This window comes from Dipodomys spectabilis, unplaced genomic scaffold (assembly GCF_019054845.1).
Source record: "Dipodomys spectabilis isolate Male_0828 unplaced genomic scaffold, ASM1905484v1 ptg000107l, whole genome shotgun sequence".
NCBI lineage: Eukaryota > Metazoa > Chordata > Mammalia > Rodentia > Heteromyidae > Dipodomys > Dipodomys spectabilis.
This window is the reverse complement of record NW_024870784.1, coordinates 4,905,211-4,966,158: the sequence shown is the minus strand read 5'-3', so window position 1 is coordinate 4,966,158 and position 60,948 is coordinate 4,905,211. Positions and strand designations below refer to the sequence as shown.

The window sequence follows — 60,948 nt, the reverse complement described above, 5'->3', positions numbered from 1 at the left end:
TCATGTGTGGCTCTAAGTACACATTTTATTTCAAATATTTATTTTCTTAGTTCTAAAATTTCAATTTGATTCTCTTATAGATGTTGTCTTGCTGGTGAAATTTCTTCATTACATTTTTATTCTGTCACTGTACTTTTATATATCATAGCTTTCCTTATTTTCTTCCTTGTTTCCTCTCTTGTCTGTTTGTCTGTCTCTGTCTGTCTGTCTGTCTTCTCCTTTCCTTTCCTTTGGGGGATTAACCCAGAGCCTCACATGTATCAGGCAAACCATCACTGAGTTGTCTTCCCATGCCATCAGTCAGAGCTTGAATAGCTGTTTTGACATCTTTGTGTAATAATTTCAGCATCCAGACCAGTCCCACTGTGGCCTCTGTTAATTTACTTTTCTCTTAAGGGCAGCTTACTGTAGCTCTTTGTCTCATTTAATTTTGGATTATATCTCAAACCTTGTCAAAGACCTATTGTACAAATTCTCAGTTCTGTTCTCTCGTTGTACTGCGCACACGTGAATATCCCCAGCTTTGTATGGATTTAGCTGTAGTAGCCTGAGAATGGCTACTCTGGGAGGGGTATGGAGAATGATTGAAAGGGGGGGAAGACTAGAAGGCAGAGTAGAGAGTGTAAAGGACCCTGGCTCATCTTTAACAAATCAGAACAGCACAGAAGGATGAGAGTGACCTGAACTATGGGAGCTTGGACTAAAATGGAGGAGAAGACCCTGGCTTGACAGGAAGTCCGTGGGGACGGTGGACAGAGTTTACACGGCGTTGGAACCTGTGGCCGGGGAGCAGGAGGAAACGAGGTGGAGACTGTCAGGTTTCAAGCACTGGAGGAGAGATTTAGGAGGGAGCACACTATTGTCCAGCATTGTCCTCCGAGCGGTGAGATGCCACGTGAGGCAGCATAAAGCAAACACGAGGACCCAGCGGTCACACTGTAGCGTGTAATGCCCGCAGCGCTGCATGGGGGCGATGGCACGGAAGCTCACCAGTGGCAGACTGCACCATTAGGAAATGCATCAGGAGATCAAATGTTTCCAAGGCTCTCAGGCTGTTGGGAAACCGTCAGGAACTTTGAGACAGCAGTTGGGAGGGGAAGCCCAGTGTATGATTAACTCAGAAGGGGTACAACTAGCCTCTCACTATTTGAGAACAGGATTTGAAAAGCCTTGCTGAGCACATCATGGTGGGGAACAAGCAAGGGGTAGAAGAAGCTTCTCACTGCTCAGCAGGAAGCAAGAAAAGAAAGGGAAGGAAAACGAGGAAAGGGCTCAGTCCCACTATTTTCAGTGTCCTCTTTCCAGAGAGCCTCCTGAAGGTCCCACCCTGGGCCAATCAAACCATGGTGCAATGCCTGCTGCGGTTAGCTTGTTCTGTCTGTCCTGCAGGACTTGACAGCACAGCGCTGGTACAGTAACAGAGGTGAGGCGTTCCAATCCTCCAGGGAGGACCCTCTCCTGGGACAGTGCCCTTGCTCTGTGGAGCAGGAGGCTGAGTGGAGACAGATGGATGACCTTGGGAGAGAGAAGCAGGTCATAGGTTGAATCCAGATTTGTTGGAGTCCTAACCCTTGGACCCCACAAAGTGACCTCATTGGAAAATACAATGTTTACAAAGGTGAGCAAGTTGAAATCCGAGCCATCAGGTCGGGTCACAACAAAACACAACTGCCATCTTTACAAAGGGAGACAGGCACCAGTGGTTCACACCTGTAATCCTAGCTACTCAGGAGCCTGAGATCTGAGGATTGAGGTTCAAAGCTCACCTGGGCAGAAAAGTCTGTGAGACTCTATCTCCACTTAACCATAAAAAGCTAGAAGAAGAGCTGTGGCTCAAGTGGTAGAGTGCTAACCATGAGTGCAAAAGCTCAGGGACAGTGCCCAGGCCTAGAGTTCAAGCCCTAGGACGGGAAGAAAATAACAAGGAGGACAGACACATACAGAGAGAGGAGAGATGATAGGAAAGCACACAAGAAAATTACCACCACGTTATGAAGCTCCCACAGCCTAAGGGACTTGTAGGGCTGTGAGAAGCTAGGGAACCCAGAGGATCCCTCTCCGGCATAATTCTGATGATGCCTTGTTGTAACTGCTCACCTCTAGAAATGTATAATAAATAAATGCACAACACATTTCCGTGGTTCTGAACTACCAAGCTTGTGGTAAGTTTGTTATGAAAACCAACTGGGGAAAAATATGTATGATATGGCTGTTTCAAGAATTTGCTTTTAGGGGCTTGGAATGTGGCCTAGTGGTGGAGCGCTTGCCTAGCATGCATGAAGCCCTGGGTTTGATGCCTCAGTACCACATACACAGAAAAGGCCAGAAGTGGTACTGTGGTTCAAGTGGTTAGAGCACTAGTCTTGAGCAAAAGAAGCTCAGGGGCAGTGCCCAGCCCTGAGTTCAAGCCGCAAGACAGGCAAAAAAAAAAAAAAAGGAATCTGTTTTTAATCTTCTTAGAACAATGTCTGCCTCCTAATCAATATTTACATATTCTAAGGAAAGGACCTATTTTGGAAATCAAGTAATTGATAAAATGCCCCGTTTCCCTGGGTAAACATTAAGTGGAATCAGGAATAACTTAGCCTGAACTACTCTCTGGTGAAACACACCCTGAGCCCAGGGTGCTATCCTTGCCCGGCCTCTAAACTTCAACCTGGGATGCTCCAACCGCAGCTCCGCTCTCCATCTCTGATGCTGTGCTTCAGCTATTGGCTCCTCACCAAATCTATACGTTTCTAGGTCCAACTCCCTACAAACCCTTCTTTCCAAAAAGCAAGCAAAACCCCACCACCAGAAACAACAACAACAACAAACCACTTAAGACGTGGTTTTAATAATTATTGTGGTTACTGTGACTGGAAACAATTAGTTCAAAGGCGCGTGTAGTTAAACTTCCTGACCCAGAGTCCTGCCCCCCAGCCCTCCCCAGCTCTATCATTCCAGTGGATGAAGAGAAATTCAGGGACCATAAAATCAGCTTTATTGCATTAGCTCTTGTTTCACAGGTTATAGTGATTCTATAGATGGAGAAAGAGAAAGGAAATAGGGATACATACGAAAATACAAAGGGGTTTGATGAATAGAGGTAATCTTGCCTAGGAAGTTAAGTACGTATTAAAACCCACAGCCATGGTATTTCCCATCTCAGTGGTGACAGAGACAGAGCCATGTAAGGTCAGTCAGTGTAAGGCTTCCAACACACACCAGCCTTCAGAAACACTAGGCACAATTCTGCCAAATCAAAACCAATGCTAGTTAAAAACAAAAACAAAAAAACCCCAAAAACCCAAGGCCAATAGGGCTGCTCATTGGAGAGATCAGGCAAGTAGCAAGAGAGGAAAAAAGGTATGATTGGGATTTGGGTAGCCATATCCTCAGGGATTCCGAGAACTAAGCTTATAAAATCTGAATCTGTTTGGGATTTCCATCCTTGTGATGAAGTGGGATCTTGGAGTGGATCCTTCTGGATTGGAGAGTCTGTTCATCAAAGAACTCTTTTTTATCTGAACAATTCCATGACACCCTACAGAAATAACTCCTCAAAAAATAGATGCCTCTTGGCTGTCATCCCGCCTCCCTCCACTGCTTAATCCTGTGTCAGCTGACAGACTCAGCTTCCTTTTGTGAGCTGGAGTTTGTTTTTGTAGAAAAGCCCCCGACACAGTCATGCTTCCTGTAATGATGTGGTTTAAGGCAACATCCCTGTTCCTCCCGCAGGCCCTCGGATGGGAGACAATCCTTCCTTCAATCTGCACGCCACTCACCTCTTTGGGAACTCTTCACTTTTCCATAACATTTTTATATTGGTTATAACAGTACTAGAAATAATAAGCCAAGAGGTCAAATAATTATTTGGGCTTCTAATATTTTTAAGAGAATAGGTCGATATAACCTATTGTAGTCATTCTCTTGGGGTTTAATTTTGAGTGTGTTCAACCATATATATATATGTATATGTATATATATTCATTTATTTAACTTGAATGTTTTTGAGGAGTAAAATGAGCTATCCCAAGGGGTGGGGAAGTGTGGATTCTAGATACTAGATTTGAATCAAGATAAAGTTACAGTGAAGCACTATATCATTTTGTGTGCTGCTAAACAATGGAAACTTGGGAGATGAAGTTAGACATCTCGGGTACCCAATTATTTTGATTCTGTTTCTCCAGTGCTAGAGAGGAATCCGAAGCCAAATTCTACCATGAAGAGTGGCCTCTAGGCTTTTGCCTATCCCAGTGGATGGTGACGTTAGGTCCATGGTCAGGCAGGTCTTCCCCCTCTAGTCTAATCTACTCTGAGAGTACATAGCTCTATGCTGAGCAAGAGAGGCACAGGTGGGACCCAGCGCTCTGTTGGACATTACTTTTGCTGGCTATGCAAATACGTTTTTGGATTACCCCCTATATTTTCTGCTACTAGTTGTATGAACACTGTCACCTCAAAGTACATGTTCATGCTCCTTTAGAACGAGCATCGCTTGAGAGTAGATGAATCCTTCCCAGAGGTCTTTCAGATTGGACAAGTAACTACACAGGCTCGTGGCTCCACCTGAAGACCCTTTGAATTGCCCAGCAGTTGCGTGGTGTATTGCAGACAGTGGACAGCAGGGCACAGACGGTATCCTAACAACGTCCACACGGGGCACAGGATAAAAGCAGCACACACACAACCTGCCCCGTAGCTATGGTATTGCTGGAGTTCCTCAGGCTGCAGTTTCACTGTCTGGAAGGCTAGATCCTTTGTTGATATATGTGAAATCGCTGGGTGTTGTTCTGCGGTGCTGGGAATGCAACCCAAGGCTTCAGGCAAGAGCAACGAGAACTCTACCACAAGCTGCATCCCCAGCTCCAGGGCTGACCTTCAAGCCTGTATCAGGTATGCCCTCTGACTTTTGAAATCGGTTGTTGTATTAGGAATGAACAATTAACTCCAGTTAGCCACCTTTTCTTGGTCTTCTGCTTTTACACAACCCCTATATAGTAACTAAAAGAGAGTCAATCATCAATGCTTGACTGTCGCGACCACCTCGACCAGCAAGGAAGACGCGACCCGGGAGTCTTCTCAATGCGGTTTATTCAGGAACCTTATCTACAAGCTTCCCTCCCGCTGGCTTCTTCCCGCTTCTCCTCCCCCCCCCCCCCCCCCCCCCCCGCCCCCGCACTCCAGTTATAAGCCTCCTGGATGGCCAATCCTGAAGCGCTACGTGGCATATACCGATAGGGCTGCAAACACGGAAGCAAACTAGGAGCCAAGTCATAGCCATATAAGGAGTTGTTTTTCTTACAGAGAGCACTCGTCACCGGGAAGACGGAAGGCGGGAGCCAGCCCATCTTTGGTCGCAGCCATGCGGCCGCGCCATTTTTGCGGCCGTGCCGTCTTTGGTCGCGGCTCCCGCAGCTCTCCACACTTGACTATCTAAATGTCTGCGATTTTTAATCGGGATTGATTCTTTTGTTGTTGTTGTTCATGAAATATCTGACTGGGTAGAAGGATGAGCTGGTATGGACAGAGGGTCAAGTAGGTAGGGTGATGAAGGACTCAGAGGATGAAGTAAAGTAACTGAAACTTCATTTTGCCTCACTGGGTTTTGCTGTTGTTGATGTTTTGTTTTGTTTTTGTTTTGCTGGTCCTGGAGCTCGATTCCGGGTCTGGGCGCTGGCCCTGAGCCTCTCTGTGCTCCAGGCTAACACTCCTCTACCACTCGAGCCACAGTCCTTCCAGCTTTTTCTGAGTAGTTTCTTAGAGATAAGAGTCTCACAGACTTTCCTGCCTGGGCTGGCTTCGAACTGTGATCCTCAGATCTCAGCCTCCTAAGTAGCTAGGATACCAGGCATGAGCCACTGGTTCCTGGTTTGTTTTTTTTTTTTAATTATCTAGCGGAAAACCTTTAGAAAAATGTTAGACTTAATCCATGAATGTTTCTTAAAAAGCTAGGAAAAATTTTCTCCCAGGAAGCCAGAGGAATAAAGTAGTAGCTTGTAATGAAGAGTGATTGATAATCCCTACAAAATTCCACTAAAAATCTAGCTAATTTCCACTAAAAATTCAACTTATAGGCTATTTATATTTCTTATATTTTCCCCCTGCCTTTCTTATTGTGAAGACAGGACTGTGTCAAGATTTCCTTAGAAAGTAAATAAACAAAACAACAATAAAAGCAGAGTTATTGTCAAACACCAGTGCCTCAGGAAATTAAACTCCTTTGGTCTTTTAACTTCTGATAAAGTTTTCATCATATCATCTCGCTTGAGTTTTAAGTCTGGGGACTTTGGTATCTCTCATCAGTCACATTTATTCTGAGAACAGAAAACCACTCACTGCTGCCCACTGGCCTGAAGATATCTAGCAAGATACTCTGATTAAAGATGAACTCAAGTTCACAGAAGGCAAAGCTCACGTAGCTGATCCTCAGCAGTGAAATGTTACGCTGCAGAATTTCAAGTGTAAATCTTCCCAGGGGAAGAAAATGAAGTGCATCTTAGATAGATTCAGAACCAAATAATCGGATGCTGGATTGAAAGTGCACACTACAGAATACAGAAACCCAGACTTGAAATGCTGGCATCTTTAATAAAGCTATGATAAAAATAACTCCCACTTCAAACTAGTTATTTTAAGTTTTGCACAGGCAAAGAAAAGTCTAGCAAGAATGATGATCATGAGTGACCGTGTCCTTGTTGTACCTTGTGGTCAAATGTCTGGACCTTGGATTGCAGTGAGGGCAGACAGAATCCAGACCTAAGGCAACCTTTTAGTCTCCTCTCCTCTCTTTTTCTTTTCTCATCTTCTTCTCTTCTCCTCCCTGTCCCTCTCTCCCCCTGCTACTGTTTCCATAATGGAGTAGAACTGCCACTCTAAAGATACATCTTAATTTATATTTCAGCAATATTAAAATATTAAAATCACAATCAAGACTAACAATTTAATTCAAAGAAAGAAATGAAACAAAGTACTTAAATATTTGATCCACGATCCAATAATATTTTTCACCATTATTCGGTTACTTTAGATTTCTAGAAGCTCTCTGTTACAATTTACCCACGAGCAAAAGGGATTGACCATGCACCGCTCCCCTCCACCCTGACCCCATAATAACTGCTCACTGTGAAGTTAAGCTAGCGCATCTCTGCTGGGCCATCTGGGGCCTTGGCTGCGGCGCCATGTTGGTGTTGCCATTTTATTATTCATCTGCTATACTTGACTCTGTGGTTTTCCATATCCAGCCCAGTATTTTCTCACACTCTCACAGAGAAGGCCTAAGGCCCTAGAAATGTTTCCAAATGCAGATGCTCAACTGGGCATGGTAGTAGGCACAGTAGAACTTTCCTCTCAGCACTCAGGAGGCTAAGGAAGGAAGATCTTAGTTGGAGGCCAGCCTGAGCTAACTAGATAGACCTTATCTCAAACAAACAAACAAACAAAAACCCAGACAAACAAACAAAAAGCAATGCTTTTTGGACAAAATAGATACTTCATTAGTTCGTTTACTTCTTAGTTGGATATTTAGCGTAAGTCTGTTTCAATCATGAGACTGTTAGACATAATCATGTTAACATAATCATGAGATGATGTTTTGTACACGGTATTAATAGTTAAGTGGGTCTGGAACAAACCAGCCACAACTTTAGAAGTACTTGTTGACTATTACATTGTAATAGCTTGTGTGGACTTCCACCTGTGTTGGCTTTTAAGACACTGCATATTTTGTCATGTGTGGCAGATTAAACAAGTCAAGCCCTTCAGATCTGTCTGCAAATGCATCCTGTGTGCAAATGAAAGCAAATGCATAAAGTTCTCTAAATGTTACTTTCATATCCAATATTCATGAGCAAGATTCCTAACTTGATCACATTTAAATCAACATTGATCTAAATACTGCATAATGAATAATGCAACAGAGAGAATGTAAACATGTCCCTGACATTAGTTTTTGGTCACTGATGCCACAGCATACCACAGCATACAATGGACTCAACAATCAACAAGTACAGTGACAAAAGGGCTAATGTCTGACCACACTAATGCAGATACCTACTTACATTTGAACTTAGGCAATATTTTTTAAAAGAAGAATGATAAAGTAAAACTGCCACAAAATTATCAACAGAAAAATAAAAAACAAAAACAAAGAAAACGTTCATATTTGGGTTGAGATTTTCCTTTAAGCCTTTACAAACTTTATTTCCATTATATTTACACTAGCATTAGATTAGTTGAGTTCTAAGCCAGAACTCTATTTCCCTGCTTTGTGATCAATGAAGGGACATTGGTGAATGTGGTAAATCATCGAGATATGGCTACGTGTGCTATAAGGCAGATCATCATTGTGAACACAGTTGATTTTCCCTTGCTTTTTCAAGTCTCAGTGCTCAGGGTCTTACAGAGCGGAATGATGTGTCTAATTGTGGAGGGAGCCTTGGACATTGGATTCCCAATGTCTTTCATGGATATTTCCCATAATTGTGTGTAGAGACTGGAGCACTCAATGCATGTGTCTGAGTGTCTAGGGGGCCACTCACAAGTGTAATGTGTGTGTGTGTGTGTGTCTGTGTGTGTGTGTGTGTGCACTGCCTATGTGCATGCATGGTCACCTTCTACTTGAGCGAGGGCAGAATCTGGATTTGAATAAAACGAGTATTACAACACCTTTGACACACTTAGCTAACTCAAGCTCACTTAGTCTCTTCCCCCAAAGAAGTTTGGGGCTCTAGACTCCTAGATTTTGCCAGAGGCCAAACTCCACCTCCATAACACTGAGTTGTATGAGATGTATTTAAATACTGAAGACGTTCTTTACATGTTATGAAATGATTGACTTTGGTCCAAGATCAAGGATCACCTTGCAGAGTTCCTTACCCTTGGCTTCTCTTCTTCCTCCTGCCCTGCCCAGCCTCACACTGCAGCATTCAAGCAGATTTCCACACATCCCTTAAACCTTTGTTTAATCATCAAGCCAGGTAGGTGCAGGTGTGGCATGACAGAGCTCTATTTGTGCTTGGAATTCTATGCAGTTCCTTCCTGGGAAAAGGCAGACATCTTTGTGAACAGGGAAGAATTAAAAGAGCTGGAAGAAATATTGGCCAGGCAACCAAGAAGGGAAAGTCATGGGCAGTGAGCATGGGACCCTGAAGACACTTCAGCTGTCTACACATCGCCATGATCTTCCAAGGTGCAGATGTTGGGTCTGTGAGGTGGGATGAGACCTGCTGAACAATGTCCCCAGCCAGCTCCCGGAAAGGCCCTCACTCCCGCATCCCACAGCCAGTGGAAGCCGCTAGAACGCTGGAGTAGTGCCAGGATTTGGAGCCATCACCCTGCCGCTCCCAGGTCCATGTTTCACGCCATACGATTTGTCTATGGAAGAAAGGCGATGGGAATGACCATAGGTTGTCAAGGCTCAGTGCCCCTGCCCGGCTCTTCTCGGGAATGACTAGCTACAATGATAAGTGTCGTTACGTGTAACATCTTCTCTGCCTGAATCACAAGAATATGTCTGAAAGCCTTGCTCCAAATGAAAACCGAGACACACGGCCATCATCAGACATGAACACCTTTGATACCTGGGTCAAATAAATACTTTCTTGTAGAAAATACTTCCTTGCATAGAAATGCATTTCTTCTCGATTTCAGCACAGCTCCGTATCTGTCTACCCAGCAGGACATCATTTTCCTCATCCTACAACCGCTGCCTTGACTTGCAGCTCCACTTTCAAAAATGGGGAATTTTAAGAGTTCTTTGAAGGAAGCCCCTCAAATACGCAAAAGCCAAGTCAGCCCCCGGATCGCTGTGTCCAGGCTTCAGTTTTATACGCATGCAGCCACGTGTTTTTCATGCTCACCACAGCCATGGTGTTGGATGGTAACCTGACGTGGCCCAGCCGTACAGCAAGCCGAGGTGCACCCCACACCCCCGAAGTCACACATTGCTTTGCTGCAACAAAAGCGTTCGCAGTTCGCGGTCCCGCTGGTCCTCCTGCCTGTATTTCTCTTCGAGTTTCTGCTTCTCCGCATCTGCACAGTAAAAGGTGCAATCTGGGCTCTTCCGGATCTGCTCGAACTGACTGAAGTCGGCCACGTACTTGCCATTTTTGGAGAGAGAAACCACGGGTACGAATTCGAAGCCCCAGTAGATTTCTTCCGGGATGTACGACGTGCGGCTCTGGCAGACGGCGCTGGTGGACTCGACGGTGGCATTGAGGAGGACCACCAGCTCGAATTCCTTCTCCTTTAGGTTTTGGGGTGTCAGGTCCCTCAGGGGGCTGCTCTCATCCAGCACGTGGTAGAAGGTCATGGGCAGGATGAGGAACGGGCTCTCGGAAGAGGAGTCCACGTGGAACTTGACGGAGGCTTGGTTGAGGAGAATGCGCTCGCCCTCCTTGGTGACGTGGGTCTGGAGGAGCTTGCCTGACAGCTGGCACTGGATCAGAAGGCTCTTCCTCATGTTGGCCACCTGGATCACCAAGCACAGCTTGCCGTTCTGCTTGGTGATGACCGCACAGTGGCTGAACTTGATGGTCTCCGCCCGCTTCTTGGGTCTGGCGATTTTGGCCAGGAAGGTGCCGGTGATGAAGATTTCAATCAGGGTGGTGATGACCAGCTGGGCCACCAACAGGAAGATGGCGTGGGGGCACTCCTCGGTGATGGAGCGGACCCCATAGCCGATGGTTGTCTGGGATTCCAGGGAGAAGAGGAAGGCCCCCGTGAGTGAGTCTACCTTCATGATGCAGGGGGTGTGGTTAGAAACGGGCTCGCTGGGCTCCAGATCCCCGTGGATGAACGCAATGGCGTAGTAGATCACCCCGAAGAGGAACCAGGTCATCACGAACGTGGCGGCGAACAGAGTGAGCTTGTACCTCCACTTCATGTCGATCACTGTGGTCCACAGGTCCTGCAGGTACAGCAAGTAGATGCCGTCCACCTTGTCGATTCTCACGTTGCTATGCCCACTCTTGGACATCACTCGGGGTCTCTGGGCCTTGAGCCCAGGGCCAGCCGGGTGCTTCATGAGAGGGGTGCTGGACATGCTCATGTGAATGGCGTCCATTGTCATGTTCTTGAGACCACCTAAGGAGAGAGCCAGGAAGGACGCGGCGTTAGTGTCATGTGTGGACAGCCAGCAGGAAAACAAGAGAGGGACGGTCCTGTGAAGCAAATCTGAATGGATAGTGGTCCCTGGGGATCTGACAGGGACTGGCCAGTTCCAGGGCCTTCTGTGGACACAAAACTGTGCAATGCACTAAGATCTTCTATACAGTGGTGCAGCATTTGCACATGAGCTAAATACATCCCTCCCTGTACCTTAGACCATCTCTCGCTGGCTTCTGTCACTTAGGACAGAGTGAACCGTTGATTGTACTATTTGGTGTAGGGACCAAAGATAAGGAAAACATCTTCATGTGTTCAGTGCAGGTGCAAGTTCTCCCCTCATGCTTTGAATCCATCACTGTTTGAATACAAAGATAGTTGGCCTGAAAATACAGAGGCCAACTACACATGGCCAGAAAGCAGAACTGTGAAGGTAGGTCTTGCTGATGTGTACCTGCAGAAGTCAGAGGGGAGAAATAAGGAGCATGGGCTGGGAAAAAACCAAACCAAACCAAAACAGTCTCTGTGATCACTGAGCTGTGTGATCTACCACAGGCTACTTAACCTCTCTGGATCTTAGCTCCTCAGTCTTTAAATTGAGAATGTCTCACTTCTCAGAGTTTCCTTGATGGCTAAGAGTTAAAATGCCTCTGCAGAGCCTTTTACACACACACACACACACACACACACACACACACACACACACACACACCTAACCATGTATACCGTTATGCAAATATCTCACAAATGCTATTCATATTTTATTTATATTCAGCTATTATAATTTCCCACTACAGAAACTTTTAAAAAATATATCTGCGACCAAGCAGCTCAGGTCCAAAGCTGACATAATTAAGACCTACCATCCACAAGACAGTTCTTAGATAGCAATGGAGGATGTTAGTATAAATCTTCGAAGTTCAATAGAATGAGTAAAGTTTTAGGACTGCCATTTGCATCATATTCTCTCTAACCATTTACTTTTTGCTCCAATCGAATGCATAATTTAGTGTCTATGACCTCTCTTCATTCCTGAGGACAGCGGGGAAAAATTCAATTATCAAACCACCCAAACCACACTGAGAGCATGGAATTAAGCTTCCTTAATGGCTTGACTGCCCCACTGGTTATTCCTAGGAAATTGCTACCAATGCCACTTCAGGTGTGACATTTAGCGCTTCCACAAACATCCTCTGTAGATGAGGGGAGAAGTCATACAAGGGAGGTTTATCTGAGAGAGCAAATGGAAAGGCCAGCAAGGAAGGACAGGCATCTAACACTGAGCAATGAAAACTTACCAAGCAATCGCACTGGGTTCTTGCTCAGCCCAGGAGGCCACAGCCAGAACAAGCTGCCTGGGACCCCCGACCCCCCACACCCAGCCTGACCCAGCGCCCGCCTGGTGATGGAGGCGGATGCCCTGCATTCCTCGCAAGAGGTGTTGGGGGTGATGATGGAGGATGCTCGCCTGGCCGGCATGGTTTTTATTTTCTCAGCTCACTGGTATTGGAAGACTTTTAAAAAAGTGAATACACAGTGATTTATGATTCACATAATCATCTTTTCTGTTTCAGGGGCATTATGTCAATAAAGCTTTGGAGCAAATCCTCTAGCCAGCTCCCTTCAAGGGAGCGACACTGAGAACCCGTTCGAGGCGTTGGGCGCGCGGGCGCGGCCACGTCACCAAGGAACTGCTCCCTGCAAGGGACTCTTCTCTTTTTTCTTGGAAAGACTTTTTTTTTTTTTAAATTTTCATCCTAAGGAAGGGTTGTGTGTTTCTCAGAAGTTCTTGGACTTCTAGAAGTTCGTCCCTGGAGGAGACGGCGGGGTGGAGCAGGGGGCAGCACTCGGCCGTGCTGCGGGGGCTGCTTCTCGGCATGGGGAGGCGGAGGGCAGCCGTAGCGAAGGGAAGACCATGCCAGGCTGGCTCCCCCAGCGCCCAGACAGGCTGTCAACGCGAGCTCCGCCAAAGACACATGGAGCTACAGTACAAGTCACCATCTGTACGTTATTTATTTTTCTAAAAAAAAAAAAAAACCAACATGCCAGGGGAAGTAGATGTGATAAACCACTGCGGTACAAACAAACCGCAGGGTTCAGGCGTGATGATACTCAAACGCCTCCCCCACCCCTCACCGTCCCCAGGTCCGTCCTCTGCAGAGTCTGGAAACCTGGGCCTCTGTTCTAAGAAGTCACCCTCTCCTTCCAGTCAGGCGTGGGACAAGCTGCCTGCTCAACTCTCTGCTGACTTCTGACTGGCCGCAGACCCCAGCTCGGGGCGAGGGTGTGGGGCCACACCAGGGTTGGGTGACACAAGTCACCCAATGACATCGACAGCTCTGCATGAGACAGCAGGTGTCCGCCAGCCCCTCCGGCCTCCTCTTCCCCGTGGCCTCAGAACCCTTTACTACCTGGTCACTCACCCGAGGGCAGGGACAGGAGTCTTCCTCAGTGCAGGGGGGGGGGGGATCACGTCCTGGCTCTGCTTCACCCACCTGGCTACCCCAGGACTCTGCTCCTGCCTGGAGGAGCGCGACGCGTGCTGCTCACAGGTGGCGTGAGCACCCTCGGCACCGGCCCCTGGCGGTTCCCTAAGGGCTAAGGCGGTGGCATTTACCTTTGGCCTGGCCATCTGGCACGGTGCCCAGAGCAGGAGAACGGCTCAGTGTGTCCAAGAATGAAACCGAAGCCACCAGCATGGCCCTCACCAAGAATCCAGCCCCTGGAGGGAGCTCACTGGCAAAAGCCTGGCGGGGGGTGGGGGGAGGGAAGGTGAACACGTCCCACAGAGGCCAGGCGGTTTCAATGAACTGAGCTGCACAGGAGGCCGGAAGGGGAAGCGCAGAGGACGTAAACAGTGAGCATCGGAAGCGAAGGGTCCAGAATAGTTCTACCGCCTGTGGAAATGCTTGGCTCCTGTTGAGTCATCGCACGGCGTGGAGAAGGCTGTGGGACCCGGCCCCTGACAGACACACGCCTGCTGCACAGGGCACACACCGAGTCCTCGCAGCCGGGCAGGGACCCCACTGGCTCCCTCCACCTGAAGAGGCTGTGGGTGCTAGATACTGGCTCATGTCAACACCCACAAAACCTCCAAGTGTCAGGTCGCCTGGTCTAAATGCAAGAGGCGCTTTGGCATGACATTCTTCTAAGATACTTCTCTGTGTGTGTAATTTATCAATTTTCTGTTACTTATCGATCTATTATCTATCCACCTCTATCATCTATAAACTTGCCTTTTTATCTATGATAAATCAAATATCTATCACCTATCTATCTATCTATCTATCTATCTATCTATCTATCTATCTATCTATCTATCTATCTATCTTCTAGCTATGTATCTATCATCTATCTATCTATGTGTTTGGAAGAATCTATCATCTATCCAGCTATTTATCTATCATCTTTCTCTATCATATATCACTTATCAGTGATTTATTGCCACACTGTCTCGATTCAAGTCCAAATATACTCCATATCTTGGGGCTCTATCATATTTTCAGGGTAATCGCTACTGCAGAGTTAACATATTCCTAGTGATAAAGGGGGAGCCGCCCCGACTCTCTGGCCGTCAGCCCAGTCCCCACTGCTATATCAAAGCCAGGAACCTGCCTGCCATCCCTCGCTTTATTCGTCTGTTTCACTGGTTTTTACATCCATTCTGTGAATTCACAGTGATCTTAGTGCACCATACTGTATTCTTCAGCAGTCTTTTTTGAAGAAGGCTTGGTTTTTGTTGATCAACACTCCAATTTTATATATCATCATGTTACTGCTTTCGATTTTTTTTTCCCCAACGAACCTACAGTCCTGATGGCTTACTGTCTAAAAGTTAAAGACGGGAAAGTTAACCTCTTCTCATTTTGTCTCTTCTAAATTCTCCAGATAAGCAGTATTCCATAGGATCCACACGCAGTTTTCTTTAGTTGCTGGAATGAATATTCAGTTCTCCAGTTTGGGTAATGTTGTTTTCCATTCTGGGTTGCGATTGTAATTCTCAGAATGGCAATATCTTCACCAAAGCTTTGAACCGGCTAAGGCAAGGTCAGTAGGACCCTGGCCTACTTTCAAGCCAGTAAATGATGCATGTGTGGAGTGGCTTAGCACCTATGCATTGGTTTTCTGGAGATAATGGAAAGAAAACACACATCTTTTAACTGGGACTAAGACTATGCACATTGCATAGGGCTCTAGTCTACTTGGAGGTTGGTGGAAGAGCTGCATGAAAGGTGTTGGAGAGGAAACAATGAGAATGGGGAAATGGAAAAGGCATTCCCTTCGTCCCCATCATATTCTGTCAAGGAGAGAGGCTGTCCTAAGAGTTGAATTGAGGATCAAGCAAACCAAACACAGCATGACGGCTGGACAGAGGAGCTCAGGATCTGCCGGGCAGGACACTGGCAAGGTCTGGGGCTTCTCATTCATCCTGTTGTCCCAGGTGGAGTGGGAGGCATTTCCAGTTGACACTGTTACGTCTACGCTGAGTCCATGGCATCGATGCTGATCTGTGGTCCCGTTCCCTCTCTTCCCCTCCAAATCCTGAAGTCAGGCTATTGCTCAGGCCTCATGACACCTGCCACCACCTGCAGGAATATGAGCTGCATGCCTGGATGTCTCCTACTGATATCCAAGGCCAGTCATAGTGCCTGAACTCAAGGCCTGGGCGCTGTCCCTGAGCTCTTTTGCTCAAGGCTAGCACTCTACCACTTTGAGCCAGAGCACCACTTCAGGTTTATGAGTGGTTAACTGGAGCTAAGAGTCTCACAGTGACTTTTCTTCCCCAGCTAGCTTTGAACTGAGATCATCAGATCTCAGCCTCCTGAGTAACTAGGATTACAGGCATGAGTCATAGTGCCCAGTGGATTATTTTTAAAAGCAGGGTTAAAATCTGATGATAACTATAATATCTATTATTTAAATTTCATATAAAGAGGTTATGGAATGTATAAATACCAGGGCTTGTCAAATGTACACTAACTAAAGGAAGATATAAGTATATTTGATGTCAAATATATATAATAAATACATATTATATATCATATTATCTATAATAATATATAATAAATAATTCTAGCTAAATTTAAGCACAGAGAAATCTGAAATTGCCACAATAATGGCTGATTTCTTTTGGGAGGGGTAGTTCTGGATTTTGAACCGAGGGCCACATTTATGCTTGCTAGGTAAGTGGCCAGTGATCTACCACTTGAACTATATCCTCTAGGATTGTCCTGTTTTCTGTTTTTTCCAGATAGGGTCTCGTCCTGTTTGCACGAACCAGCTTTGGGGTGTGATCTTCCTACCTACAGCTGGTAATGGGAGTGTGTGCCTTCAGGTCTGGCTTGTTCTTTGACATAGAATCTTGCTGACATTTTGCCTGGGGCCGACCATAAATCATGAGCCTCCAACTTCTGCCTCCCAAGTGGTTGGTTCGGATGGTGGGCATAAATCATACCATAGCAGGTTTTCAATTGCTTTTTTGCTAATTAATACCTGTTTATATCTCCCCTCCCCCAGACACACTAAATCTCAAAAATAGGGTGTTAAAGGAATGCTTTTTTTTTTAAAGGAGGAAAAATCAGTTTAAGAATGAGTATTTTCCTTCTGGTTAGCACAACCTAGAGACCTTAGAACTCTGTTGGAAGTTTCCAATTTGTCCTTCCCAGGAGCATTTCCTTCTGTGCTCTGTGGTGACATTTTCATTTACAGAAACTGATCAGGGTGGGGACGGGGAGGCCGTAGCTGCCCAGAGTGGAGTTTTTCAACCAGGTCTCAAATGACCTCATTCCTTGCGTTCTCAAAGGGGGCAGCCAGGCATGAAGGAAGGAGACGTGAATCAAACAGTAACCTGGCTGCACCAGACTAAAATGAGGATGTGCAGGATCTGACTTCCAAGCGCTGAGAAAACAGAACTTCCTGTTTGTAAGAAAAGTTCCTTTAAAAGCTTCTCATACACCGAATGGCTCTGACACATGGCTTTTCTGATGATCTCTTTTTGTCTCTAAACCTGATGTTACCAGGGTGGGATTTCACTTTAAGTAGACACAGGCTTAAATATTAAATCGATGAAAATGCTTGACAAGGATTCGTTTGGGGTTCACTGAGCTCAGAAGATTTACAAGTAATTGGAAATGAAACCAGTGGGGCTTAGCTCTCCTTCTTTGGACCCTGTGACTCTTGTCATACAAACACAGGCACCAGGACCTTTGCTTTCGGCCATGTGACAGATTTCTCCCCTGCTCTTAATCTCAGTCCATAATCTGCTTTAAAGGCTTGTCTGGCAGTTCCAACGCCTTTGCTTGACTTCACCAGTGCCAACTGGAAACACAAATGGCTTTGTCCAGCTAGACTCAGATGTGGACAGTTCCCTCAGGAGGGACTGAGGTGGCCCTAACTCTGAGAACATTGCAAGGGTAGTTCTTCGGTTATTATCTCTTGGGGGAAATTGCACTTACCTTCTGCCTACTCACTTTACCCCTCAGGCTCTGAGGACTGAGGAGGGCTAGAAGAAGGGCAGCCCTCTGGGAGCTGTGGAAATGCCCGTGGTCATCCATGAGAATCATATGAAAGATATGCAAGTCAAGATGGTATCAAGAAGTAATTTGCAAAATCACTTCCTGTCTCCCAATGCCCTGTGTCTGGAAGATCTGAGCCTGGAACCTTGTAGGTGGAACCGTGGCAGACTTTGGTTGCTGGAGTTCACTTTGTGTGGTTCCTGGTGATTCTCTGCAGCTCTGTGCTGGGTCCCGGTGTAAAAGATCCTTCCCTGTGCGTGTCCCTGGGTGGGAGTGTTTGTACTTCCTGTGTGGAGGTGACCACGTGACTTTCTCTGCCCAATCCAGGGTGACCAGCAGTGGCACACTGTACCTAAGCTGAAGCTCAGGATTCATCCTTAGGGCTGCCGAGTGCTTCCAATTCAAGAGAGTAAGAGGCAGAGATTCCTGGCACTAGGCTGCAACAGAGCCACAGCTGAGAAAGGATCCTTGTTGCCGTGAGTCACAGAGTTCTGGGGTTGTAACTGAGGCAAAACCGAGCAGAAGATTCTGGCCACCAGCAGGTCTCCTCACCTCACCCCATCTTGGATTATACATGCTTGTATCTGTATTGTACTGCATGCATTTAAAGATATTGAGACGCGTGCCTGAAGCGTACATCAAGTCCTCTAGTCTGCCTACGTAAACTCTACGTGTCAGTCAGGCTATGATCAGACACCGACCGGAGTAAGACTCCAACAGGAGGAGAGATCTGCCGGTCCCCAGCGACAACATACAAAAGTGACTGATTCTTCTCATCTTGTGACCTCCTTCCAAGTCAGTACTCAGATGCAGCAATACACGATGCCTAATTCAAGAACATTCAAGAAGTGTTCTGTCATTCTAATCTTCTTTGGGCAAGAAGGCCCGGCTTTTAGACCTATGGACTCCAAGATCATCACCATCGTAGTCACACAGGCTATCCTGGGACTCCTGCCTCCACTTCATCCATCGCTTTCCTCCCTGAGGAGACAGCTTCAAGGGATCATGCACTCTCCAAAACAATGACACATTGGGTTTTTGTTTTTTTTTTTAAATCGAATCCTTCCCTTACTGTCTGAAAAAGACCTTTTTCTAGTTTATAAACAAGGAGCGCTCATAAAGGCAATGAATAAATGAGCAAGCCAGCTCTGTCTGCCTCTCCCTGCACTCTTGTCGGCACCACATCACAACTCGCTCGGTGCATTCTCGCCTTTCTCGGTGCCCTGAGCTGAGGCGTGGCACACTGCCCACAATAACCAGCTGTGACTGCTTAATTGCCTACGGGATGGCAGGCCTTTTATAGAGCATTCTATATTAATTTAATCATCGCTTCAATTCTGAGACAGGAACAACTGCCATTCCCATATTCCAGATAAGAATCCTGTGATCTGGACAGGTGTGTCTGACGGGGTGGTCCTGCCTGTGACCTCTAACCCCCCTTCTCTTACTTCAGCCGGGTGGTGTGTGTGTGTGTGTGTGTGTGTGTGTGTGTGTGTGTGTGTGTGTGTGTGTGTGTGTGCGCGCGCAGAATCATGTAGAGGGCTGGATAAGAAGGAAAATCACCCACTATCATCCAGTGTCCAGTTCAGCAGCATCGAGGAGAACCAGGGGGCCACAGATTTAAATTCCCAGGTGGTGCTCCTGTGTGAGTCCTGAGAACACACCCTCTCTGTGACCCTCTCACTAAATGAGGCACAGAGAAGATGGAGAAAATGGACAAGGACCTGACACAGGCCGGGGTTAAAGGCACCCCTGTGGTAGCTGCCGCATGGGACTGGCAGTTTTCTCAGCAACATTCCTCAAGAAGAGAAGCTCACATATATTGTTTTGGGGCTCAAAGCAAAACCGGAAGCTGTGTCCCTGTTCCTTGGATGATGGGTCTAATCTAGAGTTGTGTCTTCCAGGTGCCGGTTGGGCCTGGAGAGCACTGCCTGGGGTGGGGGTGGGGGGGTGGAGTGGGAGTAGGGGGGGCGGGGCTTGGGTCCCAGGGCTGGGGCCTCAGGGTGCATGCTCACAAGCAGGATAGGACAAGCACAATCAAGAGATTTGTTTTTCATCCACTAGTTCTAGAAAGTTTTGCCTACTAATCCTCTGAGGGCCACGCTGACTCCCCTCACCCATTGGAGGTTCCCATTACACACCTGCACAGCACAGAGATCACCACAAGTCCGACACACCTATGTGATATATATAGCGACACTTGGCCTTAATGCAACATTCTGAATTTTTTTCTTTTTTTGGTCAGTTGTGGGTCTTGAACTCTGGGCCTGGGCGCTTTCCTTCAGCTCTTCAGCTCGAGGCTAGTGCTCTACCACTTGAGCCACAGTGCCATTTCCACAGGAAATTGTTTAAATGTTGCTTCTAGGGCTTAAACTCCCTGAGTGCTGTCTCTGAGCTTCTTTGGCTCAAGGCTGGCACTCTGCCACTGGATCCACAGCTCTACTTCCAGCTTTTTTAATTGTTTATTGTAGATAAGAGTCTCATGGACTTTCCTGTCTAGGCTGGCTGCAATACTTAGCTCTCGGCATCCTGTGTGGCTAGGATTACAGGTGTGAGCCACCAGCCTCTGGCAGCATCTGGAAGTGTTTTAAGAAGTGCTGATCTGGTCTAAAATCTACACTTCCCACCATAGGAGGAAGAGGACCTCAAAGGATGAGGTTTACTGAGCCAGTAACAGGTTTATAGCTGGAAACGGCTTCTGTGATTCTGAATCTTCTTAGTGGACACACGTTGCTTCTTTTGTTGTTGTGAGATCTTGATGCCAGAGGTCCACCTCAGTGGCTCCTAAAGACAGATTTGAGGAGTGGCCCCTCTTCTATAGCACCAGCCTGGCTTAGGAAAGCTCCTTAGAAATGCAGATTCTCAGGCCCACACATGAGGGCCTGAGACAGAATGTGTCTCCGAGAACTTGTGTGTTGAGGAGAATTTAATATCCCACAGGATTATGTGGCCGGAGTTTGCCATGGGCTCAGTGAACTAGAGGTCTTTTACCCTATCCAGCATTAGAAGAGCAATGAGGATTGCTTTAGAGATGAATCCCACATTTTACATTACATGTGAGCATCTAATGATCCAATTTACTTCTGCAATCAACCAGTTAGCCTTTTCCCTATGTTTCCATTCCATTATTATTGTTTCAAATTCCATAAGTACTGAGAAAATAGCTCTTTCCATCCCTCAATGTGGTTTGCATAGCTACACCCTTACTCCTCGATTCAGATTGGTTTTTTTTTTCATTCCATACAGCATCGACCTTTCTCAGCAAAGACAAATTTAAACACATATGAAGTTCAACAGGAGACTGATTTTTCCATTTTCCATGGCAAAAAAAAATCTGAGCACTGGAATAAGTAAGAGGTATCATTTGCTGAGCATTTTTGTAAAGACAGTTTAATTTCAGGTCCTTTATTTGGGACAGGACTGCCTAAACCAAATAAAACATTATACATCTGTCTGTTGTTACGAGTGACCAACTTCAGCTGAACATTATTACTTAATAACAGCTAACTTTCCTATAGTGTAAGAATACACAGCAGCTAAGGGAAGATGGAAATTTCCTTTGGTTTACCACCCTTAGTCTCTCCTGCTCCAACATGCGAGGAACTTGGGTAATAAGCATTTTCTCCCCTTTAATCACAGCATGGCTTGGACGTGCATTGTTATGAGATGATTGGTAAAACAGGAAAATTTATGTCTGGAGGGAAAAAAAAAACACACAGAAAACAAGACGGCTAGTGTTGTGTTAGCTCCCTCCAAAACATACTGGCCTAACCGTTCCCTTCAGGGAATACATTTCCACAACTCAGCCGGAGTCTCGCTTTCTATTCTTGTCTGGATAATTCATACCCACAGAAAAAGGTGGCTCAGCCCAGTGCCATTTGGTAAAGCAAGAGGGAATGAATGTAGAGCATTTGACTTTGTGTGGCTGTAACGTGCTGGAGCAAGTCAGAGAGAAGAGAAGGAGATGGTGTTTGCAGACAGTCCTTGCAGGGAAAATAGGTGTATTTTCTTTAGTGTATTTTCTTTCCTAAAACTTCAGAACGAGCGTAGTCAGAGCATGACAAGAAGAGAGAGAGGCAAGCAAGCAAGAATGACTGTTTTCACTAAGGAAAGATGGGCATTTTCGCCGATGCCGGTCTTCTTGGGGCTAGGGAAGTTGTGTGATAGATTTTTTCCCCTACATAAATCTCTCTCACATTGAAGCCAGCACCTTTCCTCACTCACATGAGCCTTCCCTAAGTTTACATCCCCTCTTCTCCCCGTCTCCCTCAGTGAGATGCGGGTGTGCAATCACAGGAAGCACATCAAATCCATAGGTACCAATTTCTAGCCAGCTTGATTTCCCAGTTTCATGGTATTTCTACTTTTGCTTAAAAATGGATTTAGTACTCCTACTCCACAGCACCGAGCTGGTGACTAACATACTTTCCTGGGATACATACACCTGTGGCCAGGAGTGGAATTCTCCTTGTTGATTTCCATGGTCACTTTTATCCTCATAGGAAGCTTATTCCAGGCAAAGGAAATTAGGGCTGTGGCCTGATTTGGAATCAAGCTCCTTCACAACAGGACCAGTGTCCAAAAGTTTCCCAGCCTCGTCTCACTGTCAGCCTCAATTCTGCCTACACGCCTCTGATAGAGAAACTGGATCCGGCGGCCTCCCAGGAGAGCACGGGCCACTAGAATGCTTGCACCGCGGTCAATTGGCTTTAAGGACTGGTAACATTTCTGAGCTGTTTGCTTGTCCTAACATTGAAAACATATACGCTTGTGATCACTGAGTGATAATAAGACATTTTCAGATTTCAAAATACCTTCACATTCAATCAAAATCTTAGAGCTCTGGCAGCTAGCTGATCTCCATCAGTAAACAGTACAAGCAAACATGGCAGAGGCATCTGGGCTTCATTAGCTGACGGACTTATTGGCCCAATTTGGGTGCCATTAGACCTGCCAGGTGGGATTCAGAATGTCTAGTGTCCCATTCAGTAATGCTAGATACCTAAGCTGAAAATCATTTGCCATTTCCCTGGGTGCAGAGATATATGTGTACCTCCTCTGTCTTTCTCAATGCACCACATGGAGAGTTTTAGAAAGAGAGACAGAGCAGTGCTATGTTTTTATTTGCTCAATCTGTTCCAGAATAGTTCAAAGGCCATACACACGAGGCTTTAACCCAGAGAGAGTATTTTAGGAGACCTCCTAAGAGGAGGAACACCCCGAACAAATCCAGCCACTGTGGGATGGGGAGCAACTTTTTCCTGTATGGTTCTGGGCATGTGCGTGCGGGTTGGGAAAGCTAATAAGCTACTTTCCTTTGTCTTCTTCCTCTTTCTTTTTAAGATTTTGGTTCAGGGCTTCTCATCCATTATTTTTTTTTTTACATTATCCCTTTAAAATGGACTAGTGGGATACATGGCCGACATCTTAGAATGAAGTGTTGAGATTTATTTTTTAACGTCCAGATTCCTGCAGCACCAGTTAATAATCATTGTTGCCATATCGAAAAAGCAGTGCTGGTATTTCTAGTGGTTAAATCAAACCTCTCTTGTGTAGTGGGGCGAGTGAGTAGAGATGTCCTCTGGAGAGCTCTGAGAACCAGTGTAGGGCTGGTGCTCCTGCGGGGCCACGATGTCAAACCCAGAGCCGGGCTGGTGCGGCCAGGGCTCCCCCACACGGGAAGGGAGGAGAAGGCTGAAGCTTTAGTTAAAGGTAATCAAGAAGCAACGATTCCCTTTTCACCCCATGCAATGCCAGGGCTCCTTTTACCTCCCCCAGGCTCCTTGCATATGGATCTAAACTCAGTCGTGGACTCTAACTGCAATGATTCTGAGAAGGTCACAGAAAGCAGGCTGCCCTTCCCAATCCTTCCCGTCTGACTTTCCCCAGTGACACAGCTAGGCCTCACCATACTGTCGCTTGTACAGAAATAACACGGACCATTAACCATTAGACCGCCATTAACCCCCTCTGATGAGTTCACTGCGCATTCAGTTCTACTGATCACTTTCTAAAGCATGCTTGCATGCAGCCTTGGCATTTCAGCACTGTACAATAATGTGAACAGGGACTGCAGGGCTGCTGAGCAGCCCTCTGGGGACCCATGCAACACTCTCTACGTTGAGTGGTGCTGGGACCCTCTTACCACACATGGAGAGCAAGGAGGGAATAACAGAACACAGCCGAGGTACGTTGGGAGTCCTCGGTCTGCATGGCCTCATGGAGCTGGCCTTCCTCAGAGTTGTGGAGCTGGGTTTTTATAAAACAACATGAATATACTGCTCGGTCACAGGTAACGAGATCACCACAATTGCATTGCAGCTCCTACCTGGGAAAAGAGTGCTCATCTACATCATCTACAGCTCCTCGTCTAGATAGCATGGACTCACAGCGTCCTCTCCTCCAGAAATGCACTGAGGGCTCCTGCTGCTGACAAGACAGGCCTGAATACATCCAGAGAGAAACCGGCTACCTGTGAGCCGTGTCCAGCCTGGCTGGCACTTGCTTCTGCCTGAGCAGCCAGTGCCCTTGGAATTCTGTATCTGGAAGCTCACAATTCCTTCCAGAAGCTTCTTGGTTCAGTCCCATCTTTCCTCCTCTGTACTTCAAACAAACAAAACCAGGAGATAAAATACTAATGCCACTTCAGGGGCAGTGCAGTAAGAAGATGGACACAGAACCCTGAGCTAACTGTGTGACCTTGGACAACTTTCTTGACTTTTCTGAAACTTGGTGTCTCATCTGCAGAGAAGGGATGGCAGCCTCGTTGTTATACCATGGGGGGTTGTGAGAAGCTGGAATAAAAACCAGCATGGGTACTAGGCACCAGGAGCTCATATCCCTAATCCTAGCTACTGAGGAGGCTGAGATCTGAGGATTGTTGTTTGAAGCCAGTACAGGCAGGAGAGTTTGTGAGAACCTTATCTCCATTTAATCTCCAAAAGCCAGAAATGAAGCTGTGGCTCAAGTAGTAGAGTGCTACCCCTGAGCAAAAAATAGTCTCAGGGACAGGTGCCAGGTTCAAGTATCAGGGTCAGCACAAACCAAAACAGACAGCATGGGAACTCTGCTCATACCACTTATTTTACAATAGTCACCTAGTATCATCACAGGCTTACCGTAAACAAAACCCAGAACTCACCTGATCAAGAAGAAAAGTCACTGACCACAGAGGAGGAACGGAGAGTTCCATTCTGACCCCACCACATTCTCATAAAGCCATAAAACCCTCATCTCTAGTGTTTATAAACACACCATTCAGAGCATATTGAAAGGCTGAAAAGATCTTCCCACATTTACTCCTCTGTGCCACGAATTTATTGTGCCCCTACTATGTGCTAAGTGCTATGTGGGGCGCTTGAGTCAGGCCATGGGTGGGGTCCTGCCTCTCACATGGTGTGGACGTTGGCGAGGAAGAGAGGCCTAGCAGAAACCCTCAGGCAACTGACGGAAAGATACCTGTGGGCAGAACTAGGGAGAAAGCCAAGGCCAAGGGCAGCACAGCTCCTGGGCGTGGGGCGTGTCCCGGTGTGCAGCTCTGGAAGGCTTTGCTGAGGCGTGGCCTTGAGCTGGAGAGGCAGGTGAGTGTCAGGGAGGGGTAGAGGACACCGGGCATTTTCAAAGGCTGGGGGTGGGCATGGAGCGTGGCCCCTTCCAGGAAGTGAGGAAGGCGCCTGGAGGGGGTGTGGAGGTGGGGAGGGGAGGCGCAGGGAGGAGGAGAGGACTGAGCCTCGCCTGGCCAACTGCTCTGGGCTGCTGGGGGCCCCTGGACATGAGCACTGGGCCCCAAGGAGCACAGCTGGAAGGAAGCATACCAGATGCCGAGGGTCTGTGTAGTGGGCACTGTCAGGGAGGGAGGCTGGGATTCCTGAGGTCAGTGCCTGGATGAGGAGGGGGCCAGCAGCCCCAGGGAAGTGGGGAGCTGACCCCCGGCCTACAGGCTGAGCAGGCCCCTCTGACAGGCCAGGTGGGGTGGAGGGGATGGAGTAGGGTCTCAAAGATGACGCCAGAAAATGAGGTGATCTTTTACCTTGTGGCCCTGTGGTTGGCCGGGCAGGTGGACTGAATGTCTGGATATGGTATCACAACAGAGCTCTGTCGGGGGTTTAGGCCGGGCAGTGTGGGGCCCCTGCCCGGGGGCAATAGACCTGACACTCCACCGAGAGGCTGGGCGCCGCCAACGCGGCCATCAGCACTCATCATCCGCAAGAAGACTTGAACCAGGACGGTGGCTGACTTTCCCCCACACAGGAAAGTGGGAGAGAACAGAAGACTAGAAGCACCCAGAGCAAGCCGTGCCGTCAGGCAGAAGAGAAATCATGACAGATAAGACCAACATGGAGTGGTGAGACCAAGAAACAAAAACACCAGGGCCCAACTTACAAGAAAGATCAAGTGAAGAAACAAGTCGGCAGAAATAAACAGCTTCACGCATAGCGTCAGATAGAGTCATTTGACATCATTGATCACGTGTAGTTTTTAACCATTTTCACTCTTTTGGGGAGGGAAAAAGCTACGTAGAATAACTTATAAGAAGCCAGGCACCAGTGGCTCACGCCTAGAATCCTAGATGCTCAGGAGGCTGAGATCTGAGAATTATGCTTCAGAGCTAGCCCAGACATACAAATCAGAGAGATTCATCTCCTTTAACCAGCAAAGCCTAGAGCTAAAAAACGTGTCTCAAGTGGTAGAGCACCAAAAAAGCTGTATCAGAATACAAGGCTCAGAGTTTAAGCCCCAGAACTGGCAACATAAATAAATGTATTTTAAACATGTAAATCGGTGGGATAAATACATAAGAAATAGACCAAAGCACATAGCACATAGAGCTGATCGTCAGTCGAATCCGTCTGTCTGTCTGTCTTTAGGTGATTTAAACAAAAAGCCTCCTAAAAGCAAACTGCAGTTATCTCTTCAAAGGAAAACAAAATTAGAAGGGTTTTCATCCAGACTTTCCATTTTTAGGCAGTTAATCTGAAAATTCAATTTCCCCAGCACAGATCGTTCTCAAACATTCCAGATTTTTACTGTAAATGAGAATTACTTACAGTGGTCACTGAGAAAATTTCCACACGCTGCCCCGGCCAAATCTGTGAAATCATTGACTCACATCGACCCAGGCGCCTGGTTTGCTGTGAGCTACGGAGACTGACTGTTCCACGTTCCTTTACGGCTTCCTTTCATGGGTTGAAGAGTTTGTACTTCCCCGGGGAGGAGACTGCTGACAAAGCAGATCTTTCTACCTGTCCTTGGGCAAGTCCCCGCACTCCAGATTTTCTTTTGGCCCTCTGCCTTCTGGCTAACTCCTACTCATACCTCAAGGCCCAGCTGAAATACACCTCTGCTTCCAGACAGAGCTCACCTTGCTTCTTTCTTCTGCCTTTCACATGTGATCCCCACCTCATGACAACATTTAATCTGCTGACGCAATGATTTGTTTTGGCGTTTGTCTTTCCCCTCCAAAGACAGATGGTGGGGGGGGGGGGAGGGTGATATTATGAACTCACTTTCAATCTCTAATGTGAAACACAAGGCCCTGGCCTTGGTAGAGACCCCATGTTTGCAGAAGGGCCAGGTAAGGTACAGATGCTGTTTAAGAGACACAGAGCCCTCTGGATTCACAACCCAAGCATCTCATGAAAAGGTATTATCCACCATGTTGTAGATCCCTCTGGAAGTACTTCACCGATCTGAATGATCAAACAAGAAATGATTTAGACTTCTTCATTTGATGCATAACTCAAAGAATACCCTTTAGTATCTCACTTTGAAGACCAAATTAGCTGCGTAGTGCTCAAACTGATGAAAACAATAAAAACCCTGAGCCTCCATACAGTGAATGGGACCCCGGGAATTGCTTCTGTGGGGACCTTGCTTCCGACAAGACGATGTCCTGGGATTCTACAAGTCCCTTCTGCTCTCAGTTTCCCTCCTTAGCTCAGCCATAGCTCAAGTGGGTAGAGTAACAAAATAACAGAACTGCTCCAATTTAGCTTATTCTTGGTCCTTATGAATAAATAAATAAACATATTGAATTGGTACAGAATAGAATCCATCTATTCTTATCAATCTGCCCCAAGTGGTCTTCTGCGTTGGGGAGAAGGGTGACATTTACTTGAATTCTTGCTTTAGAACAGTGCTCATCAAATGTTAACATGTGTACACACTCCCAGGGGAGCCACTGGTTCGGAAGTTCTGGGCGAGGTCTGCCAGAGGCCGCACTTCCAGCAAGGCCCACGGGTGATGGTATGGACGTAGGCCCCATGGGACACTCAGAATACCAGTCACCCCCTCCTCCACTCCCCCGTGCAGCGGGGGCCTCTCTATCTGTCCCCCCACCCCCCCGACTCATGTACAGAAGGAACCCAAGGAGCCATTCCCGTGTCTCATGTGGACGCCCTAACCATCAGTTCTCTAGATGATTCCATCAGTTGGTGGCTGCCATCTTAGCCTTGTTGTGGACCCCCGGGGAGGGGATCTTCGTTGGACCTGTGGCAGGAAGCTCACACTTACTTCATTACAAAGAAAAACCAAACAGAGAGCATCGATAAATCACCGCCCCGTGCTATGGAACAACCCTGCAGCCAATAGCTCTTTCCCAGTGATTGGTGTTCATCTGGAAACTTCCCTTCTGGGGAGCATAGCTGGAAGCCCAGAAGCTGACCACTCTGGTCCCAGAGCTCCTGTGGGGCTGGCGCTGAGGGGAGGCTGGGGAGTCAGGAGGCAGCCATGCCACCGACCACGGCTGACCCCACATGCCCTCACTACGGAACCCCTGTGCTCGGGTGAGCGAGCAGGTGGCACGTGCTCTTCATCAGAGAGGGGAGACATCTCTCTCTCTCCTGCCTTCTTTTCCCCTCCCCTTCCCTCCTCTTCTCCTTCTCTCCTTTTCCTTCCCTTCCTCTCTCTTTCTCTCTCCTTTCTCCTTCTCATTCCTCCTCTCTCCCTCCCCTCTTTCCCTCCTCCCTCTTTCTGCACATACACACATGCATATCATTGACTGTATAAAGTGAGTCTCAAAAGTGAACTCAAAGCCTCAGCACAGCTTTGAGTTCAAGGCTAGCACTTTACCACTTGAGCCACAGCTCTCCTTCTGGCTTTTTGGTGGTTAATTGGAGATCAGAATCTCACAGACCTTTCTACCCAGATTGTCCTTGAACCCTGATCCTAGATCTCATTCATCTAAGTTATTAGGTAAGAGTCACTGGCGCCCAGCAGGCCGTAAAATGAATATCAATTCACAGGCCTGCCCAACTAATCCATGTTTTATGTATCCAATTACAACTCTCAAAAAAACTTTTTTTTATTTAATTTACCCTCGCATCATTTTGAAGCCACTTGAGTGCTTGTCAATGAATGTTGAGTACTACATCCTTTGTGCTGTGGAATGGGTGCTAATGTAAAGTACTATTGTGGTTGAGTCAGACAGATACTTCCTCTGATACGTCCAGAGCCAGTTTGCTGTCTGAGAGGGTGGCACCATATTGTGTGATGGTGACGAGGAGGGTGAAAGACTGTTGGATGCACCGCTTGAAGTCATTAGGCTTCGGTTCCTTGGGTCTCTCTTCATCTATATTCGGCCACGAGGCCCACCTCTCAGCCTCAGGTACCCTCACGCCTGTTCACTCTTAGCAAATCAACCCGGGAAACAAGAACACAAAATCCTTGTCCCAAAGTGGCAGGTGTTTGGATTCTTTTCCCCCAGAAAGGCAAGCCTTGAAGAAGAACCAGTGGTATAGAGGAGACCTTCAAAGTGAACCAAACAACCCTTGATCTCCTTTCCTCATGGCCGGTCATCACTCTTCAGCCACCGGTCAGCCTACAGCAGAAGCTCAGGCAATGCACCCAGTCCACGCCTGGTTCTCGTGAGTTCCCAACACCAGTGCAGAGCATTGCCATACATGCTGGCTCCTCCTCCGCTGCCAGCCTTACCCAGAATTACTCAGGTCCCCTAGCCCACACCCACTCTTCTCCCTAGACAGGCACTCCTGCATCTACACACGTGGCATCCGAGGCCACCTCCATCCCCATGAATCCCGGACTCACGTGTCCATCTCAAGTCTCCCTTGTCACTGCTCAGCCAACAGCCAACTCCCTGTGAGTCCTGCAGGTAACTGCCCACGGACACCTGTGCGTGCACAGGTGCCCATCTCCCGGGAGGCAGCAGCCCGGGGGTGGAGGAAATGCAGTCATCTCTAATTGACCCCAGGAACCTTGAAGCTGCCACGTCCCTCCTGTTGTATCCCTGGCTCAGAACAGTGTGTATCTGCCCCCCCTGGTCCCTGCAGGACTGGTTCTGATACCCCTGTAGGTACTCAGGTGCTCAAGTCTCTTACATAACAGGTGCAGCATCTACACATAACCCAGCACTCGCCATCTCTAGCTTTGCTGTCATACGTAACACGACGCAAATGCCGTGGAAATAGTTGCCAGACTGTATGGCTTAGGGAATTATGACAGGGAAAACTTCTGTAGGTGTCTAGAACACAGGTAGCTAGCTTAGCTCTAACTACTTAGTACTGAAGAGGACACACAGTGCCCTGTGCTGCATGCCGTGGCTACACATCTCATCATCTGTACACACTCAGCAAGTGACTGATGGGTGCCAAACTCACACCCGGCTCTTTGGAATTCTCTGTCACTTTTTTCCCCCCTCTTGGACACTCTCTGCTCTTTGTTGGTTGACTCTTCAGAGGCAGCACGTGAAGGCCGAGAGCCATCGGGGCTGTTCTGGGCGATTCCCAGGCTTGAGTCATCTTCCTTCCAAAATGCTGCTGCCGCCGCTGATCCTCCAAGCCCCACTCGGTGATCCCGTGGTCCCGTTATCCATGAGCCAAAGCCTCACTCTCCCAAAGGCAAAAAGAGTGAGAGTATTTGCAAGTGAAAGATGTGAAAGCAAGCGAGCAAGCTCTGCACCAGGACAGGTCCCCACCCAGTGGACCTCCACCAAGAGGAGCCCAGTGGAGTCTTCTCACAGGGCAGGTTTTGTGGCATGGGCTCCTCCCACAAAACCTCCTCAGCTGGGAACTGACTGTTGGACGGTTTGTGCTGTAGTCACTGGCTGAGCACCCAGGGCACCCAGGGCATTATGGGAAGAAGCAGGATTTGCGTGGGAACTCACAGCATTATGGGAAGAAGCATCTCATCAGGAGTTTCCTCCCGTGCTGTGCTCTCTTCAATGACCAGGATCTGCTTTCGTGCCCCCAGACAGCCCAGGTGGCCTCATTCCTTTCTTCCTGTAGCTTCTCCTGCTGTTGCCCTAGGACTCAACGCCCCTGTGTCTGGATGTGGGAGCCCTCCACGTGAGCCCCAGTACGCTGGCTCCAGCTTTACCACAGGTTCACTGAAAAGTCCCTCCCTCTCCGTCCCTCTAGGTATGAGTGGCACACCCTCACCACAGCAGCCCAAGGTTCAAAAACCTTGTGCCTCTGCCCCCGCCCCTTCCAGAGAGCCAGCCCTCTGAGAGTGGGTACGAACTGTGCCCATCCATCCACTCCCTGACTCATGACAAGGGCTCTGGAAATGTTTTTATGCCTCACGGCTCTGGAGATGAATCAACCAATGAATCAATAAATGGATTAATAGTAATCCATAAATTTTAAAAAAAGAATGAATGTACAAGACATGACCCAGAACATGTGAGTGGTCTGTGTGTGCGGGAAGTTTTCTGAATGGCTCTTTGGAAGTGATTGATGTCGGTACATTGTTCCACCTCCGTGGGAAACGAGTGTTCACTGTGTTGAAATCCTTCGGGTTAAGAATCATGTCTTCTTATCTGCCTGACTCAGACACTCTTGGAAGCTGAGCAAATCTAGGTGCTGTGACTCACGAGTACCCTGATGAAACACAGGGAAGCTCAGAGACGGCTTCAATGTGAATGGTTCCCTTTGCCGGCAGTTACCTGAAGCATTGGAAGGTTCTACTGTAAAAGTCGTCCACATGCACCTGTGCCATCCCTTCAACTCACACCCCTCACAAACACCTGCATGAAATTAGCACGGACATGACAGCAAGCCTGCCTGACTACAGTCGTTTGTTCACCACTTGAGTGATTTCATCAACAGTAACTTCAAGAGGCCCCACCCACGGGTTCACTGGGGAATCGTGGCAAGGTCGAGGTGGAAGGAGGGGAGGCTCATGGATCTGTTGGGTAGGTGAAGTTTTTCTTCTCGGCGTTTTCTATGCTATTAAGTCTTGACTTATTTGTTTCATCTCCAGAATTGGCTTACTGAAATCAAAGGCGAAAGTACTTATTTGAATAAGCTCATGACCACCTCAGACATGAATGAAAGGACCTTTTTTCCTTAGCTTGCTATTCCAATTACCAGTTTTAACATATCTACAAACACATGAACAAAACCATTAAACTATGGCTTGTGCAGGAGAAGATGCCGGTGGTGTCATTCCTTAGAGTTGAACAAAATAAATACTGGGAAGCTGGAACATGTATCATTGGGGGGAGGGGTTAAGTTCAAAGCTGGGGCAGACAAATGGAGAGGGAGAAGGTCAGCAAAAGCAGTTATGGTGTTCCATGTATGTAACAATGCTCAATATATATAAAAATGGAGCCAGGAAAATGGAAGGGGTAGGTTGGTTTGGGAGAAGGGGAGAATGGTGAAAGGGGTGGCACTCAGAGTGACATTGTACCCACAAACTGACATGATGAATTGAATCCCCTTTGTACAACTACGTAAAGATAATTTTAAAAATTAAAATAAATAAAACAAACTGTGGGACCTATGGCTAAGGGGGAAGTTGTAAACATTTGTATGCAGTTTAGGAATATATTTAGGAATGTGTTTAGAAAAATTATGACACAGGTCTTTGAGCTTCAGTGGGAACCTGTCATCCTGATCTGAAGCCCTGAACTGTCTCCTTAGAGCTGACATTATCTTCCAACGACTCCCAACATGTCATTCAGTCATTTCTTTGATCAGAAAGGTCAGTAAGAGATGCATGGTCTGAGTCCTCAAATATACCCTCAGATAAAGTAGATGACATGTATATATTACTCTGTGTGTGTATGTGTGTGTGTGTGCGTGCGCACGCATGCATGCGCACGCACACACACGCACTGAGATTGAACTCCAGGTCTAGGCATTGTCCCTAAGCTTTTTTAGCTTGAGGCTAGCACCCTACCCCTTGAACCACAGTTCCACTTGCAGCTTTTTGATAGCTAATTAGAGATAAGAGTCTCCTGGGTTTTCTTGCCTGAGATGGTTTTGAATAGCAGTCATCAGATCTCAGCCTTTTAAGCAGCTAGGATTATAGGCAGGAACCACCAGGACTTGGCTTGAGTTTTGCTAATTTTTTTAAAAGTTTTTCATTTGCCTTTAATATACATGATTAAAAATCATTTTTCTCAAGAAAAGTTAGGATATTCTGGAATAGGGCCACCCTTTATGCCCCTGGATTTTAGAAAGTGACGGAATTCAGACTGAGAAATTACTGAGAAGGCAGGGCAGCTTGGGAGGGAGAAGGGCAGTCAGGGGAAGTTCATGTGGCTGCTGAATTTGGTTGAGTAATACATTGCCGCCCCCTCCCCATTAGTATATGGTTTCAAGGAGCCCACAATTGAAGAAGAACCGAGACTGCTCAGGTTTTACAGACAGTGAGGATGCTTGAGTCACTGTTCCCATAAGCCCACTCAACTTCTGCTAGAGACTCACTGCCTGTCAACAGATTTACCCTGTTCACATGCTTGCCCTTTTTCTTTGCCAGTACTGAGGCTTGCACAAATGGTCTGGGTGCTGTCCCTGAGCTTTTGTGCTCAAGGCTAGTGCTCTCCCACCTTAAGCCACATCTCTACCTCTGGCTTTTTGTGGTTGACTGGAGATAAAAGTCTCAAGACTTTCCTGCTGGTTGGCTTCAAGCCATGATCCTCAGATCTCAGCCTCCTGAGTAGCTAGGATTATAGGCATGAGCCACCAGTGCCTGACTTCTGCATGTCCTCTTTCACATGGAAAGATTAATATAACTTTTGCCTTCTGTTTTGGGAGGCATACTGCTATTTTCACAGAATTGGGGGCAGGGAAACAGTCAAACCACACAATGTAAGCATAGCTGATGATAACACAGGACTGACTGACCAGGAGCTTCTCTAATTAACTGAGCTGTATAATACCTACTCAGGAAATTAAAATTTTTATTCCAAAAGTTCTCCTGATTTTAAAAATTAAAGTGTTATTTTGACTGTGCTTGGTGAAAATCATACGTAATAAACCCAGTAAGGTGGGCTCAGCATCCGTGTGCCGAGTGGCCCACTCACGGGCCTGCTGGCAGGATGTGAACAGGTGGTGACTGAGTAGTGTGAGGAAGAACTCTAGGGTTTGTTTCCTGGATGGAGAAGAAGGCTCGGACGAAGCGCAGAGGGGATGGATGGCATTGTAGGAGGCAGGCTCTGAGGAGGTTTGCACCAAGGAGCCCACCCGTGAATTTGTAAGTTAGGTATAGGGATGGAGATCTGGCAACCACTGAACACAGAAGTCGAAGTTTTCCACTGAAATCCTGGAAAGCAGCAGAGAGGAGACAGAAGCTAGGGGCAGGCCTTATTGGCAGTCTGTATTGAAGGGAAGGAAAAGGATTTTCCAGGAAAGGACTAGAGAAAAGCAGCCAGAGGAGTTGGAAAGATAAGAAAAGGGGACAGGCTCCACAGACAAAAGATTTGTGAGAAGACTAGCAGGCACTGGGAGGGAAGCACTGGGAGGATGCGCCCGTGTACCTACGCTCATTCATCACCTACTATGTACAACTACTCTACACTGGGAGACACGGCAGCACAGCCAGGCCGCTTGCCCTTGTGAGGTTTATGGGAACAAAAAATAAAAGCAAAGTGACAGCTTGGCCTTGGGCATGGAGGATGGGATCTGAAGCAGAGTGACCCCGGTGAAGCCACAGAGAATCCAGTGCTTTGGTGTAGGAGATGGGACTGAAGAACAGGGGCTGCCTCCTGGGTCACACATAGGAAGCAACGAGAGACCAAGGACTCAGCCAGGAGGAAGGGCCTGTGAGGCTCGCAGCATGAGCTGGTGTTCAGCTCCACTTGCCATACTTTGGCAATGCTGAACAGCCTCAAAGCATTGGTTGGTTGAGTATGAAAGAGGCAGATCACTCCATCGGAGGATTGGAGAGATCTCCACGGTAAAAGGTTATCAGGACATGGGATTGAAACACCATGTTAGAAAACACAAACGTCTGGAAACCACAGACAGTAAATGCTGAAGGTCAAAGCATCAGCAGCTCAAAGAATCTATACAGTAATGGGGCATTACGCAGCCTACTAACTCCTCTATTTGGATGGAGAAGAGCTGTAATTTAGGATCGCTAGCTATCAATTAGTTCTGTCTTCCTCATCTGTGGAATGAGAGGTTTGGGTGAAATGAACTTAAAACTCTCCTCCAGCACCATCCACGGTGAGCCATCAAGCACTGTGGACAGACTCTGGAAGTTCACTCACCTCTTTAATATTTGCATTCAATGTGGAACTGCTAATGCTCAGAAACACAGCACCAGTGGGGCTGGGAAGGTGGCTCAGCGGTAGAGTGCTTGCCTTGCATGCATGAGGCGCTGGGTTCGATTCCTCAGCACCACATAAGCAAAAAAGAAAAAAGAAAAAAGCCAGAAGTGGTGCTGTGGCTCAAGTGGTAGAAGGCTAGCCTTGAGCTGAAGAGCTGAGGGACAGCACTCAGGCCCAGAGTTCAGGCCTCACAACCGGACCCCCCCCCAAAAAAAAAAAAAAAAAGAAACACAGCACCAGAATCCTGAGGGTCCCTCAAGAATGGGCACATAAAGTTTGGAGTTTTAGGAACCATCTTGGTTTTCAAGTAAGTTGCTCTGAGCTGGCATGAGTAGCTCACATCTGTTATCCTAGCTACTCAGCAGGCTGATATCTGAGGATGGCAGTTCAAATCCAGCCTGGGCAGAAAAGTCCTCAAGACTTATCTCCATTGAACCTACAAAAAGCTAGAAGTAGAGGTATAGCTCAAGTTGCAGAGTGCTGGCCTTTAGCAAATAAGCCAAATGAGACTGTGAAGCATTGAGCTCAAGTCCTGGTACTAACAGGTGTGTGTGCGCGCGCGCACGCGCACACACACACACACACACACACACACACACACAGATGTTGATCTTTGAACATAGAAAAAAATCTTTAAATCCTGGTGGGAGAAATTGCCTAGGATGTGGGTAATTGCAGAAGGTAATTGGAAATAAACCCTTGGAATAGACCAACTGGAAAATTATCAGAGATGATTAGGTATCTGTTAAGTTTGGAAATCTGCTTTATGACTATTGAGAGAAGATAAACTTTTCCAATGTAAGGATGATGACATGAAATAAAGCTATCCAACTCTGACTCCTTTCATAGCTGAGCTTCACTGGGAAATGGACACCTAATGGCTATGTTAAGACATATTGACAATAGCTTACTACTGAAAGGATTCTTCATCTTCAGCACAGTGAACAACGTTTTCGTTTTTTATACCTTTGTATGTGAGAGTCAGGTCACCTGTGCTCTAAAGGCTGAGACAGGAGGGTAGTGAGTTTCAGTCCATCTTGGCTGCAGAGACAGGACCCTGTCTCAAAAAACTCAATCAACCAGCCAACAAACAAACACCAAAAGCTTTGTTCTTGTAGATAAATTGAGGACACGCTGAAGTTCCATATAGAGTAGGGCATGCATGGGAATCAGCTGCTTAGGACAAAGTTACTGTTTTTTACATCTTATAAAGCAATGTACAGTCATCTTAAGAACCAGAAGTTGCATGCACAAGAGTTTTCTTCAGATCTGTAAGGCACTTGAGAAGGAAAAGGAGCAGGAAGTAGAGGAAAAGCAGGCCTGAGGTCAAATGAGTCACCCTGCTTAGCCCTTCCAGACATCCCCTTTTGTGCTTCATGGGTTTCCTGTTCCTTTTGCCTCACCCTGATAAACTGGAAAGTAGATGGGAGCCTTATCTGGACACTGGGTGCGGAGTCCCAGGTTCAGGTGAGGACCCCAGATCTCTGAGGAGTGATTAGGACTGGGCTCTGCCTGGGACATCCTGCGTCACCAGACCTGCAGGCCACAGGCCCTGAGTGGGCGGGCCTAGCAGCACTCTACCCCAGGAAGTAAAAATCAGTCCTTCTGGCGGCAGGCCCCTCTGTCCTCACCTTAGACCAGCCACCCACACTCGCCTACCAAGCAGAGCCCTTAGGCACCCAGAGCTTCTAGGAAGTATTTATATCTGTAGTTTCTTTTAAGATGTTCAATGATAAAATCTACCAAGCAGACTTACACTACTGGGAAGCAGCCACCTCTTCTTCTCCATCCTTCCTCGGTGCTAGGAGACCTTAGGAATTCTCTCTGTCTCTCTCTGTCTGTCTTACTCTCTTTCTGTCTGGACTCTCTCTCATGGAAATTATTGGATAGTGTGTCACATTTCCATGATGTTTAAAAGCTGTCATGGGCCCACAGTCTGTTGTGGGCCATGAGCTTGCTTGTGGCATCCAGTGCCTTTTCAGGCAGCCCCTGGGATGGTTGCTGATGATAAACAGATTGGAGAAGCTGGGCTGGCCATGCTGCCTGGGTTTGGGGACGTGGAGCCTGGGCGGGTTTGGAAGGATAGATAAGGAGATTCTAACAGGAAAGCAAATACTGGCTGTCCAGGAAAACTATCATGAGGTGGATACTCTTTTTGTGTCCAGCAGCAACTGTCCAGGGCCTGGCAAGGAGTAGAGAGAGGGTGAAGTGGAGGGCCAGCAGAAGACAGAGCAGACGGGCGAGACGCTGCAGCCTGGACAGCTCAGGGTGCAATGGAAGAGCCTTACAGTGATCAGTTTCTATGCAACCATACACTTCGGCTCTCAGGCGCCCACCAGGAGACTCAGGGAGCAGAGCTTACACACTGTTCCCTCTCCTCTGATTCACAGAGCCAGGTGTCTCCTCTCTGTACCAGCTTGAGAAGTGTGCAGTCAATTTCTATTGTACAAGATCGCTCCATACCTGTCTGATTTCCACTGAAGTAGGTGCTTTTCCTAGACCCACCTGGATTCCTGAACTTGGCTGACATGTCAACCTCAGAGCATTCTCCTGGTCAACTCTCTTCACCACACACAAGAGAAAGTGGCCTTTCTCATGTTTCTAGGATATTTCCTCCCATGGGAAAGAAAAAAGGTCCTCAAGAAACTATCAAAAGAAGAGTCTTCGATTGACTTTGCATTAACAACAGAAATGCTGCTTAGCACTGGTGGCTCAGGCCTGTAATCCTAGCTACTTAGGAAGATGAGATCTGGGGAATCAAGGTTCGAAGCCAACTCAGACCCATTTCTAAGGCTTCTTATCTCCAATTAACCAGTAATAAGTTGGAAATGGAGGTGTGGCTCAGGTGGTAAGAGTGCCAGCCTTGAGCAAAGTAAATCAAGTCAAACAAGAGCTAGAGACCCTGAGTTCAAGCCCTAGTATACATAAACACACACATACACACCCATATACACACCCATATACACACACACACACAGAGCAAAGCCAGTGAACTGATTCTTTTGTATCTCAGAGTTTCTTTTTTTTCAATCAGTTGGAGGGTCTTATCCTTTTTATAGATTAAAAAAGAAAACACTGCTTAAAGATTTTGTAATAGAGCCAAGCGGCAGTGGCTCATACCTTTAATCCTAGCTACTCAGGAGGCTGAGATCTGAGGATCACAGTTCAAAGCCAGCCAGGGCAGGAAAGTCTATGAGACTCTTATCTCTAGTAAACCACCAGAAAAAACCACCAGGAGTGGCACTGAGGCTCAAGTGGTAGACGTTCACCTTGAGCTGAAGAGCTGAGGGATAGTGTCAAGGCCCAGAGTTCAAGGCCCATGACTGACAAAAAAAAAAAAAAAAAGATTTTGTAATAGGACAATCCAGACTCTGGAGTTCAGGCTTTCTGTATGAAACAGGATTTTGAGATGTGAAAACTGTGCAACAGAAAATCAGGGTCTAGTAGGTGGGGAAGGTCAGACTCCTTCTTGTCATTTTGGGAATGCCTGTTCCCTATGAATTAAAAAAAAAAAAAACACAACTCAGCGTGGTTTCCCCAACACTTCCACAAAAATCTTTGCCTATGACTGCCCCATCATCCCTGGGGTGGGAATGGATGAGAGTTTTAGAGATAAGAAGCTAAGATATCAGATAACCTTCTCAGGCCACCTGGCCCATCCATGGGGGCTCCTACCCACCCCTCAGACTCCCCTTTTCTTCCTCAGCTGTGTCAAGAAAGAGCCCCAGGAGGATCATGAGGGAGCTGTGGGAAGAGGAGGCCTGGGGTGCCCAGAGCAGAGAAGTGGACGCAGCCCCTGCCTGCAGGGCGCGGTGAAACCCAGGCCCTGAGCTTGGAATGGCGCAGTGCCTTTCCCAGGGAGCTTGCACACCTAGGATCTGCACTGGGGATGTGTCTCACACCAAGGTCTGCCTGTCTTACTGGACTCTGTGTGTCCCACACCAAGGTCTGCCTGTCTTCCTGGACTCTGTGTGTCCCACACCAAGGTCTGCCTGTCTTCCTGGACTCTGTGTGTCTTATGCCCACCATTTCTTGTCAGAACTACTTCTCCTTTTCTACCTCACCTCTGTGTCCAGAGACTTGCAGGAATTCTTATCATATTTATATTCTCCCATCTAGAAGTTTCCTGAACGTGTGTTACTCACTGGATCTTCTTTATAGTTATCTGTTGCTTTGAGACAGTCTTACTTAGGTAGCCAGGGCTAGACTAGAACTCATAATCTCCTGAGTGCTGAGATTATAGGCATGTTCCATGACACTCAGCTTTTGTTTGACATTTACTTAAAATAATTAGGCTTTAATTTTTAGAAAAGTACTGTACTAGAGCTCTTTAAATTTTGTCAAAGTTTTGAATAATCACAGTACTGAAAAACCAGAAGAGATTTGAAGTAGGCAGGCCATAGCCAGACACCCCCTCCTGCCAGACATTCCCTTCTTTTCTCTTCCTGGTTATTAATATCTTTGTCAAGCTCTGTCTGTGTTCAGAAGGTTGCTGATCTTTTGGAGGAACAAACTCGAAAAGTCTTGCTTTAATCATGGCAGTAATTAGCAAATTTGGACCCAGCATTATCTTTCCTTGTTTTCTTTTTTCTTTTTTAATTAGAAACACGTTCAAGATCGGGCTTGTAGTTTATCCATTGTCTCAGAAACCTGAAGCACAGTGCTGGCACTGAGCAGGTACTCTCTTAGGTCTGGTGAGTTGCTAGAATCTTTTATCATGTCTCCAACAATTATCTCAGTTTATGTGACTAGTGGAGCACACGTGACCATCCCTCCAAGCTAAGGATGTGGTCTGAACGCAGAGAAGATGTCAATCTATTGACTCATTCACTCGCCCTCAAGGGAGGAGAGAGCATGGGTTAGCTATGCTCAGAGCAGCAGGGGAAGAATACCTCTTACCACCAACAGGCCAGGAGCAGCTGGCCTCCAGCTCCCAAGGATGCGGCCTTGCCAGCCAAGGAGATTCTCTTCATTCTTTGGCTTTATGTCTGGAGTATGAAATCACCCAGGTCCCAAGTTCTCCTCTGCAGATGTTCAGTTAGGCTGTGTCTCCTCTGCAGACAGGCTAATTCCCTGCACCTCCCATCCATGGTTGGCCATCGATCAATTTCTTCAGTACCCCTACCACCCAGGTTAGCAGCCTGGCCTTTCAGCTGCTTCTCAGATGGTCCATTCTCTCTCTGTTCCCCAGATTTTCTACCTCGTGCCTCACCTGTCCTGAGCTCCTCACATCCTCGCTTAGCAACCCCTCTTTCTTACCCTCCTGACCAGATCCCCATCATTCAGTTTGTTTGCTCCAACACCACCTCCTCAGAGATCCAGCCATGTTTTCAACATCCCCTAGGACGCGTCTAGCCCAATACCCAACTGTCCAATATCGACCTCCTGTGAGTCTCCCGACTCCAGTCACCTCTGAGCCTTTGGTTCCTGACGGTGGCATCATCGCTCTCTCTGCCTGTCTACCAACATCCATTCTAGAGCAAACCCTCAGATTCCCCCTGCCGACTGTATTTCACGTCCAAACCTCTCTTCCCCTTTTCAACCTTTACTGAGGCCGCTGGCATTGGGCCAGAGCTTCTTTCCTCTGGTTCAGCCTCTCCTATTGCCCTTCCTTGCCATCACTTGGTGGTCACGGCCCAAAGGACCCTTCACTGCCCACCAAACTGATGGGTAAACGTTCCTCCCCACCGGCCTACGCTTGAGCACCTGCCCCTGATCTATACTAAGGGGGACGGCTCTCTGAACCCAATGACGTTGCTACCAAAAGCCTCTGCCATGGTAAATGAGTCACAGAACCTCTGTACTCTGCTTCCCTTCCACAGCTGCTCATGGCAAAGCTGCTCGCGTGGGGAAAGGCAGCACCGCAGCACTCACATTGTCAGCCGTCACCCCTGCCCTGGGCCTTCCCCGCAGCAAGCTTAACCCTGGGCACATGGCAGGCTCTGCACGCCGCCCTGGGGCTGGCACGCCTGGGTGCTGTGGCTGTCTTGCTTCTGTTGCGTCTCTTTCCCAACTTGACTCCTGAAGCCACTTTGCCCTCTAAGCTTCATCTCGAATGCCCCGATACCTTTCTGAATCGTCATGCGGGGTCTGCTCTGCCTCTCTTCCACATTCCCCCAGCCTCTGTGAGGTTCACACATCCATGCAGTACCAGAGCTCTTCTCACGCTTGGAATATTTATTTCCCACTTCTCCAACCCCATTTCTAGCCACACTTCCTCCTAGCAGAAGCCTGGCATCTCCTTGAGATCAGGGATTATGTCATCTCCCTTCCTACTTCCTGAATAAATGTAAGGCCGCCCGCTTCCTGCAGATTGAGCCTTTAGCATGAGCGGAAGTGGAGATGACTTAAGGTCAGAACCTAGGTGTCCAAAATAATAAAGAGACTTGATTTTAAAACTCACTAAACTCACCTTTTTACCAACCATAAGTCTAGAAAGCTAGGCCCTTTCCTCAGATACTGAAAGCTAAGCAAAGTGCTCTAGAGAAAGATACTAAAAGCTAAGCAAAGTGCTCTATGGTTTAAAGAGCATTCCGAGGATATTGGACTAGACAAGTTAATATCCATAATTATAAAAATTCATGCTTAAATATGCAGACCCTTCTGCAGTCTTAGATTCTGAAATGCCTTTTGCTGGCATGGGCCGCTCCCAGTTGGAATAAAATACATTTGATTATAATCACAGAAAAGTGGCTCTTGTGAGTTTCAGCCCTATAATGTTTCATCTTTAAAATGGGCAAATCTAGAAAATTCTCTGCAAGTTAAAATTTGAAACACATTGAGAGTCAAATACCTTTACTGCCACAGGTATGCTAACACAGTCCGTCTCTAAACAAAGCATTTGAAGGAGACCAAAATGATACTCATTTGGTTGTCTCCTGGATTTTCCATGCTACAGATCAAATGACCCCCTTTACACCCTAGCATCGCAGCTAATTCTTCCGTTCCCTTCTTTCTGGTGCTCTCTTCCAGGATCCAAATTCCAGCCCTGGCTTCCAGGCACTACGCTGCTGGCAATGTCTGTGTCTTCTGTTTTATTTCTAGTATCTTCGTTTTCTTCTTTCCAAAATACCCTGCATGTTTCTTTTTTCTTCTTCTTCTTTTTCTTCTTCTTCTTCCTATATAAGATTGGTACAACTACTCTATTGTAGGGAACTGGACCATTTCTTATAAAAGATGTCTCTCTCCTTAATAGCCCCCCTAATAGCCAACCCATTAGTCTGCAATATTTACCAAGGGAGAAAACACCACAGTCACTGGTTTTCAGTTATATGTATTTTCAAAACACTTCAGATAAAAAATGGTCTGAGCTATGCTTGCAAGAGGAGGTGGATTGGAGAGCTTTGGGCATGGGAAGAGGTAATTATAACAAAAAGTCTGCCTTTCAGCCAGTGCACAAGGACTCAGTAAACATTGCCCTAGGGCTGCCCGGGCCTGGTGCTGGGAGGGTAAGGAAGAATCAAGTAAAATCTCCACGTCAGAGTTTGCCTCCCTGCAGAGGGAGAAGAGTAGTAAACAGGCTATTGTGAAATGCAGCTACGTGAGAAGAGGCACTGCTCCAGGAATGGGGAGCCCTCAGACGCCTCCCAAAGGAGCCCCTCACCGGAGTCAGACCTAAGCAAAACCAAAGAAGACAACTCAACACGCAGCGATGCAAAAACTGAACTGAAATAAGAGGACCCGTGGAGGAGAATGGACATGATCATTTAAAAGAATGATAAACTATAACGCATGCCTAACTAGATTCTTCTCTTTAGTTGTGGAACGAGGGTTTTAACTAAAGATCTGGAGCTTCTATGCTGGGGTGTTATCACAGAGCTATACTGTCAGCCCCTTAGATTCAATGCTAAGACTCAAATATAAAGCATATTTAAAAACTACATCAGGCTGAGCATGGTAATCCTAGATACCAGGGAGGCAGAGATTGGAAGGATCACTGTTCAAGGCCAGTGTGGGCCAAATGTTAGCAAGACTCCATCTCATTTAATAAAACAGACATGGCAGTGTGTGCCTATGTTCCCAACTACATAGGAGGTGGTAAGGAAGAGAATCACAGCTTTGGAAAAACTGGGCAAAAGCCCAAGACTGGCTGAAAAAAAGCATTTCCAGGAACTGGAGGTTCACACCTGTAATCCAAGCTACACAAGAGGCTGAGATTTGAGGGTCACAGTTCGAAACCAGCCTGAACAGTAGTAAAATTTATGAAACTCTTATCTCCAATTAAACACCCAAAGCCAGAGGTGGAGCTGTAGCTCAAATGGTAGAGCATGAGCCTTGAACATAAAAGCTCAGGGACAGCACCCAGGCCCTGAGTCCAAGTGCACCAGTATGTGCATATACACATACACCGAAATAACCAAAGCAAAAAGGACTAGGGACAAGGGTCAGATGACAAGAGTTCCAGTTCCTAACTCGCAAGCATAAGTCTCTGAATCCAAACCCCAGTCTCACCAACCAGCCAAGCCAATCACCTAAATAACAACAAAAGCCTTCCATTTGGCTTTAAAAACCCAACAAGAGTCAGCTTCTGTGGGTGCAAATATATCCAGTTGTGGTTTATATAATTACATCACACTTTTCCAAGTAGATGATTCAATCAAATGATCCCCCATGAAACTTACTTTTAGTTTCTAATTTACTTTTTACTTATATTACAAATGCGTACATATGTGTGTATATATGTTTATGCATGCACCTACATCTTTTAGGGAATAAAGTGGATGTAAAGAAGCAATTAGAGATTTTTCTTGACCTCCACCAAGGTCACGCAGATCCCAAAAGTCTAACTTGCAGTCACGGGGCACAGACATCACTAAGCCTTGATCACAGGACACATTGCCACCCCATACAGTCACAGCCAACTGAGTCATAACCAGAGCAGCGGAAGGTGCTGGGAGATGGTTCAATAGCCTGGCATAGAGGTGCAAAGTGATAGAATGGACTGGAAGTCATAGAAAGTCTGCAGAATAAGGCTTCTTGGGATGTCACATAGGCTAATGGATACTAGGGTAGCTTCAGAGATCAGCAAATGAAGAAAGGTTTCAGACTCGGAGCGCATAGCAGGAGTGACATGCAACCCTCCTTGAACTCCCTGCTCACAGCTGAAGTTGCCACAATATGGCAGAGATGCTTTGCTGTCAGACTTGATGTGTTTCAGAACCCCGTTCCTGTCTATCACTAGGTTCTAACTCCTGACTCCAGACCCTGAGCCAGGATGAACAGGACCCATGTCTGAGAGGTCTCCTGTCACTCCCACGAGACACACTCTTCTGTCTACACGGGTCAGGAACCGGAACCCTGAGTGTTTCTTGATCAGATGATCGTAGCACTTATGTTGCCAAGAATCCATTCATGTCACCTCGTATTTAACTCTTCTATTAAGGAGTCGTGGCCAGATAGCAATATCATGGCACTGACTTTTTCCAACTATCCTTCAGAGGGCATTGCTTTGACAGTTCATCTTTCACATGGATCTTAGGTTCCAATTGTAAGTTTGAAATGCACTAAACAAGGCACTGAAAAATAAAGCACCATTGTACCATACTATTGTTGGCACTGGAAGAACTTCCATGCCAACACAGTCCTTATTATTACTGCTCTAGCTAATTCTACCCTTAACTCTGTCTGTGATATGCCTCTGTGTGACAGGGTTTATTATCTCTTTATCATTTATTTCCCCCAGGCTGTGGAAAATAGAAAGCAGCCAGGCAGAATTCTCATTCCTTCCTCTGTGCAACCTGGCTGCCACCCCAAGCGGCCAGATGCAGCTAGCTCAGGTGATTGCTTCCCTCCTAGGCTTGGTATTCGGGCAGGAGAGAGAAAGCACACACGTAACCAAGTTGTAGGAGCTTTCAAAAACAAAGGATCAACTTTTCCAGCTGTTTTCTTCACACATAGGAAGAGACGTACAGGAATAACTTAGTAAGTAAGAAAGCAAAGTTTGGGGGACCTGACTTTATGTTCTTTGGCTGAGAGGATGAGGACCAAAACCCAAGATAGAAATCTGCAAATATTTGAGAGCACAAACATCGCTGTGTGGTGTGAGAACATTGTTTGGTCCGGTAGACTTAGGTTCTGCCAGCATTCTTATTAAGAAATGACTCTGTTAACTGCTAATAGAAATTGGAAACCATTTCTAGCACCCATAAAAATAAAAGAGGAAGGAAAGGGACTGCCCCCAGCCAGACACACAGAAAGTTCTTTAAAGGAGACATATATCATCGATGTTGGGTTCTAGGCTTCTCTGTGCTAAGTCCTGGGTTCCCAACTAGCAAAGTGTTCTTCAGGTTCTTTTAAGTTAAGGACTTTGCAAATGAAAAAAAAAAGTGCAATCTTCCTCTTAGTATCCACCTAATCTGCTGTAGGTTAAAAAAAAAAGCCTTAATAGTATCTTATCCTGGGGGCCTAGATATGACCTAAGGGTTCAGCTACAGTACAGGAATCTGCTCTTTACTGGCAAGTGTTGGTGAGATAAAATGCGTTCTAGATAGCACCTGGCCCAGTCTTCATATACCACTGATCATGGATACATGGGGGCACAATTATGGGATAGCTTTGCCTACCTGGCTCACGAGTTCCTTAGAGGGCAGCGACCAGCTACATACATTAATCCATCCCTCTATTCAACACACACCAGGCCATGACAGCACAGACCTGGAAGAGTCCAGCGTGCGGCTGGTGAGGCTCTGGCTGTGCCCGTGAGTACAAGCTGTCCTCAGAGGCTTGTCCTGGGCTGCATCACAGTTCCACTGCATTTTCCTCAGAGAAAGCCCCCAGATTGAAGTTTCTAAGCTCCGTAAAATCATCTGACACTGGCACTAGAGAAAACGCACAAGAATTGAACAGCCAACCAACAGCCCAATACCAGGGCAGCTCTCACTGAAGCTCTGACTCAGACTGTCTGAGCCCTCCCCACACACAAGGTGCCGTGTACCCTGAACCCCAACTCCCGAGAGAGCAGAGAGCAGCCAGGACCCTGCTGTGACTGTGACAGACCCGTGCTGCGCTTTCTCCACGGAGTCTGGACTGGAACAGTCTAGCTGGCTTTCATTTCGAGCTGCAGGGTCATGGGCCAGACACGTCTCACCCTGCTGCTCGTTCTTCCACTGTTTCTTCTTTATATCTCAGGCCCAAAGCAGTGTAGACACACCCGCTCTTCCAGCTAACTGTGTCTTCCTGGACACATGCGGGTGTTTGTGCCTCAAATCGAAGCCTTGTGTTTCTTCTTGTGTCTCTCCTACTATCACAAGCATAAGAGGGCAACTTTAATTTGTCTTTGCATTATGATGAACATACCTGAAATGGTATGCCATCGAATGTTTTGGTCTCAAAGCACACGTTAAGTTCGGGAAGTCTGTGACCGGCTAGGGTCAGAGTGGGTGAAGGTAATCATTCCTTCACTGATGGCTTGCCCATCTGAGAGGGAAAAGCAACCTGGCGTCCACACTTCTCCCAGACCTCTGACCTGTCTCTATGGGAAAAGAAAGTGCAATGTGTGCACGTCGCAGGCCCCAGGGACCTGCACACCCAGCCGCATTGCACACGAAAATCCCCTGCGGTTCTCTAGCTTAATCCAGACAGCATTTGTAGAGGTTATTTTGTCAGGTTCAACTATCTCATCTTGCCATTCCTCCAAAACATCCACGTCCTTCCTCTGTCCCACCCGTCTTCAGACTGATAGGGAAAGCTTGCTTATCTGAACTTTTAGTTATGAATTATTACTAGCTCTCTCTCTTCCTCCATTCACACTTTAAAGTTTGTGTGTTTGTTGGGGGAGGGATTCCTTCGTTCCTTGGGTTTCTGGAAGATTCAACATTCCTGGGACTGCTTGCTTCTGAGCTACTGGGCAGCCATATAGGTCCTTTGCCTATCTGCACAAACTGGCACCAGGGAGCAGCCACCTGAGCAGAGACAAAGAGCCGGGTGGGTGGGGTCACACCTGGCCCTGTCAGGGCACTGTGTCCTTGCTGTGCACAGAGCAGGACCTGGCCTTGGTTTCTTTCTGTGCTTGTGCTGATCTGGCTGCCCCTCTCCACCCCCACCCCCGCCTCCATGCCTGAGTCAGCTCTGGGGAGGAAAAGGTGCAGAGCAGACAGACAGCCTAGCTAATTACCTCTGTCTGATTTGCCTTTTGCGTCTGTTCGTTCATAAGCAACAAACACTTGGTGGAAAATGTGGAAAGCAGGCATTAATTCTTGCAGTAGCTTCCTGACTATGTGGGGGAAGGGAGTTATTTTTATGTGAAAGAAGGAAAGCATCACGTTGCGAGATGCCCAGCTGACACTAGTGTGGAGATCTTGAGACACTGCAGGGAGAAGCCACAAGCAGCCTCTCCTGCGGCACTGAAGACCAAGGAAATACCTTGCGAGTCTCTGCGCTGCAAGCCAGCATTCCCGGGGGGCAGGGCCGGTCATTCACAGCGGGGCCATCTTCACGGCTCCTTCTCTGGCCTGTGTCTAGGCTAGTTCTGAGAGTCTGGCATTGTGAAGGCCATGCCAAGTGTCTGACATTCGCTGATTAAGTCAGGAAAAGCTTGCCTCTCTCTATTTGGTGCCTAAAGCTACATAAAGGGGGGAGGGGTCCTTGTATCTAGCATATTGCTGCCATTCAAGTATATAATTACCTACACACAAACACAGGCATGCATGTGCACATACATACACACACACACACACACACACACACACACACACACCAAGAAAGAGCCACAATTCAAGATTTCCTACCCACAAAAGCAGAGCAGGGTATGTTTGGCTCTGAGGGAAAAAGCCAAAAGACCTGCTTTCTTTGGCTCTAGGCTTTCTGGAATGTGAACCCGGGGTCTTACTCTCTCTTGTCCCCCTAAATAGGAGCTGTCTGCCTGGGTTCTGTGTGTGAGCAAAGTGGGGAAATAACACTTGGTACAAAAATGACCACAACCATCGGAGGCTGGAAGGAACGGGAAGAGAGAAGGAGGACTTTTTAGAGAGATGTTTTCCTGAAGCAACCAGAAGCACAAACTCCAACCAAGTCTGTTTCTCTGAACCCCCCAACTGACAACGTCTGTCTTTTCCTGAGTTCGGTGAGGAGCACTTGCTCCGTTAGCTCCACTTCCCCCTCCTCCGTGAAAATCCACCAGGAAACCTCTGGGTTACTCCCTGCGTGGTCATTTATTATACTGCAGCAAAGGAAGGAGGGAAATTGCTAGAAAATAACCCCCCAGGAAGGTATAGCCCGAGGAGCGCCGGGAGGTGTAAGAGGTAAGTGCCTGATTGTTCGGCTGGACTCTATCTAGTAGGCAGCTTTCATAGACAGATGACATTTCAAAGTACATTAGTTTTATGTGACGCTTCTTACGTGCAGATTGGAGAGAGTTTGATTGACAGTGGGAAGGGGCTCAGCGATAGCTGATTGTGTGTGAATGTTTAAAGTCTCCCCTATCCTCCCAGCTCCCCCACCCCAATACAGAGAAAAATAACCGTGAGAGTCACTTACAGCTTTTTAGAAATCCTTGTACAGGTCAAGGGGAAATTTTACATGTGTCCAGATTTTTTTTTAAAGCAGCAAATTCAAACATTTGAGTTTTGCGGTCCAATCTTTGGTCTTTAGTTTTCTAAAGTGAAACATTGCGTTCACGGTCAGTTTTCTGTAAGTTAAAGGGGTCCTGACACCGTGTAGGCATGGTGCAGTCTTACTTCCTGAGGGAGGCTGACTGCAGACAGGCACAGAAGAGAGATAAACGGGGGTTTTGTAGGAGCGATGTGGAAATCTCACCCGGCATCACATTTATTAGCTGAGAAAAGTCTACACTCATGCGAAATTACACACAGATTATTCAAAGCATTATCCATGGCTTGTGAATCAAGTTTCTAATGTTTCCAAAGTCAGAATTGTTTACATTCCTTATACCTACCACAGAAAACTTACATAACTTTTTTGTGTTGTTGTTTCTTTTCTCTCATAAGGATAGGTAACAGATTTTAAAAATATTCTCCTGAGGTTTTGCCTTACGGCAACCTACACTGATTTCTCCACCAACAAAGGAAAATACGTGCTAGAGAATTAGCCAAAGAACATATAATCTCTAAAAGTCATTTGCAAAGTCGGTCTGACAGACACTATGATCGAAAAACACTTGCAAAGACTAGTCAAAGTAATTCTCCTCCCAATCTAGACCCCTAACACCCACAGCACTCCAGCGGACATCTGGATACTGTTTCACAGGCAAGAGGAAAGTGCTTTTCCCCCTTTCCCCCCATCATTAAGGAAAAACCCGCTTCCCACATGCAAACAGCACTTGTAAATTCCCCCAGATAAGCTTGGCGGTCTTGAATGGTTTAAGCAAGTTGTAAAAGAATCACAACTCTTTCCTTACGTTTAGAAGTCAAGTTTTTCAAAAGACAGACTATCTCCAGCATGCTGCACGGCCCCATGTGGACGCAGCGGGCACCTCTTACCTGCAGGGACCCTTGAGGACCTAGGAGTTCAGGCTCCTGGCTGGAGGCAGGAGGAAAAGATCAGCCCATGCAGGTTGTCTTGGAAAGATAGGTGCTCAGGCTGCCTCCAAATGAAGAAACTCTCTCTCGCTGTTCACTGTCAGTCAAAAACAAGTTGGAACAAGTTTGAGTAGGAATTACCTGAAGGAACTAAAGAGAGAAAGAAAGATTGGGAGAGATTGGGTGGAGGAGGGAGGGACGGACGGACGGAGGAGGGAGGGAGGAAAGGAGAGAGAGAGAGAGAGAGAGTGAGAGAGAGAGAATGAATCTGAGAAAGGAGTCCAGCGTGTGTTTAAAGGTCGTAAGGAAATCTACAGCTCAGCAGACCAGCACAGAATAGATTCCTGTGACACCCTGTGCCAACCTTGCCAGACACCTGTATGAAACAACAAAAAAAAAAGAAACCCAGCTAACACCCTTTTAAGAGAACACCAGCCAATCTCTGAAGAAACTTGGGCCCCTCTTATCAAGGCTGCAATTTTCCTTAAGTATATAAATAAATATATTATCTTTTATAACCAGCCCTCCTTTACCTCTCCTTCTCCCTTTCCTTCCCTCTGTCTGCCTCAAATAAATATGAACAAGAGGTCCTGCCTGCCAGGGAACGTAGGGCAGCCCATACGTGGATCAAATATGTCTTAGTAAAATAGCACCCAGGGGAACTCTAGGTTTAAGCCCCACCTACCTCTCATGGCTATAACCATTTTTTTCCTATTGCCTTTGTTTGCTCTCATAAAATGATCAGGTAGATAAAAGTCCAACAGTGTTCTTCTGGATTGAGTGAACTCAGGGTCGGATCAGCCCTGGGATTACATTAAGATAGAGTCTTCGGATAACTGAAGCTCAGGCCGTGGTAAGACTCTAGGCTCCAGAACCCTTGGAGAGCCTGTATTCTTATGAGAAGAGGCAGTGATGCTCTGGGGGCCTGGAGATGAGGTGGGGCGTGGCGTCTCCCTGGACCCCCGCATGTGTGTTCTTCCTAGTCCAGGCGCTTCCTGGGGTGGGGGGAGGCAATCCATAGCCTGTGCTTTCCTGGCTCACATGTGACAGAGGACCAGGGGACCTGTTCAGTCCTGAGAGGCAGGCGGGGCGTTCTGCAGATGCTTCCAACCATGAGAGGCCCCGCACCAGTCCAGAGGCAAAGCTGGAGGAGCCGGTGGCACACGCGCACGTCCCACACAGGAGCCTGGTCCGTCATTCAGTGCCCAACTTCTTATCACAGATCAGTCTCGGGCCTTCCCAGTGAGTCCCAGCCTCACCCTGCTCCTCGGTGTTCCTTACCACCCACCCCATAGCATCTGCTACATCTGTGGTGGCTACCTAGCATCATCAGAGAGAGCTGGTGCCCTGGCACACAATAAACCCTAAGGAAATACATACATATATATATGCATATTTTTCCAGGTGTATTTATTACATTGTGAGGGGAGGATGTGAACTATTACAATGGAGCTTTAAGTCTTATCTTCTTATAGCTACCGAGTATATCCAACCTGAGCCTCAATTATTTGAATACTCTTTCTTTCTCCATGTACAGAGCTCTTTCAAAGATGGTAAAGGCAAGGCTCAGACCAAAATACAGGCCTGGCTAGTTGTCACTTAAAAGCAAAGAAACGATGCCAGGTAGGATAGTTTGTTTTTCCCCCCAAAGTCACAGAACTGCAGTGGCAAATTGAAGTTCAGAGCAGCTCTTCCTTCAGTCCAGGCCTTGCTCATCCTTGTACATTTTTGTCCGATAGACTACTGAGGGCATACACATGCATGCAGAGACCCCTTGGAGCATCAAACCCAGCACTACTGGAATGATAAGCACAGTTCCCACTGGTGAGTCTGATTTCTTGCAGGACTTGTGGAGTAGGGCTCGTTTTCATTCACAACACCATCACAAAGATGATGCAAGGGAAAAAAAGATTCCAGAGTAATATGAGTGAACGAAAATAATTAAATGCTCAAAGAGTATTTTGATGGTGTTTACCTACTCCTCCTCTCCCCCTGCCCCCAGCATTTGGTAACGTATCAGCCATTAGATCTTAAGGTTGTCGATCTGACAGAATGCACCAAAGGAGGAAAGCCTTATAAAGGTGGGCCAGGAGGGTTGACAGGTGGGCTGGAAACTTCGACAATAATCATCTCCAAGGCTTCGGTCGCAGAGGACAGATTTTGTTTTGTGTTATTTGACCATTGAATAATCTGTCTGAGTATTTCTGGAAATTTCTTAGAGGTGCTGAAGAAAATAGAAAATCTTTTAATCCTCACAATTATCTTGTGTCACTCAATCTCCATCCCATGTGGTAGTAAAATATGCTTTATAGCATGGCTTTAAAGAGCAGAGCTTGGAATTTTCCATACTGGTTCACAAGAAATAATTCAGCTAATAATTTTGTAGTTGTAGATGGTGGATGAAAGCTTAAAATACAAACATGAAAGACTATTGCTTCCTTCTGTCCATCCTCCCTCCTTTTCTTCCTTCTTTTATCCTCTTCTTTTCCTCCCTCCCTTCCTTCTTGTTTCCCTCATTCCTTCACCTCTTCCCTCCTTTCTTCCTCTCCTCCTTCCTCCCTCCCACCCTCCCTGTCTTCCTTCTTTCTCTCTCTTTTCTTTTCCCAGTTAATTAAAAGTATGACTTCGATGGGCCAAATTTGAAACAAAAATATCCAATAGAATATAGAATATTGAATATTGAATAGAGCATCGAATCTGGATTTTTATCTAAAGTTCTCAGAGAACATCTGAGTACTGAAAAGAAAAATGCATAAGCACTAGCTTTCCTCAGAAGACCTATTTCCCAAGGAAAACTTTTTCAGAAGAAAATAAAATGCTGTCGTGTTTCCAATTCTCATCTTGGCATTAAAAAAAAACCTTGAAGTATGATGAGAAGAATATAGATACATTATATATTATACATAACTCATATAACATTTTATATATATATATATATATATATATATCTTGAATAGATTGTAAGTTGAGTAAGATACACAGCTATTCATGGAGGGCTACATCGATTCTTAAGGCTCCTGGGAACCACCTATGTCACCAAAGGCTTAAAGTGGCCCCTGCAGGTATGAGTAGCCTGGGCAGCCCCCCGATAGGATCGTCTCTGCCAGAGGTCTGGGGATGCCTGGACCTGCAGGAAAGGGATGGAGAGCGCGGTGCACCTATCGCAATCCTTTCCTTTCCAAAGTCCCACAGCCACAGGCAAGGGCTCTCTTGCCTCTGGTCCTTTTCGTGACATTCCTGTCCAAGGGGGCCACAGAGTTAAAATCTCTACCTGGGGTCAGAGTCCTAGAGGCAGACATTGAGTTGAGGATGCACATGAAATTTGTCCATGCAGTGTTTTTCTGGAAGGAACCCAAAGGAGGTTAAAGGAAGTCAGAGAAGGGGTAGAGCCAGGATTCACCTGCAGACCAAGGCCAGTGTTCTCTCCCTGCCTGACCCTGGAGGGAAGATTCTGAATTGAAAACACGTCATGGAAAACAAGGGAGCTGCCCTCTCCTGACCCTGCTCCTGCCAGCCCCTGGCTAAGGGATGAAGGAAGGATCGCCATTTCCCACCCACTCCCAGGATTCCCAGGAGTCATGAAGGTGGGTCAGGGCTGCAGGCTGCTGGACAGAGTGCACAGATGCATTGGGCGGGATGATTGCAGTATCCGTGAGGGGCTTAGGGAGCCGGGCACACCAGCGGCGGCACCTGCAACCGCTCACCCTGGGGTTGTTGGGGCTTTTTCCTGACTCTTGCTGCTGGTACTGTTCATATCGTAGCCTTCTTTCCCCAACTACCCTTCCCTGTACTCCTGCAGTCTCCCAACCAAACTCAAATCAGGGATCGAAGCTCTTTAAGATACATAGAATTTATTATGCAACTCAAAACCAAAGAAATCCTTTTCTGTGGCTATTATGTCAATTTGGTTTGATTAGTAAGGACATTGGATGCCTTCGCCCTGTCTTCTCTTTGCTAGCATAGAGACGGCATAGTCTTCTGCTATGGTAATTTACCACTGAGCAGAAAGATGGACGACTACTCAACCACCAGGTGATGGAATGCGTGCCATGCACAGAAGCAGCCCAAGAGGCTTCCCGAAGGGCAGCTGGGCGTCGCCGGGGTGAAGCTGGGGTTCCAGACCGGGGAATCATTGGCTTCAACCTCCACGATTGCCTAGCGGGAGACAGAGACGAGTTCTGGGTGTTCCAGGCAAAAGGACAGGAGCAGGTAATTAAAGATTAATTAGGTGATGACTCAAAATGCCCTGTGCTCTGACCTGTGAGAAGGCTTAGCAATGGAGCACTAACCTAGCCTCAGCGGAGATGGCAGCTGAGATGTTACGGATCACAAGAAACATGTCTGTGGTTACAGAGTCCCAGTTCTCCCCTTGTCCCCCGGATTCCTGTGGAAGGAGCGACTGCCTTGGCCTCTCCATTGATTCACATCATGACTCCGTTATAACACCATGATAGCACGGTTCAACTCCTCCCCCAACCCTCTTTGCAGGAAACAGTGAGGCTTTGTTAGTCTTTCTCCCTTGCTACTTTGATTAGATGGCACCCTCCTCCCCCACAAAAAAAAAAAATAGGCAAAAATAGGGCCTCTCTTAATCTCAGAGAAATTACAATTGCTGGTCTTGCCATTTTTGTAGTCTGTGTCATGTTAAAAAATGAATTCAAAGACAAAAATGCTATTGCACTATGGTCCTTTGCTGTCAGGAAGTGGGCATTTGCCAGAGCGGCTGCAACATCTGACTTTATCTGATGGGGATCGTGTTATGAAGCGTGCTGTGTCTGCGCGGAGGCTGCCCCCTTCCTCTAGGCCTCCCTGGAGTCGCTTAGTGGTCCGCAGGGTCTGCTGGCAATGTGGCTGCGGTGCAGCTGAGTTACACACCTGGCCGGCTCGCTGGCTGGACGGCATTGCTTTCACTATTGTCTGCACAACATTACACCATGGGTTCAATACAGGTATTTTGGTTCTGGTTTCCTTTCAACATGCTTTCACGAAGCGAAGTCTTGTTGTGAGGTAGTTCTCTTAAAAGATAGGTGCGGGATAATTTTGTCACTGTGAATTGCAAGATGAAATCAGCACGACATGCCTGCCACACAACCTGAGCCACGCGCCTTCCTCAGAAGCCCTGATCTGACCACAGGTTAACTCACCTCTGCACTACTGTGGCTCAACTCAGCAGCAACCAGGCAGGTGGTGAGATCTCATGTCAGGGGCCCTGAGTCTACCCAGTAAGTCAAGTTCAGTGTGCTCCATACAGCCATTGCTACAAGATTTTAAATAGGATATGATAGCCATGGTCATTATCACCTGAGTTACTTCAAGACAAAAGTGGTGACTCATGCTACGTTCTCTGTCTTGTTCATATTCTTGTGTTTGGCCCCTCGGTAGTGACAAACCACACACTGGGCTGGGGTCTGATGGTGTCAGTGGATGTCCACAGGAGTTGCTATCTTCCATCACCTGGACACACACACACACCCGACCCAGAGCTCCTCCCTGCAGGCCTTACCTCTGCCATTTCCTGCCTCTATCCTCCAAACTCAGTTCCTGGCTCAAAAAGAGTCTGTCACACGCCAGGTATATTGTTTGAGCCTTATTATTATCTTAGCATTTAGAGATCTTACCACATTGCAGCCTTCATTAACCCTGAATGCTCTCCTATGAATGTATGTAGTTTCCTACCTTGAATAACCACACAGAGAATGACATTGGTTGTGCATTCGTTTCTGCACTGGGATCCTGATTTCTATGCAGCACGCAGGCAAGAATGCCCAGAAGTCCCAGAACACATTTGAAGTATTTATTATTAGCAGGAGAATGGAGTAAACAAGTCCACTTTTTTACTTTGGAAGCTTTCCCATTGCAAAATTGCATCTATTGCCAAATATTCTAGTTATTATGGAAAAAGTGAGCAATACAAATTGGCTAAATGATGACAAGTGAAAGATCTCAGTGGAGTTGCCATAAATTCCCCAAGACTTCACACTCGAGGAGAAACAGAGCAGGCAGAGGGTGTCACAGTCCCAGCGTCTCAGCTGTGGGCCCTGCCTGCCTGCTCCTTCGCTTTCTTGGCTGAGGGTGGCTGCTAATCAACAAAAGCACATGGTAAACTAAACACTGGACTTGAAAGAAAAGATACTGTGTCATATTGGTCTTTCATCTCACTCCTAGCATCAAGTGTATGTGTGGAGACCATGAGAGAAGAACAAAGAGAATGAAGAACACCTCCTCTGCATCCTTTCTGTGTTCTTACCTTCAGGAGAGTTCATGTTAGTAAGAGTTGATGTTATTGAGACTGAAGTAAAAATTTAAAATACACACACAACAGACTTCCATGGCCAGGACTACCAAGTGAAACCAGTAGCATTTAAGGAAATAAAGTTAATAACTGAAATTAATAATAATTTAAAAATAATTTAAATTAAATAATATTTTATAATAATAATAATAAATTATAACAAATATAATAAATAATAATTTAAATTAAATAATAATTAAAAAACAAATATCTCATAGAAGGGCTTTTTTTTCTTTTCTGCTGGTCCTGGGGCTTGAACTGAGAGCTTGTGCACTGCCCTTGAGCCTCTCTGTCTTCTAGGCTAGTGCTCTACCACTTGAGCCACAGAGCCACTTCTGGCTTTTTCTGAGTAGTTTATTGGAGATTAGAGTCTCATGGACTTTTCTGCCAGAGCTGGCTTTCAATCGTGATCTCAGATCTCAACCTCATGAGTAGCTAGGATTACAAGAGTGAGAAGAGGCTGAGCCTGTGAGCCACCAACAACTGGTGTAGAGGAGCTTATTTTTTTTTTAGGTTGCTGTTGGTCATGAGCCTGGAACTCTGGGCTGGGAACTGTCCCTCAGCTCTTCAGCTCAAGGCGAGCCTCTACCACTTTGAGCCACTGCATCACTTCCAAAAGCAGGTGTTTTGTTTTGTTTTGTTTTGTTTTGGGTCCGGTCGTGGGGCCTGAACTCTGGGCCTGGGCACTGTCCCTCAGCTCTTCAGCTCAAGGCTAGCGCTCTACCACTTGAGCCACAGCGCCACTTCCGGCTTTTTTCTTTTTGCTTATGTGGTGCTGAGGAATCGAACCCAGGGCCTCATGCATGCAAGGCAAGCGCTCTACCACTGAGCCACCTTCCCAGCCCCCAAAAGCAGTTTTTAAACTGCTAATCCAACATTAAGTATGAGAAGTTTCTAGAGAATGATGAAAGAATCCTACCAGGTGTCAAAACCAAAGTCACACCACCATCAGCTTCCTTAGTGTTGATACCATTTGTTCAGACTGGAAATAGAGCAGCTAGATATTATTAATATTATTATTCAACTCTCCCACTAAGCAGCACCCCTGTGGGCTTGTTCATGCCATGTATTTGCTCTCGGTGGTGTACTGGAGGATATTCTTGGTCTCTGTTATTCATTCTGTCCTGTCGGCTTTGATCACCATTGTGGTTACCCTAACTCTCAGTGAGAGTTGAGTTTTGACTTCTTCTTCAATTTCTGGAGAATTTCTACTGATCACTGAGAACTAACTCACTTCATAGCCAGCTGCAGCATCTTCGAAGGCCTGGTGCTGTGACTTGCATTAGACAGTAAATAATTCCTACCATCCTACAGAGAATGCGCCTAGCTCCCGTGCGGTTTCTGGATTGCTCAATGACAAATCTGATCTCACTCATCTACTCTCATTTCACAGGCTAGAGACCAACAGAAAATTGATCTTAGGATATAACGCTTGCCTCCAGCTGCTGAATTGTCTTGTTGTTTCTTCCTGGCAAGGAGGAACATCTAATGGGGGAGAGGGGAAATATAGGTCTAATCTCATAATCATGAGTTCAAGTTCAAGAGCTGCTGCTGCTTCATTGTGCGATAGGCCATTTAATTGGCTTCTCTGAGATGGATTGAGTTTGGTGTTTGGTGGCAGTCAACTTAGCTGCTAGGCTTTTATGCTAGCTGGATGAAGGTGGGAAGAATTACCTGGTGCCATCCAGCTTCTGTCAGAGGGCATTGGGAGTGGAGCTCTGTGGTCCAGGAGGCTCAGACACTGCCACGGCAGGTTGTTCGTTTTCTTTTACCCAAACTCCTATCAGCCGTGTCCATGCATAAATGCCTGACCAATCACCTCAGTTCTCATGCTTGCCTCTGTGTTTGAACTGTACACGGAAGGAGTACAATTCAAGTACAATTTCAAGCCTGTGGGTCATTGCCAGTCCTTGAACAGAAACCCATGAAGCTCCTGAGCTTGCTAAAGAGCTTAGACTTGCTTTCCTGGGAGACCTCTGTTTCACCCCAGATGGCAGGCAAGGCCTGGTGATTTTCTAACTTTCTCTTCCTCTTCTTTCCTCCTCTCCTATTCCTTCCTCCTCTTCTATTCCTTCCTTCCTTGCTTCCTTGCTTCCTCCTCTTCCTCCTCCTCCTCCTCCTCCTTTATGTGGAACACTTGAGTAGCTAAATAGTTCTGATTTCTTGAATGAATAGAATTTCATAAGCTTGTTCCTAGAAAAAAATGAATTTCATTGTGCTCATTTTTCCTGGAGTGTCTGGCATTGTGGTGATGACCTGTAGGATTTGTACCGCTTAGTTAGGGATTATTTCTTCACTTTTTCAGACATGTGTATTCCCAGCAAGCAAATGTGGTTAATGAACCTAAAATACATCTGATGCTGCTCAGAGGAGCCCCTTTGGTCTTCATTTACTGGCCGAATGATTGCCCTCGCCCAACAATGAGTCAATCACCAGACTGGGCTGAGGTGCTGCTGTGTGTGGGGCGCACAGACAAGGAGAGGAGATTTGTGAGGGGTGCACAGATTAGGAGAGGACGGAACCTGCTGTTTGCATTCCTTCTGATCCGTATGCTCTTCCTAGAGAAGCAGCTGAGAACCTCCACTATGGTGGTGCGCACTCACTTTCACAGAGCCAACAGAGCTTACATTGTGAAGCAATGGCATTTGACAGTTCACTGAGTCCTCAAGATGGAATTTTAGTTAAAGAGAGCAGCCTGCGTCAGCGCAGCACTTTCTAGTGGCTTCTGGGTGTTGAATTTCTTTCTGAGAGGGCAGTAGGTAAATGGAATGGGGTGCAGTGGGGCCTGGTAGATAGTAGAAAGATTTGTTCCTTCTATACATGTGGGACCATGTGTGTGCTTATAGGAAGCATGGGTAAACAAGGTATCCGGACAAGATGAACTAAAAATGATAGCAGTAGCACAACCTTCCATCATAAGGGCAGCTTCATCAGTGGCCACGGGAGATAAGTGTGTGGGAGCAAAGATCATTTTAACTTCTGTATTAAGGCATCTATCTGTCTATCTATCCATCATCTATCTATCATCTGTTTACTATCTAATATCTATCAACCATCTATAAATCTATCATCCATCTGTCAATCTATCATCCATCCATCTCTTTATACCCACATTCATCCACCCTTATTTTCTAGTGTTATTATCTGGCTTTACCTTTCTCTTAAAGTTGTAGCTGAGGGTCACTTTCAAGATTAAATATCACCTATCAGAAGGGCTCAGCTCAAGTTGAGTTCTCACACATGTATTGATTCTACTGTGAACAGCAAGTCAGATGTTAAGTGTATAGAGTGGATCTGATATTACTAGTTCCATACATAAACAGAAAATACACATCACACACATCTGTATATAGAGCTCCCCTCCATACACATAAACTAGACTGACAGCCAGACTACAGTGTTATGGTGGTTAATTAGGACAACACAAAATGTAATTTACTTTATAAACACTCTGTTGCAATTTTTCTTGATTTTTAAAAATATTTTCTCTTTCTTACTTCTTTATTAAAATTAAGCATTGGAGACATTGATAAGCTGCATATTTATCTTAACTGAGACTTTTTAAAAATTGTCCCTCCAGCTTATATAGCTCATTTCTTGAGCCTAGCAGCAAGCAAAAAATACAACATTGCCTTCCATGAGCTGCAAGGAACTCAAAAGAAGTCAAAGGTGGCCTGCATTCCTCAAACAGATTCTTGATAAAGTTAATTTTCACTATATGGCCACAGTCACCAATGCTCCTAGATCTGGTGGATCGCAGCCATATCAAAAACCCTAGTGAGTTAACACTGCATGGAACTTAAGACTCTGGGTCCCCCGTCCACACTGTGATGGGAACACAATTCACTGATGTCCCCATTGTAACTACCATTGCTGAAGGATTCCTGGGAGGGAACAATTTGACTTAAGTGTTTCATGCATCATCTGGTTTCATTATTAAATTATTCATGTATTCTATTAGATCATTTTAACAGATCAAGGTTTGTAACCTAGATAGTACTCTTTTCACTTTATAGACAAGATAATTATGTATTACATTAAGTCGCATTGCTCAAGGTTCAACAGTCAGTGAGATGAGGAGCAGAGATTCAAATCTTGATCATCCTTCACAGTTGACATAAGGAATCCCTACTGTGTACAGCACCCATGCACACACACATCCTCATGGTCAGCTGCTCCTGGGACTGCAAATACCATGGGAAAAATTGGAATGACAAACAAGAAACACACACCCTAGGAAGTTTCCTCTTTGATTTCCTTTTTCGTCCCTCTTGATATTCATGAGATCATGTATGAGGTGATTTCATAGCTTAGTGTCAGGTAAAGCCTTCTGAGGAACTTTGTGGGCGAGGAGGTATAAGAGTAGGGATATGGGGAAGGAAGCTGAGGACTTAATTTCTTTCTAGGAGTCTTTTCTGCATCGTGATAGAGCATTTCAGCAGTGATCAGCAACCCCAACTATACATTAGACTCACTGGGAGATTCTTTTTTGTAATCATCAACTCAAAAGATGTAATAATTGAGTAAAAATACAATTAATAATGAAAACTTGCATTGGTCCTATGTAGGGGCTGGACATGAATTTCCTTTTAAGATCCTGAGATGGCTTATTCAAAGCCAGGCTTTAGAATGAGGACGGTAGGTTCTGGAGAGAGCTTTGGGCAGAGAACCAGGATGAGGTGAAGTTGGATTCGAATACGGGTGTCTGACGCCCGCGCCTCCTCTCAGACTTCCTGAGGTCCACGGCTCCTGTGGTGGCCTGTCCTGAGAGACCTCCCAGGGCTCTGGAGCTGGGTGTGCCTGTTCCCTGCGCGTCACAGCTGAGTCAGCCCCCCGTAAAGAGCATCTTAGACCAAAAATGCCCCTGCGGCCACCCACCTCAGGATGTGTGCAAATCCTTTATCTGCCTCCAACCCACAGCCCAGTCACTTAGAGTTCCCCTCATTAGGGAAGAAAAAAGATTATTCTTAGTCCAGAGGACCTCCTGGTAGCATCTGTCCAACAAAATAAGCTCACAACAAGTCTGTCCAGCCCGGTCTCATTAGTAGTCCTTGCTCCTGCCCC

The 60,948-nt window shown here is 46.6% G+C and overlaps 1 protein-coding gene across 2 annotated transcripts; it reads right to left on the bottom strand.

Moving 5' to 3' along the window:
* Positions 1 to 7,471: 7,471 nt before the first annotated feature.
* Kcnj15 (potassium inwardly rectifying channel subfamily J member 15) lies at positions 7,472 to 49,815 on the bottom strand. 2 transcript variants are annotated; one of them, XM_042687204.1, is made up of 4 exons: positions 24,586 to 24,592; positions 23,669 to 23,673; positions 14,700 to 14,703; positions 7,472 to 11,067 (listed from the first exon to the last, which is right to left on the bottom strand). In XM_042687204.1, exon 4 carries the CDS (start codon positions 11,051 to 11,053, stop codon positions 9,920 to 9,922), a length of 1,134 nt encoding a protein of 377 aa, XP_042543138.1. In that variant the 5' UTR covers positions 11,054 to 11,067; positions 14,700 to 14,703; positions 23,669 to 23,673; positions 24,586 to 24,592; the 3' UTR covers positions 7,472 to 9,919. The 2 variants fall into 2 exon arrangements, with proteins under 2 accessions (XP_042543138.1, XP_042543137.1); XM_042687203.1 differs by lacking the exons at positions 14,700 to 14,703; positions 23,669 to 23,673; positions 24,586 to 24,592 and adding an exon at positions 49,554 to 49,815.
* Between the last annotated feature and the right edge of the window lie 11,133 nt (positions 49,816 to 60,948).

Excerpts from the sequence above, each read along its gene's own strand:
- Kcnj15 (XM_042687203.1), bottom strand. The coding sequence starts at position 11,053 with ATGACAATGGACGCCATTCACATGAGCATGTCCAGCACCCCTCTCATG.